General features: G+C 45.2%; 3 protein-coding genes, 1 long non-coding RNA gene and 1 pseudogene across 6 annotated transcripts; 2 read left to right on the forward strand and 3 right to left on the reverse strand.

Moving 5' to 3' along the window:
• The first annotated feature begins 26,152 nt into the window (after positions 1–26,152).
• LOC123412738 (wall-associated receptor kinase 3-like) lies at positions 26,153–30,103 on the forward strand. 2 transcript variants are annotated; one of them, XM_045105675.1, is made up of 4 exons: positions 26,153–27,788; positions 27,904–28,685; positions 28,782–28,940; positions 29,039–30,103. In XM_045105675.1, the coding sequence occupies exons 1-4, from the start codon at positions 27,712–27,714 to the stop codon at positions 30,097–30,099; spliced, it is 2,079 nt and encodes a 692-aa protein (XP_044961610.1). In that variant the 5' UTR covers positions 26,153–27,711; the 3' UTR covers positions 30,100–30,103. The 2 variants fall into 2 exon arrangements, with proteins under 2 accessions (XP_044961610.1, XP_044961608.1); XM_045105673.1 differs by having other exon boundaries at positions 26,154–28,685.
• Positions 30,062–31,092, reverse strand: LOC123412739. Its single transcript, XR_006613591.1, has 2 exons — positions 30,896–31,092; positions 30,062–30,358 (listed from the first exon to the last, which is right to left on the reverse strand). It is a non-coding gene; the product is annotated as an uncharacterized LOC123412739 (long non-coding RNA).
• A 3,893-nt stretch (positions 31,093–34,985) lies between these two features.
• Positions 34,986–38,308, reverse strand: LOC123411455. 2 transcript variants are annotated; one of them, XM_045104403.1, is made up of 6 exons: positions 38,199–38,308; positions 37,200–38,082; positions 36,913–37,113; positions 35,532–35,722; positions 35,365–35,439; positions 34,986–35,301 (listed from the first exon to the last, which is right to left on the reverse strand). In XM_045104403.1, the coding sequence occupies exons 1-6, from the start codon at positions 38,237–38,239 to the stop codon at positions 35,016–35,018; spliced, it is 1,677 nt and encodes a 558-aa protein (XP_044960338.1). In that variant the 5' UTR covers positions 38,240–38,308; the 3' UTR covers positions 34,986–35,015. The 2 variants fall into 2 exon arrangements, with proteins under 2 accessions (XP_044960338.1, XP_044960337.1); XM_045104402.1 differs by lacking the exons at positions 34,986–35,301; positions 35,365–35,439 and having other exon boundaries at positions 35,632–37,113.
• Positions 38,309–55,848: 17,540 nt separating this feature from the next.
• LOC123411584 (tryptophan decarboxylase 1-like) lies at positions 55,849–57,702 on the reverse strand. The gene has a single exon (XM_045104552.1). It carries the CDS (start codon positions 57,574–57,576, stop codon positions 56,044–56,046), a length of 1,533 nt encoding a protein of 510 aa, XP_044960487.1. The 5' UTR covers positions 57,577–57,702; the 3' UTR covers positions 55,849–56,043.
• A 913-nt stretch (positions 57,703–58,615) lies between these two features.
• LOC123408048 lies at positions 58,616–59,910 on the forward strand (annotated as a pseudogene).
• The last annotated feature ends 1,038 nt before the right edge of the window (positions 59,911–60,948 follow it).

Below are 60,948 nucleotides of genomic sequence, written 5' to 3' on the forward strand. Positions count from 1 at the left end.
CGTTATTTTCTCACCTTCACTGACGATCTAAGTAGATATGGTTATGTCTACTTGATGAAGCACAAGTCTGAAACATTTGAAAGGTTCAAGCAATTTCAGAGTGAAGTGGAAAATCATCGTAACAAGAAGATCAAGTTCCTACGGTCTGATCGTGGGGGTGAATATCTGAGTTTCGAGTTTGGTACTCACTTAAGACAATGTGGAATTGTTTCGCAGTTAACACCGCCCGGAACACCACAGCGTAATGGTGTGTCCGAACGTCGTAATCGTACTTTATTAGAAATGGTGCGATCTATGATGTCTCTTACTGATTTGCCGTTATCATTTTGGGGTTATGCATTAGAAATAGCTGCATTCACTTTAAATAGGGCACCATCGAAATCCGTTGAGACGACACCATACGAACTGTGGTATGGCAAAAGGCCAAAGTTGTCGTTTCTTAAAGTTTGGGGATGTGATGCTTATGTCAAAAAGCTTCAGCCTGAAAAGCTGGAACCCAAAGCGGAAAAGTGCGTCTTCATAGGTTACCCAAAAGAGACAGTTGGGTACATCTTCTATCTCAAATCCGAGGGCAAAGTGTTTGTTGCTAAGAACGGAACTTTTCTCGAGAAGGAGTTTCTCTCGAGAGAATTGAGTGGGAGGAAGATAGAACTTGACGAGGTTGTCGAACCTCTCATCCCTCTGGATGGTGGCGCAGGGCAAGGGGAAACCTCTGTCGTTGTGACGCCGGTTGAGGAGGAAGTTAATGATGATGATCATGAAACTCCAGTTCAAGTTTCTGTTGAACCACACAGGTCGACGAGATCACGCGCTGCTCCAGAGTGGTACGGTAATCCCGTCTTATCAATCATGTTGTTAGACAACAATGAACCTGCAAATTATGAAGAAGCGATGGTGGGCCCAGATTCCAACAAATGGCTAGAAGCCATGAAATCCAAGATAGGATCCATGTATGAGAACAAAGTATGGACTTTGGAGATACTGCCTGAGGGCCGCAAGGCTATTCAGAACAAATGGATCTTTAAGAAGAAGACGGACGCTGACGGTAATGTGACCGTTTATAAAGCTCGACTTGTGGCAAAGGGTTTTTCACAAGTTCCAGGAATTGACTACGATGAGACTTTCTCTCCTGTAGCGATGCTTAAGTCCGTCAGAATCATGTTAGCAATAGCTGCATTTTTCGATTATGAAATCTGGCAGATGGATGTCAAAACGGCGTTCCTTAACGGTTTCCTTAAGGAAGAGTTGTATATGATGCAACCCGAAGGTTTTGTCGATCCTAAAAATGCTGACAAAGTGTGCAAACTCCAGCGATCCATTTATGGACTGGTGCAAGCATCTCGGAGTTGGAACAAACGCTTTGATGAGGTGATCAAAGCATTTGGGTTTATACAAGTGGTTGGAGAATCTTGTATTTACAAGAAAGTGAGTGGGAGCTCTGTGGCGTTTCTAATATTATATGTGGATGACATATTACTGATTGGAAACAACGTAGAGCTTTTGGAGAGCATAAAAGTTTACTTGAATAAAAGTTTCTCTATGAAGGACCTAGGAGAAGCTGCTTACATTCTAGGCATTAAGATCTATAGGGATAGATCAAAACGCCTGATAGGACTTTCACAAAGCACATACCTTGATAAAGTTTTGAAGAGGTTCAAAATGGAACAGTCCAAGAAAGGGTTCTTGCCGGTGTTACAAGGTACGAGATTGAGTAAGACTCAGTGCCCAGCAACTGATGAAGATAGAGAGCATATGCGCTCCGTCCCCTATGCTTCAGCCATAGGTTCTATCATGTATGCGATGCTGTGCACTAGACCGGATGTTAGCCTGGCCATAAGTATGGCAGGCAGGTTCCAGAGTAATCCAGGAGTGGATCACTGGACGGCGGTCAAGAATATCCTGAAGTACCTGAAAAGGACTAAGGAGATGTTTCTCGTGTATGGAGGTGACGAAGAGCTCGCCGTACAAGGTTACGTCGATGCAAGCTTTGACACAGATCCGGACGACTCTAAGTCACAAACCGGATACGTATTTATTCTTAATGGGGGTGCAGTAAGCTGGTGCAGTTCCAAGCAAAGCGTCGTAGCAGATTCTACATGTGAAGCAGAGTACATGGCTGCCTCGGAGGCGGCTAAGGAAGGTGTCTGGATGAAGCAGTTCATGACGGATCTTGGAGTGGTGCCAAGTGCACTGGATCCAATAACCTTGTTCTGTGACAACACTGGTGCCATTGCCTTAGCAAAGGAACCAAGGTTTCACAAGAAGACCAGACACATCAAACGACGCTTCAACCTCATCCGCGACTACGTCGAGGAGGAGGACGTAAATATATGCAAGGTGCACACGGATCTGAATGTAGCAGACCCGCTGACTAAACCTCTTCCACGGCCAAAACATGATCGACACCAGAACTGTATGGGTGTTAGATTTATTACAATGTAATTCACATGGTGATGTGAGGGCTAGATTATTGACTCTAGTGCAAGTGGGAGACTGTTGGAATTATGCCCTAGAGGCAATAATAAATGTATAGTTATTATTATAATTCTTGTATCAAGATAATAGTTTATTATCCATGCTATAATTGTATTGAATGAAGACTCATTTACATGTGTGGATACATAGACAAAACACCATCCCTAGCATGCCTCTAGTTGGCTAGCCAGTTGATCGATGATAGTCAGTGTCTTCTGATTATGAACAAGGTGTTGTTGCTTGATAACTGGATCACGTCATTGGGAGAATCACGTGATGGACTAGACCCAAACTAATAGACGTAGCATGTTGATCGTGTCATTTTGTTGCTACTGTTTTCTGTGTGTCAAGTATTTATTCCTATGACCATGAGATCATATAACTCACTGACACCGGAGGAATGCTTTGTGTGTATCAAACGTCGCAACGTAACTGGGTGACTATAAAGATGCTCTACAGGTATCTCCGAAGGTGTTAGTTGAGTTAGTATGGATCAAGACTGGGATTTGTCACTCCGTGTGACGGAGAGGTATCTCGGGGCCCACTCGGTAATACAACATCACACACAAGCCTTGCAAGCAATGTAACTTAGTGTAAGTTGCGGGATCTTGTATTACGGAACGAGTAAAGAGACTTGCCGGTAAACGAGATTGAAATAGGTATGCGGATACTGACGATCGAATCTCGGGCAAGTAACATACCGAAGGACAAAGGGAATGACATACGGGATTATACGAATCCTTGGCACTGAGGTTCAAACGATAAGATCTTCGTAGAATATGTAGGATCCAATATGGGCATCCAGGTCCCGCTATTGGATATTGACCGAGGAGTCTCTCGGGTCATGTCTACATAGTTCTCGAACCCGCAGGGTCTGCACACTTAAGGTTCGACGTTGTTTTATGCGTATTTGAGTTATATGGTTGGTTACCGAATGTTGTTCGGAGTCCCGGATGAGATCACGGACGTCACGAGGGTTTCCGGAATGGTCCGGAAACGAAGATTGATATATAGGATGACCCCATTTGGTTACCGGAAGGTTTTCGTGCATTACCGGAAAAGTTTCGGGCTCATCGGTAGTGTACCGGGAGTGCCGGGAGGGGTGCCGGGGACCATCGGGAGGGGTGTCACGCCCCAAGGGGTCTCATGGGCTATGGGAAGAGATAAACCAGCCCCTAGTGGGCTGGAATAAGTTCCCACTAAGGCCCATAAGGTTTGAGAAGGAAAAAACATAAGGTGGAAAGAGTTTCCAAGTGGGAAGGTGGAATCCTACTCCAAGTAGGATTGGAGTAGGACTCCTCCACCTCCAATTTCGGCCAAACCTTGAGGGTTTGAGGCTGCCTCTTCCCTCCCCCTCCCTCCTATATATACTAAGGTATTAGGGCTGATTTGAGACAACTTTTGCCACGGCAGCCCGACCACATACCTCCATAGTTTTTCCTCTAGATCGCGTTTCTGCGGAGCTCGGGCGGAGCCCTGCTGAGACGAGATCATCACCAACCTCCGGAGCACCGTCACGCTGCCGGAGAACTCTTCTACCTCTCCGTCTCTCTTGCTGGATCAAGAAGGCCGAGATCATCGTCGAGCTGTACGTGTGCTGAACGCGGAGGTGCCGTCCGTTCGGTACTAGATCGTGGGACTGATCGCGGGATTGTTCGCGGGGCGGATCGAGGGACGTGAGGACGTTCCACTACATCAACCGCGTTCTCTAACGCTTCTGCTGTACGATCTACAAGGGTACGTAGATCACTCATCCCCTCTCGTAGATGGACATCACCATGATAGGTCTTCGTGCGCGTAGGAAAATTTTTGTTTCCCATGCGACGTTCCCCAACAGGGTAGTAGAACTTGATGAGGTTATTGAACCATCACTTCAACTAGTGTGTAGCAGGGCGCATGAAGTTGTTCCTGTGACTCCTACACCAATTGAAGTGGAAGCTGATGATGGTGATCATCAAGCATCGGATCAAGTTACTACAAGCCTCGTAGGTCGACAAGGTCGCGTACTACTGCAGAGTGGTACGGTAACCCTGTCTTGGAGGTCATGTTGTTGAGCAACAGTGAACCTACGAGTTATGGAGAAAGCGATGGTGGGCCCGGATTCCGACAAATGGCTGGAAACCATGAAATCCGAGAGAAGATCCATGTATGAAAACAAAGTGTAGAATTTGGAAGAACTACTTGATGGTCATAAGACTATTGAGTAAAGATGGATCTTTGAAAGGAAGAACGACAATGATGGTGACAAGTCACTATTAAGAAAAGCTCGACTTGTCGCAAAGATGTTTTCGACAAGATCAAACAGTTGACTATGATGAGACTTTCTCACTCGTAGCGATGCTAAAGGTCTGTTAGAATTATGTTAGTTGTTGATGCATTATTTATGAAATATTGCACGTAGGATGTCAAAACATTGTTTTCTCGACGGTTTCCTTGAGCAAACATTGTATGTGATACAACCAGAAGGTTTTGTCGATCCTGAAGATACTAGCAAGTATGCAAGCTCCAGCGATCCTTCAATGGACTGGTGCAAGCATCTCGGAGTTGGAATATATATACTTTGATGAGATGATCAAAGATTTTGGGTTTGTACAAGGTTTATGAGAAACTTGTATTTCCAAAGAAGTGAGTGGGAGCACTATAGAATTTCTGATAAGTATATGTGGTTGACGTATTGTGGATCAGAAGTAATGTAGAATTTCTGTAAAGCATACAAGGTTGTTTGAAAGGAGTTTTCAAAGGAATACCTGGATTGCGCTACTTGAACGTTGAGCATCAAAGATCTATGGAGATAGATCAAAAGCGCTTAATGAAAGTTTCAATGAGATGCATGCCCTGACAGGTTTTGAAAGAGTTCAAAATAAGATCAGCAAAGAAGGAGTTCTTGGTTGCGTTGTGAGGTGTGAATTTGAGTAAGACTAAAAACCCGACCCCGGCAGAATAAAGAGAATAGACGAAGGTCGTCTTCTATGCCTTAGCCGTAGAATCTAAAGTATGCCATGCTTTGTACCGCACCTGATGTGTGCCTTGACTCAAAATATGTTGAGAGGTACAAAGAGTGATCCATGATTGAATCACTAGCAGCGGTCAAAATTTATCCTTAGTAACTAAAGGCCTAAGGAATTTTTCTCGATTATGGAGGTGGTTAAAGAGTTCGTCGTAAAGGGTTACGTCGATGCAAGCTTTGACACTAATCCGAATAACTATGAGTAGTGAAACGGATTCGTATAGTAGAGTAGATATTTGGAGCATTTCCGAATAGCACGTAGTAGCAGCATCTATAAGATGACATAAAGATTTGTAAAGAACGCACGGATCTGAAAGTTTCAGAACCGTTGACTAAAACCTCTCTCACGAGCAAGACGTGATCAGACCCCATAACTATATGGGTGTTGGATTCGTTGGAATCACATGGTGATGTGAACTAGATTATTGACTCTAGTGCAAGTGGGAGACTGTTGGAAATATGCCCTAGAGGCAATAATAAATTAGTTATTATTATATTTCTTAGTTCATGATAATCGTTTATTATCCATGCTATAATTGTATTGATTGGAAACACAATACTTGTGTGGATACATAGACAAAACACTGTCCCTGGTAAGCCTCTAGTTGACTAGCTCGTTGATCAAAGATGGTCAAGGTTTCCTGGCCATAGGCAAGTGTTGTCACTTGATAACGGGATCACATCATTAGGAGAATCATGTGATGGACTAGACCCAAACTAATAGACATAGCATGTTGATCGTGTCATTTTGTTGCTACTGTTTTTCTGCGTGTCAAGTATTTGTTCCTATGACCATGAGATCATATAACTCACGGACACCGGAGGAATGCTTTGTGTGTATCAAACGTCGCAATGTAACTGGGTGACTATAAAGATGCTCTACAGGTATCTCCGAATGTGTTCGTTGAGTTAGTATGGATCAAGACTGGGATTTGTCACTCCGTGTGACGGAGAGGTATCTCGGGGCCCACTCGGTAATACAACATCACACACAAGCCTTGCAAGCAATGTAACTTAATGTAAGTTGCGGGATCTTGTATTACGGAACGAGTAAAGAGACTTGCCGGTAAACGAGATTGAAATAGGTATGCGGATACTGACGATCGAATCTCGGGCAAGTAACATACCGAAGGACAAAGGGAATGACATACGGGATTATATGAATCCTTGGCACTGAGGTTCAAACGATAAGATCTTCGTAGAATATGTAGGATCCAATATGGGCATCCAGGTCCCGCTATTGGATATTGACCGAGGAGTCTCTCGGGTCATGTCTACATAGTTCTCGAACCCGCAGGGTCTGCACACTTAAGGTTCGACGTTCTTTTATGCGTATTTGAGTTATATGGTTGGTTACCGAATGTTGTTCGGAGTCCCGGATGAGATCACGGACGTCACGAGGGTTTCCGGAATGGTCCAGAAACGAAGATTGATATATAGGATGACCTCATTTGATTACCGGAAGGTTTTCGGAGTTACCGGGAATGTACTCGGAATGACGAATGGGTTCCGGGAGTTCACCGGGGGGGGCAACCCACACCGGGGAAGCCCATAGGCTTTGGGGAGACACACCAGCCCTTAGTGGGCTGGTGGGACAGCCCCAAGGGGACCTATGCGCCAAGAGAAGGAAATCAAAGAAAAAGAAAAAAAAGAGGGAAGAAGTGGGAAGGGAGGGGGACTCCTCCCACCAAACCAAGTCCAACTCGGTTTGGGGGGGAGTCCTCCCCCCCTTGGCTCGGCCGACCCTTTGAGGGTCCCTTGGACCCCAAGGCAAGGTCCCCCTCCCTCCTCCTATATATATGGGGCTTTTAGGGTAGATTTGAGACGACTTTCTCACGGCTGCCCGACCACATACCTCCATAGTTTTTCCTCTAGATCGCGTTTCTGCGGAGCTCGGGCGGAGCCCTGCTGAGACGAGATCATCACCAACCTCCGGAGCGCCGTCATGTTGCCGGAGAACTCTTCTACCTCTCCGTCTCTCTTGCTGGATCAAGAAGGCCGAGATCATCGTCGAGCTGTACGTGTGCTGAACGCGGAGGTGCCGTCCGTTCGGTACTAGATCGTGGGACTGATCGCGGGATTGTTCGCGGGGCGGATCGAGGGACGTGAGGACGTTCCACTACATCAACCGCGTTCTCTAACGCTTCTGCTGTACGATCTACAAGGGTACGTAGATCACTCATCCCCTCTCGTAGATGGACATCACCATGATAGGTCTTCGTGCGCGTAGGAAAATTTTTGTTTCCCATGCGACGTTCCCCAACATCTCCCCCCTCCTTCCCTTTACCGCGAGTCGTCGCCCCCCTTCCCCCTCGTCGTTGCTGTCGGTGGGCGCGGCCAGGCGTTGCCCGCGCGGCGCCCCGCAGTCCGGCGATGGCGGCTCCCCCTTCTTCCCCCGTTGTTGGACCCGGCTCGGGCGAGCGGTCCTAGCACCGGAGCCTTCGGCCAGCAGCGTTCCGGCGCGGATCTGGACGGCGGCGGTGCGGAGGCATTGCCCCTTGGTGGTGGGGACGGCCCATGGCTTGCGGCAGCCGGCGGCGCCCGGCTGGCTCAGATCTAGGCCCTATGGGCCCGATCTCGGTCGGTGCAGGCCTGCTGGGGGGCTGCGGCGGATTGTTCTCCGGTGGTTCTAGCGAGCTCCTCACGACAGGGACGGCGGCTGCTGTGCCGGGACTGCTGCAGCTTGAAGATGAATAGATCGAATGATTTCCAAAAAATGTTGTTTTTAGGAAGATTTTTTTTTTGGAAAAGGAGGAAGACCCCCGACCTCTGCATCTGAGCAATGCATGCAGCCATTTTATTAATTATTCACAAAGACCTTACAAAGTAATACATCAATAAGACTGAAGCCACCTTCTAGGCAACATATGTCGCTACTTCTATACAGTTGATGAAGGGATGTTGATAGTCTGGGCCTAATATCAAACAGACCTCGCAGCCAAACTTAACATCTAAGACCTGAGGCCTCAACCAAGCCACGTGCCGGGTATGGGGCATCCACCGGTCCAGCGCACACTCAGAGGTTGCCGCCGCCAACTGCCACCAATCCATCTTCAGAATTGTACTAACGCATCCACCTTCCTCGGTCTAGCTGTCGTCGATGCCACCACGACGCCAGACAGCGTCGCCCTCCTGCGCGAGTCCATCGTCGCACATCAAACGCATAATCACCAGGGCGCCACGCCATCGAGATCCGTCGTCTTTAATATGCAGGATGAAGCACCGCTCCATCGAAGAAAACATCCACTGGTCCCCCGAACCCGCGTACACCTTCAAGAATGACGCCCGCAAGGAAAAAACGACACAAGTGCGTTGCTGTCTTCTGATCTATCGATCTAGGGTTTCCCCCGGAGGTAGCAGATAGTGGTCTAGAACTTCTCCTCGATGATGCCTTCAAGAAGGAAACGACGCCGTAGAGCGTCACCATTGCCGGCCTTGGCATCTAGCCAAGAGCAGGTTTTCATCTAGATCTGTTCGGAGAACTCCATCCAGCTTCTTGTGCACGGGTCGCCGCCTTCTCTGCTGGAGACTAGATCAAAGGATCTAGCCGCTGCCGCCTGAACCCCGTAGCACCATCACGGTGCCAAAGCAGCCCGACACTGACTGGACTCCGAGTGGGAAGACAGAGACTGCAAAGGTGACGCCTTCAAGAAGGTAACGACGCGTAGGCGCCGTCGTCACCCGCCAGGACCGAAGTCGGATCACGGATTTCACCGGCAGTCGTCCGTCCCCACTCCATGCACAGCCAGCTGGCCAACCACCTCCGACGAAGAAGAAGGTCACCATCACCAAGCCTAGGGCCGGCGCCTCAGACATCCTCGTGTTGCAGATCAAGTCCATGAGCAGTGCAGAGCTGGCGGCGATTGAGATTGGTAGCACACCGAATCAGCCCGACTGAGTCAAGGCCAAATCCCTCGCTACTTGTGCCGTCCTCCTACGCCGTCGTCGCACCACATCCATGTCACTGCCGATCTGCGCCACCACCGTCGATCTGGTCAGAAAGGAGCGCCGCCTCCCAACTAGATCGAGATCCGAGGAGAAAACCGCCGCCGCCGCCAATGCCACAAGGGCGTTGCCCGGTGACGCCCCGGGCGACGACGGCGGAGGGGAGAGGAGGTGGGGGGGTTGTAGGAGGAGGGCGGGGGCTCCCCGGTGCGGGGCAGCGCCGCCGCACGGGGGAGATTGGGGGAGGCGGAGGGGAGGTCGGGCTGGTTGCTGCGGTTGTAGGCGGAGGTGTCTCTCTGAATCTGATGACCTTCCTCGACCGTTGATAAGCAACACAAACCAATCAGCGAAAGATGGGGTTGGGTTACATTTTTTTAAACTTCGGTAGCTTTATTGGATCACAGAAGTGTTACGTCGTCCACCAAACCTTTTACAATGAACGCCGGCGGTTCATCGACCCACAACGAAGGTGTCGACCTCGCTAGCCTAGCTAATTCATGAGAAACAGAGTTTGCCTTTCTGGGGCAGTGAACAAAAGAAACCGAAGTATAGCCTATATTAAGGACCAAACAATCCGAATAAATCACGGCTGCGCCTCATGCCGTAAAGCCTCCATTATTCATAGTATTATTAATCACCTCCGGGCAGTCCAAAGCTTTGCCCATACAGGGCAACTGTCAGCCGTATCAATATGACGATTCGCCAAGACCCCATAGCATGGTATGAAACCGTGTAGTACCTTCCATGCGTGGATCTTGATCTTCGTTGGAACTTGAGAACTCCAAAGCTTTGCCTAGACAGGATATCGTTGAGATGGCTGTCCCTTTGTTCGTTCGTACCAACGAGCAAATTGGTGTTCCCACTCCACATAGTAAGCTGATCTGACCGAACAAATATGATTCTTTGTAAATCTCTAAGCCACAAAGTCTTCCATCATTCCATTCTGTGCCAGCGGGATTGAAAAAATTGTGTGCGCATCCACCGGCCAGAACACGCCATTTATCAGCTCGTGATCCCACAGACCGGTGACAGGATCAATCAATTCAGAAACTTTTGACAAAAGGGTCGCTCCTCGTGGTGTAATGACACATCCATTAGCATTAGATTGGATCCACGGGTCAGACCAAATGTTCACTTGCGAGCCATCCCCTATGCGCCATATTGCACCTCTCCTGAACGTGTTAATCCCAACGCAAATGCTCTGCCACGTATACGAGCTCCGACTCTTCAATTTAGCGTCTTATAACTTTCCATCCGGATAATACTTGGCCCTCAAAATCTGTGCACAAAGGCTCAAGCAATCTCCATACTTGTTTGGCAAGCAGAGCAAGATTCAAGATGTGCAAATCCCTGAACCCCAATCCTCCTCTATCCGTATAAGCTTGTGGTTGTCATCATCACCCCACCAGTACTTCGATATTGCATCCGTCATCCCTTTGCAAATTTTCTTCGGAATTTTGAACACAGACATCACAAATACCGTCATAGCTTGAGCGGCAGCCTTAATAAGCGTCTCTTTTTCCCCAGTGGAAAGCAACTTCTCCTTCCATCCAATAACCAACTGATTTACTCTATCAATGAGGTACTCAAAGGAGTCACTCTTGTCAATTCCTATCATAGCTGGTAAACCCAGGTATTTACCATTAAGAGCTTCAACATCAATATTTAAGTGCTGGCAAATCACAACTTTCTCCTGAACTGAAGTAAATGCTAGATTTTGCATCACTAACCAATTGGTCCGAGTTTGCACAATAGTCGTCTAGCACCCTTCGAAGATACGCCGCGTTAGGACCATCCGCTTTCATTAGGATCAAGGAGTCGTCAGCGAAAAGTAGGTGGAAGATTTGTGGCGCCTCCCTACATACCTTGACCCCTATCAACTTGCCATGATTCTCCTCCGACTGAAGCATACTGGATAACGCCTCCGTACAATTGAGAAAGAGGTAGGGTGACAACAGGTCCCCTTGTCATAACCCCTGTGTGAGGGTAAAAACCTCGATGCTCTGCGAATTATATCTGACATTGTATGACACCGAAGACACACACTCCATCCATGATTAAAGAGATCCATTGTTCAACAAACCCAAGTCTCTACATCATTCTCCTCAGAACTCGTATGCCTTATGTAGATCGAGTTTAACTGCACATAACCCAGACTTTCCTTTCTTCGTCTTAATCGTGTCCAAACAGTCCTATGCAATCAATATGTTATCAGTAACTACTCTGTCGGGGACAAATGTCGCTCTGTGTAGGACTAATGACCTTCGGAAGGATCAATTTGAGCCGATTAGCGAGCATCTTCGAGACGATTTTATAAACTACTCCCTCCGTCTTAAAATAAGTGTCTCAACTTTATACTAGCTCTAGTATAAAATTGTACTACGCTTGAGACAGTTATTTTGGTACGGAGGGAGGACGTTATACGGAGTACAAGCTAATCGGGTTGGATTACTTAGGTATCGTGTGTGGCGCCCCGCAGACAAGGTATTGTGTGTGGCGGGCCGCTCGTGTAAGAGAGGTGAGATGGGCGAATTATTGGGGTGGGGCGCTGTCACACGAGGGGCACGTTGGTATGTCTCCAAACCAGGAAGGATGGACCGTGACACGATGAGAAGGACGTACGCGGGGGCCAATAATAATTTTCTGTGCTCTGCATGGCATGGCACTAGCTCCCATTCGTGCATGCATGGTGTGTTGGCGAGGGTGGTGGATCCCGCTACATGTGTGGTCGTGTGGACAGTAGGGTTCGGGCCATTTGGTGTCGATAAGGCTGCTGCTGCATCTAGATCTGCTCCCCTCAGTTTTAGGTCATAGTTTTATTTAAAATTTTACATGTAATTTAGAGATAACAAAAAAAAAATCTACAATGGATCATTTCTTAACCTTATCTTTTATAATTAGTTATACCTAAAAAACATGGTGAGACATATTGTGCTAAAAGATCACCTCTTGTCTTCTCTTAAAATAAGAGAGGCAAAGCCTTTTTTTCGAATTCTCTCTCCTCCACCTCATCATTCATACTATGTGGTACTCCTAAGATAGCACCATTGTACATGCCCTAATTGCCGTCGGACCTTTATATGATTTACAAAGGCTCATTCAATGTGCGACATAAACCGGTAGACAATGCCTGTAAACCGCCGACGCAAAACTGGCATGTTGCAGCCGGCCGATAGCTACCCGAGCTACTCCTTTCGTTTTTAAATATATGTCTTTTTAAATTTTTTAGTATAGACTACTCTTTTGGTTTAGAAATACTTATCATAGAATTGAATATATCTAGACGTATTTCAATTTTAAATACATTTATTTTTATCAATTTGTGCACGCGGTAAGTAATTTCGAACGCAGAGAGTACGTATGAATGTATATAAACATACTTTAGAATGTAGAACTTATTTTATCCATATGTAGTTCATAAAGGAATCTCTAAAAAGACTTATATTTAAAAAGATAAGGAGTAGTTTAATTCTCATCTATATTACCACATCATGTTTATCTTTACCTATTAATAAAGCACCTATTGCTTCTGTGGAACGTCATGAAAATTGTTCCTAAAGTTTGCATAAATTACCCACCATGCCACCGGTAAGTAATAGAAAACGTTTTACAAAGCGAAAAATCTTGGATTGGGCCAGCTCATGTCAAAACCTCCTATATTACGCTCTGCACCCTGGGAGAATATCCAGCACACCGTATGAGCCGGCAATGCACAGACGCCAGATATTTTTAGTTTCGTTTATTTATTTATCTTCAGTTCCATTTTATTTTTCTATTTTAAATAATTTAGAACTTCAAATAACCTTTAAACTCTTAATAAACATAAAATTTTAAATCAACATATTTTAAAAAATAAAATGTTTGTGACTTCAAAAATTGCTCGGAGTTTTTGTAAAAAATGCTCGCATATACAATAAAATGTTTGCAAGTTTGAGAAAATGTTTGTAAAATAAGAAAAGTCCATGATTTCAAATCAAACTCCATGTATTAAAAATTATTAACAATATTTAACAAAATGCTTTCTCATTCAAAATATGTTAATGCATTTAATAAATCTCCTGAAATTTTAAAAATAGCTAATGCCTGTTTTGATAGTTTATTTTTTATTAAAATTTTACCGTTCCATTTTTGTTTACTTCTAATTTAAATAATTTAGAATTACAAAAGCATTTGCATATTAAAAAATAGGATTTTCGAATTAAAATGTTGATGAAAACATAAAATGTTTGTGGATCCAAAAAAGCGCCGGATTTTTATATTTTTTTTTGCAAATTCCAAAACAATGTCCGTGAATTTAATAAATATATTACTGACTTATAAAAATGTTTGTTTATTCATAAAAACTTCATGCGTTTCAAAAATGTTTTTGAATTTAAAGTAAAATCCTCCAACATTGAAAATTATGTTCTGTCCTTTCTAGAATTGGTCACCAATTCAAAAGAAAGTATTTAAACCGTTTGAAATATAAAATATAGTCACGATTTTTAGTAAATGTTTGTAAATTGTAAAAAATGTTCTTGATTTTAAAATTGTTCTCATATTTGTAAAATTGTTCATGAAAGATCTAATGTATGTAGTTAAACATTAATGCTTCTAAGTCTTCGTGAAAATATTCCCATGTGATTTTTGAAGAATTAACTGTTGGATGGATCGGATTATTATTGTATGTTTTTTTAAAAAAAATCTTGAAATTAAGAATAATTCTTTGAGTTACCAAGTTTTTTGGCAGCCATGATAAATTTTTTTTTGAAAATGTAAAGATTGCTTCAACTTGTGAATAAATTTAAAATAAGGAACATTTTCTTGCATTTGTGCACAAAATTTCAAAGTCAAGCGATGATGTGTGAACATAATGTGGTCATCATCATTAAAGATTATGTTTTTTTTTCTCCCGTTGCAACGCACGGGCCATTTTGTTAGTAATTATGTAATCCATGAGGGCGCACTTGTTTGGTGCGCAGGGAAAAGGGCATGCCAAATTTCTGGGTAGGTCTCACTCCCGCCGATGGAAACCTGCGCCGGGGTTAGAGTATCTAGAACTAGAACTTGCAAATCTAGTCCCACAAACATTCACGAACGCGCCCGTTCAGTTATCACGTGTGTCCGTTTTGAGTCTTTATTTTTCATCTGTGCAGCCGTGTCTTTTATAATTTTTTTATATGTTCGATCACTTGTACGTGATTGATGAAGAATAAAAGAGAGAAAGAAAAAAATGAATAAAAAAAAAAGTGGTCCGGTGTGGGGTTACGTCCTACATGGCGAACTGATCGGGCTTGTCCGGGCGCGTCTGCGAGCCTTCATATTGTCCTCATATTTGAGATGGATATGAGGGGCGTCGGTCAGTCCGGACGTTTGGGATGAGTATGCTTGCCTTACACAAGTACATATGATTCAAGTATGAAAAGTATGTTAGCGTATGCCTCCTACTCATGAACAATCTTTCTCTTGCGTTACATAAAAAACTTTCTACTAAACAACTAAGTAAATTAATATTTATTAAAATAATACATAACTTTCATTTCCACGTTCCTTATTACCTTGCAAATCTATCTATTACGCCTACTAAATACTTCTGGTTTCCTTCTTGCAAAATAGTTTTATACTTGTTGTAGGTAAAGTAAACGTTAGCATGCGTAAAATTGTATTAGTGGTCGATAGAACTTAAAAAAAATATATACCTTTTGCTTTTCGTTGGATTTGACACTTTTCATTATAAGAAGGGCTACAAACGGTCATCTACACATGTGGATTTTTAGGATAACACGATTGGATAACGAATCATGTCCAGGACGCTCTCTACGAACGATCCGGTGGGATGAGCTTTTATTTTTTTACCTAAAAATGCTGAATGATATTCTGTATTTTTTTTGCCATAATTCATTTACAATTAGGATTCTTAGAGCGTCAACATCCGGGCGCATCAAACTGGCCTCAAACGCACAAGCGGCCTATCCGGACACTAACCGGTCAGGAAATTTTGACCTAGATGGGTGCCTCAAACGGGCCTTAAATGTCTGGGGTGAACGACACCCCTCATATCAAGTCCAAATATGGGGCGGATATTAGGGCAGTCTGGACGCATCCGCCACGTCGGCTTCGCCCACCCCAACCCCACAAATATCCTCATCTGGCAAACCCTAGGAATCAATTAATCCGAAGTCCACTCCACTCCTATCTCCATCCACTCCACTTTTGATCCCCTCCCCTTCCCTCCGATTTGATTGCTGGCAACAAAGAAGCAGTGGCTCAAACGGAGAGTTTGTTGCCTCGACCATCGATGTGGAGGAGCTCGCCCTCCGCGTCTCCATTAGGAGGTCACTGCTCGAGCAAGGCGGCCCCGACGGATCTTCCTCATCGCCCTACGCCCATCAACGCACCATCGACGAGGATGTCGGTCCTTCTTGCCTGATGCGCTGCTCCGGCAGGTCCGCTCCCCTCCTTCAGGTACGTCACCCACCTCCACCACCCTCTATTCCGGAACTGGTGCCCGACCTCCGTTGGGTCCTCGTGCCCGCATTAGGGCCAGGGTTCACGAGGACGCCCGACTCTGAGGCACGTGCAACCCGACGAGAGTGGCAACGGGCGAGGGAGAACGAGGAGGCGAAGTCCGCACACCATTCGCGCGCGAGCGGTGCTAGATCTCGGGGACGCAGTTGTCGTGTCGATCCGCTGCCTCTCTCTCACGTCAGCGGATAGTGATGCGCATCGCCTCCGCCGCAAGAATGCCAAGGCGCTTCGACTTGTCATCAAGTTGTCGGAGCACGAGGCAAACAAGGAAGCGGCGACGAAGCCAAGGCGGGCCGCCATGCGAAGGACCAGGAGCGCCTGATCCACGGGCTATCAGGCATGAGGTGCATCTCCAACTCCTACCTGGCGGAAACCTCCACCTCCAACTCCGATGACGACGCACCTTTGCATGCCGATGCCTACACGGAGGAGGGGCACAATCGGGTCGATGACCGAAAGGGGAAGGGGCCAGCGAGGAAATGGTGATTTCCTCTGCCCTTCCCCGTTCTATTTATATTTTAAGCATATTTTCAGTAGTGTGTAGTATGGATTTGTCATTGAACTCCGATGAACTATGCTCCTCTTGTCTGGCGATGCAATGTGAATCGATAAAGTGCGTGTTGATCTAGTTTTACGTAGTGTTGCATGGGTTGTATGGTTTTATCGGTTCAGATATGAGGATGTTTTTATCAGTGCCAACAACTGAGGCACCGGTCAATTCCAGGGAACGCGCCCGGACGCGTCCACGGGTGTTTGAGGGTCTGGATTTGCTATGTCCAGCTATAGATGCTTTTATGAATATCAAAAGATTGGAGGTAAGATCATCGCATGGCATCGATCAACATGAACAAATAGGTATCTTAAACCAACAATCAACAGTAGATGATGATAAGTGTTTTTTAGGGAGATGATAAGCAACACAAACTTATCAGCAGCGAAAGATGGGGTTAGGTTAACGGACGCGGATCTTTGGGACATGGAGGTCACCCGATGCCGAAATCTCGGCCACCCGCTTGTTCTTTGTGACTACTAATTAATATAGGCCATTTTTTAATACTCAATAATTCACAACTAAACTACGTTTAAAAAAATTCACCCAGCAACTGAGGGCACCGGTCAATGCTGAACACGCCGGGACTAATTCACAAACTAAACTACGTTTAAAATTTTTTTACTCAGCTGACCCTTTTGTGTGACGTCTGTCTTAGACGCCACACTACACTGTGTGCCGTCCGACACGATGTTGTGTGATGTCTGAGACCTAGTGTGACGCCTAAAACATATGCGTCACACTACACTGTGTGGTGCCTAAGACAAAGACGTTACACAATGTAGTATGGCGCCTGACTGTCGGACGTCATACAAAAAGGGTCACCAAATTTTTTCAAACTAAGTTTAGTTTGTGAAATATTTTGGCTTCTAGGTTAAATTTATCAATTTTACCCCAAGAAGGACGGACCGTGACACGATGAGAAGGACGTACGCGGGGGGCCAATAATAATTTTCTGTGCTCTGCATGGCATGGCACTAGCTCCCATTCGTGCATGCATGGTGTGTTGGCGAGGGTGGTGGATCCGGCTACATGTGTGGACAGTAGGGTTCGGGCCATTTGGGTGTTGATAAGGCTGATGCATCAAGATCTGTTCATTTCTCTTCTATTAATTAGCATGCCATATTAAATTTTTTGTATATGTGGCAGCCTTAGCATCTGTATAAGGTGAAGCATTGGGAGTAGCCTAAGCTAAGCAACTATGCATTTGGGACTTTAGCTGCTAAACTTATTTAATATGCTTAGCACCTCATCTTAGGCTGATTGTAATGGGTAGTATCATATACTAGTATCATGCATATGATACTAGTGTATGATACCACATCCGTAATGCATAATATCATATGTTAGTATCATAGAGTAGTTCATTTATTGTCATGCAAGACACACAGTAGCACAACATTTAATATGATACGGTATCATGATATGATACTCAAGTCTCTCTTTCTTCATTTAATAATATGCCACCTCATCGAAATTGCCTAGTTGGCATGTATGATACTATCTATGATACTCCCGTTACGGACAGCCTTAGCGTCAATGCATTGAAAGTGGCCTAAGAGCATGGTTAATAGTACAGCCAGCTGCTGGCTATAAGATGTTGACACGTCATTTATAGCCAAACTTATAGCCCGCAAGTACAATAGTCAGATATAAATAAGTACTACTTTATTGATACAAGGCCCACCATCCTCTCTCACAAAGTGCCTAGGAGCATGTGTTACAGCTGGCTGTTAGTTTGCAGTCCGCTTCTCTTCTCTCTCCTCTTCTCTCTCTTCCAACTCATCACAAATATATTATTTTAAGTCTTATAGCCCGCCTACGTCATCCTATTGTACTTGCTCTAAGGCTGGCCATAGTGGGGTATCATAGCTAGTAACATAGTCTTGAGACTAGTAAACATGGTGATGTGACAAGTAATTAAAGAAGAGAGAGATGATTAGAGTAACATAGATAGATACCGTAACATGTTAAATGCTATGCTACTACTCCCTCTGTACTACAATATTTGTTGTCGGGGAGAACTAGTTTAGTTCTCTTCAACAACAAATATTATGGAACAGAGGGAGTATGTGTTTTGCATGTCAATAAATGAGATCATCTATGATACTAGTTTATGATATTATGCATTATGAAGGTAGTATCATACTCCCTCCGTTCCTAAATATAAGACCTTTTAGAAATTGTATTATTAACTACATACGGATGTACATAGACATATTTTAGAGTATAGATTCACTCATTTTGCTTCGTATGTAGTCTTTTAGTGAAATCCCTAAAATATCTTATATTTTGAAACGGAGGGAGTACAATAGTAACATATGCATGATACTACTATACGTTACTCTCCACTATGAGCAGTCTAACACATCTAATCAGTAGTGTGGGATTTAGTGTGGTCATCAATGAGCTTTAACTGCACTTGTGCAGATTTATGGGCCATACTCATCGTATTACGAAGAAATGAATGGTGTGGCCGTGTGGATACCATCCTCTCGCGTGGCACCATGTTCACCGGTGATTTATCGGGTTACCTAGGTATTGTGTGCGGCGGGCCGCACGTGTAGGAGACGGTGAGATGGGTGAATTATTGGGGGGTGGCGCGATGTTGGTATGTCTCCAAACCAGGAAGGATGGACCGTGACACGATGAGAAGGACGTACGCGGGGGGCCAACGATAATTTTCTGTGCTCTGCATGGCATGGCACTAGCTCCCATTCGAGCATGCATGGTGTGTTGGTGAGAGTGGTGGATCCCGGTACATGTGTGGACAGTAGGATTCGGGCCATTTGGGTGTCGATAAGGCTGCTGCATCTAGATCTGCTAGCTCCTCTACGTTTTAGTGCTACCATTTGGATGCGATCTACAAAGGCTGGTTCAATGCGTGAGATGAACCGGTACACAATGCCTGTAAACCGCCGACGCAAAAGCTGGCATGTTGCAGCAGAGGGAGAATATCATACGAACGGAAACCAATATTTAATAAAAACTTCGTGAAAACCATATCAGTATGTGTCAAAAATTTCGAAAAAAATTATGAGAAGTTAAAAGGATAATGTTTTGTTGACAAACAAAATTTCAAGTTAAAACACGTTACGAGATGTGATGTACGAAAAAGATAAATATCGGACCTGAATAGTGACATTACTATTTGGCACTATTCAAAGCTGATTTTGTCTTTTTTATAGCTCACACCTTATAATGTGTATCAATTAAAATTTTTGCGTGACAATAAAACATCATCCTCTTAACATATCATTTTTTTTTAGATTTTTTTCGGAACTTCGAAACATATTTTTTTGTGTGGTTTTCATCGGTTTCCACCGAATGTTGGTTTTCGTATGATATTCTCACGTCGGACGGTAGCTACACGAGCTACTCTTTCCGTTTTCAAATATAAGTCTTTTAATTTTTTTCTATAAACTATATAGAAATATATATAGATATACTTTAAAATATAAAATTTATTTTATTTTATATATAGTTTATAGAGAAATCTCTAAAAAAACTTTATATTTAGAAACATCCATATTAGCACATCATGTTTATATAATTATGTAATCCATGAGGGCTTGTTTGATGCGCAGGGAAAAGGGCCATGCCTGGCAAATTTCTGGGTAGGTCCCACCCTCACCCATAGAAACCCGTGCCGGGGTTATGTGCCTGTGCATTTGGTCGGATCGGAGGAGAGGCAATATTCGCCCCATCCCTATGATATCCCTCGGCCGGAAATAAACGCCACCCAACTTGTCAACAAATTTCTCACTTTTTTGGGGCGTGTTTAGCAGCCGTTGCATCCGGGTCTCGCTAGTTCAAGGTTGGCTAATTGAGGCTGTTTAAGCAAATGCAGTCTCTAAACCAATATTTATACATCGTTTGGTTGTTCTTATCTAGTTTCCTCGTATTAAGGGAGCAACTTTGATATTGCGATTGGTTGCCTGCATTGGTCCGATTGATTCAACTACATGATGTTTGGTTGCATACCTGAGATATGAGTAAGAACTAATACTTACACTTAACACACGCAATGTGTCTTGCGACTGCGGTGAATGGTGATATCAGCGCCACGTCCGACACGATGAGTACGGAGTCTTGAGCGAGCGTTTTTGCCGACGCCGCGACGAACTAGTTGTTAGTGTCGTCGCCGCAGAGAAAGCTCGTGTAGAAGAGCGCTCAGGTAGAGGATTAGGGAGCAGAAATGGAGTGTGTGTTGGACCATGGCGAGTGCGATGGACGATGATCGATGCGTCGCGTCCGACTTGACGAGCATGGAATCCTGGACGAGTGCTCCTACCGGCGCGACGACGAACTAGTTGCTAGCGTTGCCGTCACGGAGAAAGTCCGTGCGAAGAGCACTAAGGCAGAGGACGGGGAAGGAGAAATGCAATGTGTGTCGGACCATGACTACTGCGGTTGACAGTGATTGTGACGCCGCGTCTGACATGACGTGGACGAAGTCGTGCGGGAGCGACCCCGTCGGTGATGCGGGAACTAGTTACTAGCCTCGTCGCCGTAGAGAAAGTCCATACGGAGACAGTGGATAGAGAAATGTGGTGCTCGTGCCATGGCAGCGTCAGTGTAGTAGGACGAGAGAGAAGAGGCCAGGATGACCGACGCCGAGAACGACTCCAGTGTAGTACGATGTGGGCAAGGAGGTCAAGAGGACTAACGCCGGCGTTGAATGAGACGGATAGGAGGGCTCTGAGACAGAGGGCTGAGAAGAAAAAATACAGTGCACATAATTGAAACGAAAAATTTGCAACTCGAATGTCATGTGGAACTGCGTTATGAAGCTGCCGATCAAAGGAAATTTCAAACCATGGACCATACGCGATGAATTTGACAAAATTCATTCAAAATAGGTCTGAACGTGAACATAAAATTGAGCATTTACGGTCGACGAAACTATGAACTGATCAAAAAATAAAACCGTAACATCGATGCATGACATTTTCGTGTAAAGCTTATCTTGAACCGAAGCACCGTGGTGTAGATTAAAAAAGAGAAGGAAGAAAGGAGATTCGGAGGACCTTAGTGGAGGTAGAGGAAAAAAGCACTTACACAGCTCGCATCCCTCCTGCCGCCTCTTGTGCAAGGGCCCCACCCATGCGTGTTTGAAGTGCATCGCTCGGGCCTGCCTAGGTCTTAGTCAGGCTCGTCGGTGCTTTAAAGTTTTCGTTATGCAGTCTGAATAGTGTATGCACGCAATCAAGCAGCCCATTTTCTTCACACATGAGCCCGATCGGCTCATATGCGCGCAACCAAACGCATCGTTGCTCTTTCTCTAACGCCAACTTCAAGCCATGCATGGCTGCCATCACTCGACCACCTTGTCAATGCTCTGGTTGCAATGAGCTGCCTTTCATGGAAATTCCTATATGATGCATTTTGCGTCGAACAGTAGTTGCTAGGCACAAGCTATCCGATTGTTCTAGCCGGACCGACCCGTTTAAGCGTTTCATTGTCTCCGGTTTTGGAAACCATTTAGAGAATCTCAGCCTGTTTTTTTGTTCTGGTTTTGAAGAACTTTTGGGAGCTTCCTGAACCGGTTTTGTTTCCTTGTTTCAGTTTTTCATTTTTCCTGTGTTTTTTATTTACTCTCCTATTTCCCTTTTCTGTTTATTTTTTCTTTTGTTTTAATTTCTTTCCTTTCATTTAAAAAAACATCGTTCTACAATTTTTTTCCAATTTTTTGAAAAAACATTATGTTTAATGTTTTGTTCATAAATCCCCCAAATCTCCAGGATTTTCACAAATTGTTTGCACTTTTCAAAATATGTAAATAATTTCAATAAATGTTCCCATTATAAACAATTAAAAAATATTCATGTTTAAAAAATTATTTGCATTTTTTCAGGAGTATAAAACATGTTCACATTTAAAAAATGATGTTCAATTTTTGCAAATATGCCTGTTTTAAAAAGTCATGTTTTTTAAATTTTGGTCGGTATGTTTTTCTTCAAAATGCACATAACTTTTTAAAAAATTGGTTAGAATTTAAAAAAAAATGTTTCTCCTTTTAGAAATAATTCACAAATTTTAAAAAATGATCATGCTTCCGTATTTGCTGGAGGTTCAAAAATTGCTTGCATATTCCAAACAAAATTCTTGTTTCCTAATTTTGTTTTTGTTTCAAAAATTGTTCGGAAGGTTATTTAAAAATTATCCAAAACTTCATAAAATGTTTACAAATAATAAAAAATGTTCATTTTAGGAGTTCAAAAATATCTTCCCGTTTCAAGAAATATCACCAATTTCAAAAAAAGATCATGTTTTCTAATTTTGTTGAAATTTTCCAAAACAATTTGGAAGGTTATTTAAAAATTATTCAAAACTTCAAAAAACGTTACCATTTTCAAAAATTGTTTACAAATTGTAAAAAACGTTCATGCTTTATTTTTTTTGGAGTTTCAAAACATATTTCCGTTTCACAAATTTTAAAAATGTTCGTGTTTTAAAATTTTCTTCAAGAGTTTCAAAAAATGTTCGCATTTCCAATTTTTTTTTGGAATTAAAAAAAATGTACCCGATTCAAGAATTGGTAAGGCCAGTGTGCCTCTTCTGGCCCTGTAGTTGAAGTTCCATCTGCCATGTGTTAGTAGAAACAGTTATAAATGTGAGCTGATAATGTCAAGTGCCAAAATGTCGAAAAGGATTAAGAAATCAAGAGTTTAGTGGCAATAAGATACGAGTGTAATGCTGACTTTGCAATTATTTGTACCTTGAAAATATATACGTAAATGTGAAGTACTTGCCAATAAATGCAAGTCCCATGTTAGGACATACTAGTCATCCTAAGATGAATGACATGATTAATGAAAGGTACATTTTTTCTGCAGTTCTAAATGAACAGGATTATTTGTTCAGTTTACTACTTTTCACACTTGAAAGTCTCAACACTAGTGTAGAAATCAGGAAATGAAAATGCTATGTCTGTTCAGTTTGCAAATTTTAGAGAAGTATGAGCAAACTAACAAAAATAGTAACCAACTAACCACGCACAGGATTTATGAGAATAACAGAACAGTTGAAAAGTTATTCTTGCTTCTTCTCTCAAGAAAGAATAAAAGTACAGCTACCTTTATTTTCTGATGGGGGTTTAGGGAGACAAGCAACATTATACTAGATAAAAAGCTCATGCCCAAATTGCTGTGGCCATGAAAAAACTAACAAACCATGGCCTTGTGATCTTAAATGGATGGGTGGTCCTCTGTTTTGACATGTGCATATGTCTTCTACAGAGAGGGAAAAGATATTACCTCTTCCTCCCTCTCCACATCCTGATATCTTCAACATGCATGGTGTTAAAAGCATCTACACTGTCCCTAAAGAGTGAAGCAAACAAGTGAGCAAGGATGCTTCCAAATTTCCACATGACCCTTGAGCATCCTTAAAGATGTAGAGCAGAAAGCTTAGAGGGTGCTTGGATCCAAGAGATTAAAACTAGTCTGACTAAAACTAGTCTCTTTAAGAGGCTAAAGTTCTAAGCATCCCTGACTAAAGAGAGGCTAAAACTAGTCTTGAGGCTAAAATCTTTTAGTCAAGGGTATCCCTACTAAAATATGCATTAGTCCTCTCTCCTCATTTAACTACTCATGCAAGTTCTGGATTGGAGGGTTTGGAGGATAATAAATGCTCATTAACTTGATTTTAGTCTCTTTAGTATTTGGATCCAAGCATGGGTGAGGCTAGCAAGTTTTAGTCTCATTACTCTTAGTCATGGAACTAAAACGTATCCAAGCACCCTCTTACTCCTTTTGTACATTGCCATTAAATCCTTCCAAGCCAGCAGGCCCGTGGTCAAATTTCTGCTGATATTGCTTCTGCCCCTCCTTTCCATTGTTCTGAGAATTACTTTATAGAACTCCTCGGAAACTGAAGTTTTTTCTTGGACCGACAGTATTAATCTCTCTCGTTCTTTAACTGTCACATTAAATTCCCATCTATATGTGGCATTGGCAAGGCTAAGGCCCTGTTTCTTTAAAAAGTTCTAGGACTTTTTTTAGTCTCAACTAAAAAGTCTCTAGTCCCTACTCGTTTCTTTCCAAGGACTAAACATAGACTAGAGGTCATTAAATGACATGCAAAAAGACCATGTTATCCCTAATAATATACTAGTAGTTATTAAATGACATGTTAAAAGTAGGGGCATTGTTGAAAACAGTGTCAAAAAAGTCTCAAAAAGTCCCTCCCATAGGGACTTCTTCCTTTAGTCCCAACTATCCCATTTTAGTCCCTAAAAGTCCCTCCTGTTTCTTTCCAATGGGACTAAAAGGGACTTTTTTAGTCCCTACATCAAAAAATCCCTGGAAAGAAACACCCCCTTAGTAAATTTAAGAGCTGAGGAGTCAAAGTCTTGTACGTAGTAGGTGTCTACATGCTAATAGAGTACTAGTAATCGAGCCCGGTTGGGATTCAGGCGTGTCCTAGCTTAGTACGTGGTCTAGTTGTATGTGTAGCCTGAGAAATATTGTATCATGAGTTGAGAAAAGGAAAATAAAAAAGAGGGAAAATTAGGGCACGACAAGGGCCCTTGGCTACAAGATTTTGTGTGTGCGTGTTCGTCGTGATTTGATGTGATCGATCCTTGGACGAGGTCCAACATCCGGTAGCGTGTACTGTCCACTTCCGATGCGGTGCTCAACTTACGCAACTTCAGTCGATTCTCCATGGGTCTTTGGATTGGGGTGCAATTCTTCATCCCACACTTCTCAAGAATTCTAGATGCATATGCAGATTGACAAAGAAAAATGCCATGAGATGATTGCTTTACCTTTATCCGAAAGTAATAACTCAACAAGCTAAGGTCACTCATGCTGAAGATGGTTTGCATCTGCTCTTTGAAAACTTTAATGTCATCTCCATTATCTCCGATGATGAGAAGATCATCAATGGTTTGCATCTGCTCTTTGACAGTATTAATCTCTCTCGTTCTTTAACTGTCACATTAAATTCCCATCTATATGTGGCATTGGCAAGGCTAAGAGAAAGTCCGGGCTCATCCTCTAGCTGTAGCCGTCGGACTGGCCTAACTCAAGTACAAGCATTACTAGTATGCCAGATTTGCCAGCTTTGAACGAGAAATAACGTGGAAATCGGTCCATGGTTTTAATCAAGTTCAATGCATACAGCTGAACCCATAGCCAAAACTTTTCATGGACTGTGACTTCGCTATTCAACGCCAACTTTTCCAGTGCCGAAAAGATTAGTTTTAACATGCTCCCTCTTACATGCTCCCTCTTATCCTCTCTTTTCACGTCGGAGGTAAGAAGGTAAGAGTTAACCAAATCAATGGCTTTGATCTATTATACCTGTCATGTAAAAAGGGTAAGGCCCTTTTTGAAAGCATAATAGATTATGATAATCTGGATTATGAAGATAGATTATATAATTTGGTTTATAAAAATAATCTAGGTGGACATGTTTGAAGGTCAGATTATATAAACTGTAATCCAGGTCTTACATTGCATAATGACCTGTCTGTCCTCTTTTTTTTAAAAAAAGAGGAGGGTGGCGGTGGTAGGAATGTAATTATCTTCAACTTTACAAGGGTAATGGGTCATTAGCAATCCATAATCTGATTTTAGCTGGTGTAGAGTAGATTATGAGTTTTTAATAATCTATCCATCTAGTTTTTATAATCTACACCATAATCTGTCTTGTTTGGAGACATAATAGATTATAAAAACTGGATTATATAATCTGGGTGGTTCCAAACAGGGCCTAAGAGGGACCGTGCTAAAATTTGCCAAAAAAGAATATTTGCCTCTGGGGCACTTAATTTCTCGTCCTGGTCTCTGTTTTGAGTAGACCCTGCACGTCTTACTTGGGCAATCATTTTCCTTCCCCAATTGAGCACGGCAAAAGGATTCGAGTGAAGGAAGCAAGAAAAGTCTGCACCATAAACACCATTTTCCAACACGGTGAAGAGGAAAGACATATAACTCTGCACCGAATGCACGGTTATCTATCATCTTCCTCCCCTGAATACCAGAGGAGAATTGCTTTGCAGTACAGAGCACACAGATGCTAGCACCCTGAAGCACTCATTGCAAGCAACAAAACGCTGTAGTTCCTGACCACAACTCCAATGCCCATCCGACGAATTAAGGGAAACAGGGCAGCATCAACATTGACATCAGTCCTCTCTTCGCAGATGGGTCATATTGTGATGGCCATGACTGTAACGTGAAGCTAATCACGAGAGAGAAAGTCGGACAGCCGTGTGCATCCTCGTTGTCTCGACTCAGCACAAGAAAACAACCTTTCCTCATCTTAGCTTTGTAACACCTCGGTTCCTTACCCTGAATTTCTTCCATTCAACGCAGTTAACTTGTTCTGCAGCAAGCGAATGCTGTTATACAGAGTGCTTTACTGAATCAGAGAATCACTTTAAAGCAAAAGCGTCTCATCGCCATTTACTGTCCACTGGCTTGACTTATCTTTTATATATATTCAGTACTTTACTGAACGAAGCCAAGGCCATTCTGCCTCTTCGGGCTGAGCAATTCAAGTGCCCTATGTCATATAGTAGAAACAGTTATACAGGCGAGCTTACAAAATCAAATGCCAGAATGCCGAAAGGATCACGGGTTCAGTAGCGATAGGATATTCGTGTGGTACCTTCAAACGATATGATGTACTCCCTCTGTACCGAAATACTTGTAGTTGGCGGAACTTGTACTAGTTTCCCCCAGCTACAAGTATTTCGTTACAGAGGTAGTAGTTGTTGGACTGGCTTAACTGACGTAGTGACGGACAATCATTACCAGCATACCAAGATCCACCAGCTTTGAAAGAGACAGAATGTGAAAATCAGTCCATGGCTTCAAGTTCCTTGCAAGCATCTGAAGCCATAGCCACAGCTTTTCATGGACTTTGACTTGACCCATTCAAAGTCAACTTCTCCAGTGCTGGAAAGAATATATCAAACAAGATTTGTGTGGACAGGTCTCTGGAGCACTAAATTTCTCTTTCAGGTCTCTGTTTTGAGCAGACACCGCACGTCATACTTGGGCAATAATTTTCCTTCCCCGAGGGTCACGGCAAAAGGATTTGACTGAAGGAAGCAAGAAAAGTCTGCACCAGGAACACCATTTTCCAACGCGGTGCAGAGGAAAGACCTATAACTCTGCACAGAGTGCACAGTTATCTATCATCTTTCTTCCGGGAAAACCAGAGGAGTATTGTTTTGCAGTACAGAGCGCTGCTTGCCAGAAACCCACAGATGCTAGCACCCTTAAGCAATCATCCTACCTGCATAAATAGATCGATCGATCGTGATGAAGATACTCGGGGAGCAAGGTAATCCTTGTGCCACAGCGCTGTATATATTTCTCGGGCAGTTGCTCCTTCTCTGCTTGTGTACATTATTCTGCACCGGTTTCTCCCAACCAAACCCTACCAAATGCCCCGGCAGCTCCGTCGACATCTCATCCCCTTTCAACATCCTTGTCAACTCAAGCATCTCGAGGAACCCAGGCTTCGACATATCATGTGAATCAACAGGGCCCATGCTATCACTCGGTGGCAAGCAGTACAGGGTCCTGGGCATCTCGGTGCCCCAGGGCTATGTACGTGTAACCGGCGACACCGTCTACAACCAGTGCCAGCAGAACGCCGGCCCGGTGACCAGAAAGTTCATTGACCTTCAGGGCACGCCTTTCACCTTTTCCCACACACTAAACAAGTTCACCGTCGTTGGCTGTGACTCCATGGCCATGATACGAAGCCCGGACGTAACGAGTCGTCCCAGCTACAGGGGAGGCTGCGTGTCGTTCTGTGCTTCTGAGGGAAGCATCACCAGTGGCACATGCTCTGGGGTGGGCTGCTGCCAAGCTTCGGTGCCCGAGGAACTCAAGGTACTGAACTTAGAGTTTACCAGCATACGGAGCCAACTCCTGCAATCCTCCGGGTCTTTGGAAAACATCAGTAAAAGCAATAGCACGTGGTGCGGCAAGGCATTCATCGTGGACCAAGGTTCCTACGTGTTCTCCAAGGATCACTTGCATAGAAACCTGACGAACCTGCCCATGGTGCTCGACTGGTCTATATCCCGCGGCAACTGCTTGGAGGCGCGCCACGCCCCTCAGACCTACATGTGCAAGGAGAACACCGAATGTTATACCATGGCAAGTAACACTGCGTACCGCTGCAACTGTTCTGAAGGTTTCACTGGGAACCCTTATCTGGGATGCCAAGGTGAGAAATTCATGTTTGCAATAGATGACACCTTTATGCTTTGATTGCCACTAACTTAGGATATATGCCTCATTCTAATTTCCCATTCTCTACAAGATATTGATGAATGCAAAGACAAAAATAAGTACCCCTGCATACACAAGTGCATCAACAGAATTGGTGGTTTTAACTGTACATGCCCGATGGGCATGACGGGGGATGGTAAGAAGCACGGCACTGGGTGCAATAGAGATACAACACTAGTGATTGCCGCAGGCAAGTTTCACATGGTCTTATATTTGTTCCCTTTTGAACTGATCTGCTCAATCTCAATGAACAAGCACTTATGCATCAAAGTTTCCTGCCTTTTTCAGGTGGAGGCCTGCCTTTGCTGCTTGTTCTCCTCATGCTCGGATTCTGGACCCACTGGCTTGTTACGAAGAGAAAGCTTGCGAAGATAAGACAGAAATACTTTCTGCAGAATGGGGGCATGCTCCTGAAGCAGCAGATGTTTTCTCGGAGGGCGCCGTTGAGGATATTCACGTCTAGCGAGCTTGAAAAGGCAACCAACAGATTCAGTGATGACAACATAGCTGGCCGAGGTGGATTTGGGACGGTCTACAAAGGCATTCTATCTGATCAAATGGTTGTGGCGATCAAGAAGGCGCAGCGGGTTGATCAGAGCCAGGTGGAGCAATTTGTTAATGAGATGGTCATCCTCTCACAAGTCAACCACAAGAATGTGGTCCAGCTAGTTGGCTGTTGTCTCGAGTCAGAAGTTCCATTGTTGGTTTATGAATTCATCACCAACGGGGCCCTTTTTCACCATCTTCACAACACATCAGCCCTGATGCCGTGGAAGGAACGCCTAAGGATTGCAATGGAAACGGCAACAGCACTAGCATACTTGCACATGGCATCAGAAATGCCAATTATTCACAGAGATGTCAAGTCGTCCAACATACTCCTTGACGAGAGCTTCACCGCGAAGGTTTCCGATTTTGGTGCTTCAAGGCCAATGGCCCATAATCAGACCCACGTGACAACCTTAGTGCAGGGGACACTAGGGTACATGGATCCTGAGTACTTCCAGACAAGCCAACTGACAGAAAGAAGTGACGTCTACAGCTTTGGTGTAGTACTTATCGAGCTATTGACGCGGCAGAAACCAATATTTGGCGGTAAGATGGACGAGGTGAGAAGCCTAGCGTTGCATTTCAGTATATTATTCCATGAGAACCGGTTGTCGGAAATCGTAGATCGTCTGGTATACGAGGAAGCTGGAGCTAGGCATGTTAAAACTGTTGCGCAGCTGGCCTTGCGATGCTTAAGGGTGAAAGGTGAAGAGAGGCCAAGGATGGTAGAGGTTGCAGTGGAAGTTGAAGCTCTGCGAAGACTAATGAAACAACACTGCATAGTCAATTCCGAAGAGTGAACAAGAGTAGTGTTAGCAGGCTTGCTAGACTTCACAATTTAAGTTTCAGTAGGAAAACAAATGTGGAAAAAGGATGTGAGGAATAACACCGAGAGGAATAAGAGCCTCTTGTTGAGAGTCTATGTGTCATGGGGAAATGAATATTGATAATATAGCCAAGCATAGAACCATGGGGAGCATTCTACTGTCCATCGAGCGATCTCACATGTTAGCTCTGTCGGCGGAAAAAGTAGTAGTTGGTGTAACAATTGTTGGGGGCCTGCCAGTAAGAGCAAAGACACAACACATCATTTAATTACATATAATGAACAACATTGTGCGGTTAGACAGCACCAAGCAAATTGTTCTATTGTTCATCCTGTAACTGATATAGTACTTTGCAAGAGACAAGAGTTTACTTGGTGCTACATGGTGAATAAATCACTCCTTGGTTGTACTGTATTACTTCAAATATAAACGTTAGCATATACTCCCTCCGTTCCAAAATAAGTGTCTTAAGCTACTCCCTCCGTCCGAAAATACTTGTCATAGGAATGGATGTATCTAGATGTATTTTAATTCTAGAAACATCCATTTTTATTAATTGTGCGACAAATAATACCGGACGGGGACAGTATTTGTCAGGTTACTGATTATTTTTGAATGCCCAGATGAATGAATTGGCTCAAGGAAACACCCTCAGTGGAAGTAATAGACTAATAGTTGAAGCCAAGTAATTTCAGTGCGTGGACCGGAGGAACACAATTCAAGTTTATTACGACAAAACGGATTTCAGCGGTGGCATGCTGGATCTTACCTAAGTGGCCGCCGCCGGCGCATCCCATCCGCTCCGCCGCAGATTGCCCTTCGTTGCCGCGCGCTTCGCCGGCATGGGGGAGGACGGCCGCTTCGACTCCCTCCTCGTTCTCTTCCTCTCCGGCGGCTCCATCGCCCCCTTCTCTCGTCGCCGATGCAACCGGGGATGACGAGGAATTGCGCCGTCAAGATGCGGTCCTGAACTGGGCCCACTAAGATAATTACTTCCCAGGATGGGCTTTCCCACATGGGCCCACTAAGACGATTACTTCGCAGGATGGGCCCACTAAGATGAGTTGCCGCGCATGAAGGTTTGAGACGACCATATAAATAAAAAGTACAAATTTTTTACAACTCGTATATTTTAACAAATGTCCACGAATTTGAAAATATATTCGAATATTCTACAGAACCAACCTATGTTAATAAAAATCATGTATTTTCAAAAAATGAACTTGAAATATGCTCATGAATTTGAAGAATTTCTTAATTCATAAAATTTTATTTATATAAAAATTCTAAAACATGAAAATATTCACGATTTTATATAAATCATGATTTTTTTACATCACAGATTTTCAAAATTCATTATCTTTTCCTAAAATTGGAACCCACACAAGAAAATGACAAAGAATTAACAAAATTGAGTTGAGAAACTGGCAAAACACTTTGTGGATCATTACCAAACAACTTGAAGTAAACCCTAGGAGCTGTCGACATAAAGAATTAAAGCAGAAAAGGTGTGTGTTATGTACAAATTGGCTACTATTTTCGTGTGCAACTAATGAAAGGGTACCCCTTCGGTAGGAAACGGAACGAACTCTTTTGGTGGACTGCGAGCATGTCACTTGGTGTGTCTAGACGGCGCCACATGTCCAGCACTCGGCGCGCCCTCGAGATCTCACATTTTTTATTTTTGCACACCTTTGGGGGGTTTCCCCCCAAAAAATCAGGTTTCTGAGTTTTGCTTTGTTTCCATTAAATTGTTCTACTATGCTTCCCAAAAGTAATAAAAAAACTATGTTCTTCATGGCAAAGCACAACTGCGTTTCGGCATGAAGCACATCTATGCTTTCAAAAGTTGTGCTTTTTCAAAATTAAAAAACACAGTTGTGCATCCATGTGAAGCAAAATTGTGATTTTTGAAAAGTCAGATGAAGCATAACTGTATTTTTCGGGCGGCACAATTGTGCTTGTCTTAAAGTGAAAAGCAGAGTTGTGTTTTTTGTGAAGTTGTACATATGTGCTTCAAAAATTTTGAAAAGCCCGATTGTGCTTTTGGCTTTTATTATGGGCTTCCTTTTTCGTTTTTGTTTATTCTTTTTTTTTTCTCTTCTTTTTTTATGGTTTTTATCTGATCTCCATTTTTTTTCTTTTTTCCATTTTTGTTTATTTCATGTTTTTTCAAGAAAATAAGTTCTTTCAAACCAATCAACATGGAGTCTAGCTTTAAAATTCTCGACAAGAGATACTCAATGGTGAAAACAGTTCTTGATTTGATCACACGGTTTAAGAGATAAAACGTTTTATAAAAATGAATCTACAAAAATTTGCATAACTCTCGGATTGTGATAATAATCGCACATGTAGTGTGCCATTTATCACAATAAAAGAATGTAGAATTAACCTATGCAAGGTGCACACTCTAATTAGTGATCTCGTGGAGAGCCCCTACACAACCCGTTATGCAGGGGCGGATCCAAAACTGGGCAAGGCCCCGGGCCCAGGCCTGCTGCGGCATAGGTACAATGTACCTACAGTGCACACTCTACAGTACACGAAGTGACTAATCACTACGCCCCAGGCCCAGGTCCCCATGGCCTAGGGCCTGGATCCGCCACCGCCGTTGTATGTCTAATTGATGGGGAATTGGTAGCTATGGGACGACCATTTCATTAGCTTCTCTCGGTTTCGGAGGCTCAACTCACTTTACGAAATGGTCTTTCTTTTAGTTTTTTTTCTGGTTTAGTCAAGTTTTTTGGGTGGTCTTTGTTTTTTTATTGTCGAACATTTGTCAAAAATTACCTTACAAAACATGAAAAATTTAGAATGCACTATTTTTTTTAAAATTCACAAAATAGTATAAGAACCTTGAATAGTTGTTTTTAAATTTATTATTTTTAATATATGCAAAAGAATAAGGCATGAATAGTATTTTTAATTCATGAAAAAGTTAATTCACAAATATCTTTTTGTGAAATCTTGAGAATTTTTACAATGCATTTTTGAAACACCTGAATGTTTTTCAAATATAGAGAAAATATTTACAAATATGAAATAATAATATTAATAATAAGAACTTGAAACATACATGTCACATATACAATCTTGAACATTTTTACAGTGCATTCCAGACTCGAGTTTGACCAAGCACAGAGTCAGACGAGAAATAAAGTCTATAAAACTTTGCTATATATGTTGAGTTTCCTTGATCTTAGTTTCACTTCACAGACCAGTTGTGCATGAAATATTTGTTTCTAATCACGGACGTCCCACATGGATCTTGGTAATGGTTGACCAGTGGTTCATTATAGACTAAACTAAGAGGTTTGGTCTCTGGCTCATGACGACCGTGCACATCCATGTGTTTGAATTCAACTACTACTTACCCAGGGTACGTGATGCAACGGCCGGCAGCTCCTGGTTAACCATGCACATTGGCCAGGAGCATAATTAATGTTTTGCGCTTGCTAAACCAGACCATAACAATTATCGTTGCCTTAGACCCTTAGTGCTCATACCAGTAGTGCCTGCAAAATATAACATGTATGATCCTTCATGCATGTCCTTGTTGCAATACGGTCAACTGCCCATGCTTGTTACTATTACTTCACAAGTCATGAGCTGCACAATTCTGCAACCTCACACTTACTGTGTGATTTACTTAACAAAGGTGTTGGGCGTCGCTAACCCTGGCCTGTTATATATCTCTAGCCCATTTGCTATATATGCGTGTTATGTTCACTCGCCTTCCTATTCTTGTAATACCACGCGGTGTTAACAAGATTAAATGCTTCAGTTTCGATGTGCCTCCTTGAAGAGCTGAGACTTTAGAAGAAACCGAAAGAAGATGTGCACCATCGGCCTGATCTCCATCACAGAGGTGCAAACTTCACGAAACTGTGACCGTAAAACACACTGCTAGCAACCAGAGTGTTGAATAAACCCGAGTCTGCAGTGTTAGCTAGTGTCTGTTTTTCTTCAGTTTCGTTAGTTTGGTTAGTTAGTTCAGGTGTTTCAATCAGCGAGAATAGCTCGAGGTTAGTTAACATCAAGAGCGAGTCTGGTGCCCCTCTGATCGCTCGTGGGATGGCACGAGCACCACGATCGGTGGTGGCGCATAGTTAGGGGCCATGAGCCCGTTTCCTTTGCTGTACTCTGCATAAATTCAGTGAATCGAACAACAGAAAAGTCGTAAGTTTTGCGCGGTGCAACCTCTCTGTTCTCCTTCCTCCTTACCGTCGAAAGAGTGAGAGAGAGAAAACCAGAGAGAGAGGCAAGTTTTGCCGACAATTGGCATCACAGCCTAGTTCCTACCTTGGGAATGGCACCAGATGAGTCCGCTGGAAGTAATAGTTGAAGCCAAGTAATTTCAGTGCGTGGACTGGAGGAACACAATTCAATTCAATTTTGTTACTGATATCAAAATATAGCCAATTGTGGGCTATATTTTGTCAACTTTTCACAGGTTGGAGATATGCTATTACAAAAACTGAACTTGGACATATGCCACTCTAACTTTCTTATACCTCTATGCATGCCATTTTGTCAACTTAAAAGAATAACAGTTCAAATAATACATCTATTTCGGCGTGTACTCAAGTATTTACCATACTACTCCTCTTTCCAACTTTCAGCAGCACGTCTGGGTCTTCCATGCACCAAAAAGTGTGATTTTTTAATTTTAACAGAAAATGCATACTTGTCAGAAAAAATTATGATGCCTTAAATACACGATATTTGGGCAGCATTTTGGCTCAAATTAACACAGATTAACAAGCAGAATTCATATAGATTCATAAACAAGATCACAATCATGATTTAACTTAGTAAATAGGTTTACATAAGCAAGTTCATAAGGAGGTTCACAAGCATAACTTAGTAAATAGGTTCACAAGCTGCTAGCCACCAAGCCAATAAAGAAGGCTTCGTTTTGCACCATTCGTAGGCTGCCCTTCTCGAGATGGAGGCGGAGGTGGAGGTATAACAGGTGCAAATGGAACATTTTTCTTCACTTTCTTCCCTTTAGTTGTCTTCTTGGATTTCTCTTGTGATGAAGCTTTCTTCACATGACTCTTTTTCTTGGTCATCTCTTGTACTGCAACTATCTTCACAGGTGTCTTCTTGGCTGATGTATTGGTCTTTTCTGGTTCCTTCCGCTTCTGTGGAGTTGTTCTGGCCCTTTTCCTGCATTGACAACATTTGTTTTAGACTGAGTAATCATAGATTAAGGCAAGTGCAGTAATTTACCTTATAAGATTGATAAGGACTTCATCATCTCCTGCATCACCATCTGTTGTAGTCGTTGTTCCATCACACTTCTTCCTGCAGTACAAAGAAGAAAAATCATTTTTGTGAAGATTAGTTATGAAAAAATATTCAGAAAATACTTATGTTGTAGCAGTTTTTTGCATCACCTTTTGTTTGTCGGTGTAGATGAATCCTCTATAGGTATATCATCATCTACTGCCATATATTCAGGATTAGGAATCTTGCATGTCTTCTGCATGTGCCCAGGTTCACCACACCTCTTACACTTGACTATTTTCCTTCCGGGCTCTAGCCATCCTCTAATCCTCTGAACTCGTGGCCTACCAGCCACTGTTTGCTGCAAAGGAGGGTGCACCTTGAAACCCAAATCCACTTGTATCCATTGTGACTTATCTGTCATGGAAGGGATGTTCCCAGCATATGCTGCCTTGAACTTTTCTACAGAATAGTAATCATCCACATATGTTTGAATCTCAGCACCGTTAATGCTACAAATGAAGGCCAATGCGTGCATGCATGTCTTTCCTGAAACTTGCCAAACTCTACAAGTACATGTTCTATATTTTAAGTTAACAATGTGTCTTTTGACAAATTTCAGATCCAACAAGGTGACTTCTGCTCATTTTCACTTGTCCAAAGAATCTTGTTTCGACCAATGGTTTTGCTGAGAGCATTTAGTTGCTTAATGACATGAGGAAGAATCCTACCCTTTAGCTGCTTACTTACTTGACCTCTAATATAGAACTTCTCTGTGATGATCTCCCTAATTTTATCAAAAAGGTTGAGGACATTGATCCCTTTGAAGTCTTTTATTTGCTTGTTGAAACTCTCAGATATGTTGTTCGTCAGATAATCAACCTTACTGGCCTCGCCAAAACCACATCTATACCACAACCTATTGTGATGAATCTCTAGATATTCAATAGCTGTTGGATTTGCTTCCCTAATTTTCTTCATATGATACATAAACTTTCGATGTGAGAAAGACCTTGCAGCTGGATAAAGATTTTCTGTGTACACTTTACCATGGAATTTCTTCATAAAATTTGCATACAAGTGCCTGACGCACTCTCGGTTTTCACAGTTAGGGAACACAAGGTCAATGGCAGTCTCTAATCCTTTGCAAGCATCACTAGAAATAACAAGACCAGGTGGGGAACCTATAGCTCTATGTAGTTGTTTCATGAACCATTTCCAATTTTCACCGGTTTCTGAATCAAACACAGCAAATGCTACATAATATAGCCAATTGTGCCCATCTACAGAAGTTGCTGATGCTAACTGACCCTTAAACTTGCCATTAAGTGCTGTTGAGTCCACACCAACATAGGGCCTACAACCAGCTAAGAAACCATCGATGCAAGGCTTGAATGCAACAAACATTCTGTTAAAATGATATTTATCTCCATTTTTTAACAGCTCTATCTCTATAATACTCCCCGGGCATTTATTTTCTATCTCAGCTTTCCAGTTAAAAAGCAATGGAAAACAATCTTCATAACTACCATGAATTTGATAAAGTGCTACCTTCATACCATCCCAAGCCTTGTTATATTTCAGCTTGATGTTGAACTCATCTTCCAACTTTCCTTTGGCGTCTTTTGCACCAACACCAGGATTTTTCTTCACCCAATCCCCAATCTTATCTGCAATCCATCCTTGTGAAGCCATTGTGCAAATTGACAATTTTGTAGTTGGACAATTGTGCTCAAATGGAAGTGTTTTTATCTGCAAAAAACATGAGGACTACATAAATCAGATGCAACAAAAAAAATCTACATAAGATAAAAAGTAGCTTTGTAAACAACCCATACCATCACGGTTCTACCGTCTTGCAGTGTGGATGCATGTATGCGCCATGGACATGGCCCATGTGCACACTCAGCCATGAACCTAGTTTTGTCTGTTTTGATTTTAGCCAACTTAAACCCAACTAAAATAGCATGTTGCCTTATAGATTTTCTGAAAGTCACAATGTCAGGAAAGAGAGCCCCAACCCTTATGTCTGGGTTCTCAGCGTCATGCACCACAGTATAGCCTGCAGGATCAATATCAATCACTTCTTCCTCCTCATGATGCACAAACACATCAGCGCCAGTATCCTCTTCCTCCCAAATCTTATTGCCCTGCTCAATAGATTCCACTGGGACTGGAGCAGATGGCTCCACAACATACATGTACTCATCATCTACCCCTACGTACTCCTCAACCATGTCAAATGGATCAGTTTCTAGAACTAGCGTAGATGGGTCTACTTGTGCAGATTGCTTTAAAGGAAAATCTTGCATACCCATCAGCAGCACATCATTATCAGCAATAGTTGCCTCAGGCACATGAACAACATTGTCAATGATAGGTACAGGAGTTTCAGAATCAGAGTTATCAAGCACAACAACGGTCAATGTAAGCTTCTTCTCTGCTTTGTACATGTGAAACATCACATGAAGTTGATCCTTATGAGTTAGTCTAACATCTTGCGCCATTATCATGTCAAAATACCACACAGTGACACTCTGATTCCTGCCAACTCTCAGCTCTGCACCTAAGCCATCCATGAGCACATCCATTGTGAAATATTCAGAGTCTACGTTCCATGTAATTGTTTTTCCCTTCACATATGATTTCCTACCGCTCTGTTCTTTCAATAGAAACCCTTCAAGAACTAGGTCTAAGCTAAAAATATTCGTTGGCTCGTACCTACAAATTTCATGCAAAAGTATCACGGGTAAAAGGCTATTTGAATTAACATCCATGAAAATATTCAGTTAACAGTGCAAGGGCTGGGGCATGAGCTTCAGGCATCATGAACTCACTCGTACAACGTGGGGCTCTCGGACTCCATGGATCCATCCATGGATCCAGCAAGCTGCCGTCGTACGCGTCTCAGGCCGCAGCGGCGCGAGCCAACAGCCGCGACGCTCGCCTCCCGCCTCCCGCTGCCTTGGGCCTCGCCGCGTCGAGCAAGCCGCCGTCGCCCGCGTCTCCAGCCGCAGCGGCGCGAGCCAATATCCGTGGCGCCCGCCTCCCGGTCCTGCCGCGCCGAGCAAGCCGTCGTCACCCGCGCCTCCAGCCGCCGCCGCCCCCGCGCTAGGGTTCGTGTGTGTGAGTTAGGGTTCGTGTGTGTGAGTTAGGGTTCGTGTGTGTGAGTCGGGTGGAGACGCGGTGTGGTGTGTGTGGTGTATGTATGTGTGTGAGTTGGCTTGGTGTTTCACAGGTACGTATATGTATGCATGCACGTATAAGGGATGTATATGGCTTGATATTGGAGAAAATGGCATGGATAAAAATACGAAAAAGTTGTAGTGGCATATGTCCAAGTTCAGTTTTTGTAATGGCATATCTCCAACCTGTGAAAATTGGAGTGGCATAGATCCAATTAACCCATTTTATTATGACAAAACGGATTTCAGCGGTGGTATGCTGGATCTTACCTAAGTGGCCGCCGCCGGCGGAGATTGCCCTTCGTTTCGGAGCGCTTCGACTCCCTCCTCGTTCTATTCCTCTCCGGCGGCTCCCTCGATCGGCCCCTTCTCTCGTCGCCGATGCAGCGGGGGATGACGAGGAATTGGTGAGGTGGAGATTGCTCCGTAGCAGAGGCCGTCAAGATGCGGTCCTGAACTGGGCCCACTAAGACGATTGGTTCGCAGGATGGGCTTCCGCAGATGGGTCGTGTAAGATGGGTTGCCGCGCATCAAGGTTTGAGACGACCATATATAAGTTTCGCAAAAAGAAAAAGACGACCATATATAAATAGAAGTTGAATTTTTTCAGAACTCGTGAATTTTAATAAAGGGCACTGCTACACGTCCTCCGATAGTTATTTAGTAAACGTCCACCAACAGAATAGCCGTCGGATCTCCGCGCGCAAAGTTGTCTACGGCTGTCCGATCTCATTACTCGCACAACGGCTCGGTCGCTTCGTGAAACAACAAGACAGTTGCAGAAACAACCATCCGATCTTCTTTCCGTGGGCGTGCCAAATCGTTTTCCCTTTGAAACAAGACCTATATTTCGGAAACAAGAATGAGGCTGCATAAATGGTAGTCGTAGGATTGCGAGCTCGATAACCGTCCGATCTTCTTCACGTACGTGTACCAACCCATTTTTTCTTTGAAACAAGACCTATGTTTCTAAAACAAGAACGCCGCTGCAGAAAAAATATAATCCTAAATCATGCGATAGAGTGGCGTCTTTCATCACTGCAACAAAGTTGTTGTTGCAGAAAATATTTTACGACATAGGTCTTGTTGCAGAAATCTTTACAGCACATGTCTTGTTGCAGAAATCCGTCTTGAAATCCTCATCGTCGTTGCCCTTCCAACCGCACGAGTGTCCACCGCTGCAAACTGTCTTTTTCTGAATCAAATGCTCAGTTGCAGAAAAACATGGACACAAAAAAGTTTTCTTACGACCGTACAATCAAAAGCAAATCCAACATATGCATCCGCAAAACATTAATTAAGTTCCTTGCAAATCCAAACGATAACAATTGTTGTTGCATTAGACCCTTAGTGCTCATACCAGTAGCGCCCTGCAAAGTATAACATGTATGATCCTTCATGCCCTTGTTGCAATACGGTCAAGTGCTCATGCTTGTTACTGTTACTTCACAAGTCATGAGTTGTACAATTCTGAAACATCACACTTACCGTGTGATTTATTTAACAAAGGGTTTGGGCGTCGCTAACTCTGGCCTGTTATATATCTCTAGTCCATTTGCTATATATGCTTGTTCTGTTCACTCGCCTTCCCATTGTTGTAATGCCACGAGGTGTTGAACAAGATTAAATGCTTCAGTTTTGATGTGCCTCCTTGAAGAGCTGAGACTTTAGAAGAAACCGAAAGAAGATGTAGACCATTTTCTTGATATCCTCTGGAGTGGTGCGCACTTCACAGAACTTTGACCTTAAAACACACTGCTAGCTACCAGAGTAACAATAGATCAATTCGGGCACAGTGTATCCAAATTCACCGTACCAAGCTTTTGGCATGTGAAATCCGATGATTAGGTACAAATATGCAGCACAATGTATCATATTTTTTATAATAACCGTGAAAGACGCGAGGAGGATTGGCGTGAGCTGGATAAATGCACTTATAGCAGAATTCTCTCATTTTTCTCTTAATTCCCAAGATTGTCACTCGCGAAGAAAGTTCCAGTAATGATCGTCCCAAATAAGGGCTTCAGATTGCTTCATAAAACATTTGTCTATACAACTGAAAAAGAGGCGCGTCGAGGACGACGACGCTCAGTGCCCCTGCAGCGATGGGGCACAGGTGGGCGGCGGCCTGGAGTACCTCGCGGTGGAGGGGCGTTCATGTACCGCTGCCGATCTGGATCTAGGGGGTTGCAGATGACGCGGACGACACTCAGGGTGGCGATTTGAGTCTCCATGGCCGGCGGTGTGGCGACTGCATGCACATGGTAGGCTTCGATGGCCGGGGATCTGGCGTACAATCCAGATTTGTCATGGTTTGGCCTTGGCCGGTCTGTGGAGCGAGGAGGACCGGTGAGAGGCGGTTGGAGGCTCCCTGCTGGCATGCCGACGGCGACCCTCGTCTGCGTGGCGAGGCTCCGTTCGGTTCCACCCAGCTGCGAGTTCGGGGCGACACGACTTCCAGTAAAAACCTCGCCGACTACGGTCATGGCGGTGGCAGCCTTTGGGAGTGTGCCAGACCAGTATGGGGCCCAGTCCCGGTATGTGGCTGGGCTGGGGCATCCGGCTATAGATGTTAGGTTTTGATGCGATGTCTGTTTGGTATTCGATCCGGATATTCGGTACACCTTCATTAAGGGGATATGTGTAGCAACAAGTGTTGTCTAGATGATGGCTTTCGGCTGACTGATGTATTAGTTTGTATGATCTTTATGAATAATTAATCAAATGACTGCATGCATCGTCTAGATATAGAGCCCGGGGGTTTATCTTCCTTTTCAAAAAACAAAAACCGAAGAAGATGCAACCCATGCGGGAGGCATGAAGGTGTCTATGTGGTTGTTCCAAGTACTATGTTAATTACCGCGCATCTTATTTCAATCATAAGGTATTTTGCTGATCTTAATTTCACTTACTGATGATGTGCATGCCATGTTTTTTTTTCTCACCACGGGCGTACAGCTTTGATCATGGTGATGGTTAGCTTGTACTTCGTTGTTGTCTGAACTTGAGGATTTTTGTTGCTGGCTTGCCACAGCGCATCCGCGAGCTTCCATCCGTCCATCCACAGCGCATCCTATTATACACTACATGCCCTCATACGTATGTACGTCGTCCTGTAGTATACAATATGAGGTGGGTACACGTTTCCTCTTTTACGTTTTTTTGTTTGTGTGTGTGTGTATGGGGAGGTACCGAAGCAAAAGTGATGTTCTTATTGATTCATAATGTCATGTCAAGTAAATACAAGCATGATAGGACCACACCGACATATTCATCACAACGATGTACCACTGGGAAAAATAGCGCGCTATAGCATATTTACAATTGTCTCACTAAATATAGGTAAATGCTTGGGAACGGCGCGCCGGCCGAATGACGCGCCGGTCGTCTCGACACACGCACGCGCTATCTCCTCCTCAGACAGCAACGTGGCACGCGCTATGGTCATGCAACATTCTTTTTCTGAAATTTGCTACATTCGTTCACTAAAAAGTTGCATACACGTTTGGTTGCAACCTCAGTTCGTCGGATTTTTTGTTACAGCTGGTATTGTTTTGCTACAACCGTGTTAATTTTTGATACAACCGGCATCATTATTTACTGCAACCGTTCACTAAAAAAGTTACATACACGTTCACGTAGATATTTTTCACAACCGGCGTTTGACTTTTGCTAGCACGCACCATCAGCTTCTTTTTTTGCTATGATCCCGTAGATATTTTTATTGCTACAGATTTTATTTTTGTTGCAAGCATTGAAAAAATTGTTGCATCGCGTCGAAATTTTGCTGCATCGGGGAAAAAAATGTTGCATGGAGATCCAATGATGCAGACGTGCGGGGGTTGGTGGATCGTGCGGCCCGCGAGCGGCCGGCCGAAAGTTTCAGCCGGTGCGCCGGCGCAGAGCACTGCCCCTAAATATATCAGTGTGCAACGTCTTGTTAATGACACGCTATAGCGTCATATAGCACGCTAATAGCATATTTTTAGGTCGGCACTATTTTGCTGTAGCATGCTATTTATTTTCGTGGGATGTACGCAACCAACAGCAAGCTGTACACACAAAGAACGACAACAAAACATAAAAAACACGACCTCCCAAAGTCCTGTCGAAGTGAAGTCAAACATGCAAGAGAAACCATTAACATCAACCTCACCAGATGAGAAAAGTGCTTCAACACACGTACAACATTCCGAATGACGTGCAGGTGCCGCTGTTGCCATTTCACCTCATCTACTTCCTCCGTTTCTAAATATAAGTCTTTATAGAGATTTCACTAGTGGACTATATACGGATGTATACAGACATACTTTAAAATATAGATTCAATCATTTTGCTCCGTATGTAGACCTTTAATGAAATCGCTTAAAAGACTTATATTTAGGAACGGAGAAAGTATTTAACTGAGGCATTCTATATAGGATTCCCGCTGTGACCTTTTAAGGGTAGTGAATCTAGACTATATCTTCCTATTGATGTTGCCTTGGAGCCTTAGCGCTCATGCCACTAATGCTCTGCAATATAACATTTATAGCCCTTGTTCCATTGTGGTATGGTCAGGCTTGTTATCGTTTCTTCATATGATTCATGAGCTGCGCCATTTCTACAGCATCACATTTGTCGTGTGATTTCTGTAACTAAAGTTTTGGTCATGACCATCATCAGGTTGCAAGGTGTCAGCTTCTGGGTTGAACGTTTGGTCTGTCATTTAGAAGATGCTAAAAGAAAATCTCGACCATCTTCTGGGTTCCCATTGGTGCACACTTGTAATTTTGGCAGTAAAACACGCGGTTGCAAAAGAGAGCAGCCACACACCGGTTTGTGCAAGATGTACCTAAATACAGTTTAGCAAGATGTTGATCTGTTTTGTCAATCCCGTATCATATTGTAGCTTGTCAATCCCGTATCACATTATAAGCTTGCAAGGCAGCTACGGTGAGGGTTTCAGTTGGTGCTAAACTGCTAATGGCAAGGAGGTTCCCGCCTCTATTCACCAAATAAAAAAAGTGCATGAATGTAGTGGTGGTAGTTATGTTGAAACAAATCTATAGTTCAGATATACATTGAGAACGACGGTCACCCCCTTCCTCCCTCCTAACCCTAGCCGCCTCCTTCCTCCCTCCCAACCCTAGCCGTCCCCGACCTCACCCCCTCCCTCTCCCTTCCTCGCCGCCGCCTGAGGCAGCTGCCGGGCAAGCCGAGGGTGTCAAGGATGGTGGCGGCGGGGCCTAGGTTGCCCTGCCTCTGCTGGGGAACCCCGGATCTGAAGCGGCGGCTTCATTGACGAGGCACGGCAGGCCAGCAGCCGTGCGGGCGGTGGATCTGGCGTCCCGGCCGTCAGGGCGGCGGCGGATCCGGTGGTCGTTGGCGTCCGGCGGCGGCTTCTGCGGTGGTCGGTGTGCGCGATCTAGCGCCTCCCCTCCTCCCCTGTTCAGCGTGCGGGACAGCCTGGTTGGGCCGCGCTTCCTTGGGTCGCCGGTTCTGTTCAGGAGGCGCTGCTGGTGGCGGGGATCTAGTTCGGGCGAAATCCCTGGCCGGCCATGGCCGACCACGTCGACGGCGACGCCAGAGGGCGTCGTTCCCCTCCTTGGAGGCGTCGGTATGGACTGGTCTCCTCACTTCCCCTTCCCCTAGGTCTCCCGGGCGAAAACCTTAACTTTGTTGGGCGTCGGCGGCGCTTACGGCGCCGTTCCCTTCTTGAAGGCGTCGCTTTGGGAACCTTGGGGCTGGGTGGCGTTTGTGGATGGTGGGCGAAGGCGGTGGTGCGGCCCTATCCTAGCATGGATCTACGTTCGTTTCTTGGAGATGGACCCGCATAGGTGGAGGTCGTCGTTTGGCGTCATGGTGGCGTCAATGGCGGAGGCACCTGCCAAGGCTAGCACCTTAATCTGCTCTGAAGATGGACCAATGGAAGATGGCGGCGACGACACATGTGCGCGCGTCAGACCGGTTTGTGCCTCTGACCCGGTATGTGGCTCGGTCGGGGCCTCCGGCTTTAGATGTTAGGCTTAGGTGAGAGGTCTGGGTATTTGGCCCAGCTTGCACCCCTTCATCATATGGATAGATGTAGTGGCAGATGTTGCCAAGATGGCGGATTCAGACATTTTGTTGTACTACTTTGTAAGGTCTTCGAGAATAATTAATAAAATGGTCGCATGCAGCTCCCAGATGCAGAGGCCGAGGGTCATCTCCTTCTCTCTAAAAAAATAATGCAGAGGCCGGGGGTCATCTCCTTCTCTCTAAAAAAAAATTTGAGAACGACGGTCTTCATGGTGTGTTTCTTCCAAAAGTGAGTAACTTATGTGGTGACTTATCTGGTGACTTAGCTGAGGAGGACGAAGGTGCTTCGGATGGTCAGAGATCCATATATAGCTGTTTCTAATAAAAATAAAAAAAGATACTGTGCAATTACAGGTCCTTCTTTTCCTCTACTCGTTCAACATATATAGGCAGGACGTTGGATCTACGTACAAGTTGCTGGAATTTTTCTTTACTTTTGGGTCAGTCCAATATATAATTTCAGAAATTCTTAATAAATTCTAGAGGCCCACACAGTTCATTTATGCAACGCAAGAGGTGGAAAAGTTTAGTCCCACATTGCTAGTTTAATGGGAGTTGGACCTCCTTATAAGGGAGGATGTTTCCACACATGTATGAACTTGAGAACAAGAGAGACATACACACGCGCTCCTCCTCCTCCGCCGCAATTCCTTGCTATTGTTTCACTTTTAGATATGTTCCGTTTATGCTCATCCTTCCATATGATGCCTTGTCTATATAGAACGGCTCAACATATGTGCACATGTCTTTTGTCGTCTCATCTCTATATTGCATGTCTTATTTCATTTATTTTATGCTAGACATGTTTTCCCTACCTTTTCTTTTAATAAAATCATACGATAAATTGCTCATATTTCCAACACAAGTTGCCCCAAGAAACCACAACCCATCTCCCTCTGTCGGTCACTCCAGTGATGGCAGGAGCGGGGACCCCACTGCTTCAGCTCGGTGGTGGTAGGGTTAGGAATTTCTAGGGTTTGTTCTCTCAATGATGGTGGCGAGATAAACTGTGTGAAAGATAGTGTGTTCCTAGATCTGGTTTTCCGGGTCTGTCTTTTTTTCTCCAGTAGGATGTCTAGGTGTCGCTGTCGTATGGCGCATACAACTTGGATGTGCGTTTCAGTATGTCAGCTCCAGTTCTGACTAAGGTTGGCAGTCTCGCCGACAAGATTGTCACATTTGTGTTCTCCACTCCTGGCTGGGTCGTTCTACAGGCCCTCTCCAGTGTTCTCTTCTCCGGGGCGGCGATTTTCTACGCTGATTACGACCGCAGGTGTCTTCTGGTCTAGATCGACGACATCCCGACCGCTGCTTACACAAACTCTTGGATTTCAACAAATTTGCTCCACTCTGACGGAGGCCTAGAGGCGGCAACGATTTTTGCTCACGGTGCGCCTCTTTGAAATAGGAGGAAGTGAACTTCGGCACGCGCAAGCACTTAAATGGGTTTTCTAATTTTCGTAAGAATGTTTTTGTAAGGGTTTGTGCTACTTAATAGTATATATCATTTAGCCATTTTTTTAGATGAAAAATATTTTGGGCATTTGAGTGCATGTTTTTGTAAGGTGCCACCGGCCTTGCTGCGCACGCCGGCGTCCTTGGCTAGCATGAACGCCGGTCCTGCAGCAGCGGTGCCCCATAGGCGACGGAACGTCGTAGGTCGTGGTTGGGCTGGACGCTGCTCGCACGAACGCTACCGGATCTGAGATGGAGGGTACTGCCGTGGCTGGGGAGGCCAGCGCCATCGTGGGAGGAGGGTGACGCCACGTCTCCGGCATAACAAGTCCACCGGAGCTGAGCGCGGCGGACGGGACACACGGCCGCGCGCGCTGTTGCGGGCCCTAGCCGGATCCGGCCTCCTTTAGCACACTCGCGGCAACCGGTCCCCTCTGAGCACAGGATCCTAGCGCCGCCCCTCATAGCGTGTCGGACACCTCAACCACGCCTCGGTCTGGATGGGGGCAACGGGAGAGCTCCGTGGGGCAACTTCATGAGGAGCCTCTCCGTGGTCGTGGGGGAGGCACGGGGCGGCGGGTGGCCTCTTTGTGGCCGTGGTGGCCGGACGCGGTGGTGGAGGCCCCGCCGGAGTTGGTGGCGGTCGGATCCTGCCATGGCCGTGGGAGGCGCCGACGGTTGGAGGGAGGTGGGGCGCGCTGGTCATGGGAGTTAGGTGAGGGCGTGCCTACCGTGGGAGGGGTTTGGGGCACGCCGGCCGTGGATGGTGCTCGTAGTGGAGTCGGGGCGGGGATTCGATCTGATTCGAGCGTGTTGGAGGTGCAGAGGAGAAATGAACTAATTTTCTTATAACGATACTACTAATTGTGTGACATAAATTGTATGATTTCAGTACTATCAGTGATCTAATAGATGCCCTAGAGAGCGACGATAGCGGTGAGGGCACAACGAGCTTGGTGACGTTAGGTAGTGGATGTGTGTTTGGTTGGCTTGAATGGCTATTTTCATTATTTTTTGTTGGTTTTCAGCATGGTTTTCCGTAGAAATTGGCCAACTCTATATTTTTGCTTTTTTTTTATCTTACTTATGAAATCAGCACCTAGCTTGTAAGAAATAAGTACTTGCTTGCAAAAATAGATAATAATTGCAACATTTGGAATTCAAATACTTTTACTTGAACAATGTAGTCGATTGGAAAGGGGTTATCCCGGTTCAAAAAAAAAGAAGAATTGCACTCAATTGTACTCCGTAGTGCATATTTGCTTAAATTTAATACACTTTATGTATTTCTTCCATCTTATGGCAGTGGGGAGATGAAGTAGAGGCCAATGAAGGCATAAGGGTGGCTCCTTCACATCAATACTTCATGATCTAGAAAGCAATAACTAAACCCGTGGTAATGCATGATGAGGATAACTTTATTTTTGACGTTTGATAGTTAGATATGAGTGGTGTGAAGTGTAGTGACACGTGGAGCAGATTTTATGATTTTTTAGCCCGTTGCAACGCACGGGCATGTGTACTAGTTCTTTCCAAACCATCGACTTTACTTCACCCAACCTCGCCTATTCCGGAGTCTGCTAGTGTCCATTGTCTCATCCACGAGGAGATTGGTTCTTGGGACAAGGGGACAGTGCACGCTTTCTTCCCCGAGTGGGTTGCTGATGACATCCTTCGGGTTCCAATTAACACAATTGTGGGCACGGATTATGCATGCTGGCCTTTCACTAGACTTGGTGATTACTTGGTTAAGTCTACGTACAATATGGCATGGACGGGCATATTCTTATCAGCTCGAACTGGTAGAGGTCAGGGCCAGAACTCGAATTGGCCAGTGGAGGAGAAGTTATGGAAGACGTTATGGCGGGTCAAGGCACCCAATAAAATTAAAATTGTCCTATGGCGCCTCGCTCATGTTTGCCTTCCATCGGGTGAGCAGCTCCGTCGTTGCCATGGTCCCACGAGGATTGATTGCTTCTTCTGCGGCACGATGGAGAGGGTGGAACATGCCCTGCTGTTTTGCCCTCATGCGTGTGCGGTGTCGGACCTGATCAAGGAAAATTTTAACATCAAACTCTGCATATCATCCTTCTCTTCTCCTAGGCAATGGTTTTTCGTGTTTCTGTCTGACCGGGAGGCTACGGTCTTGACGGTGACCATCTGGCATATCTGGGAAGCTCGAAACTCGGCAAGGAATGAGCCGGCTGCCCCTATGCTGAGGAAAACTGCTGCAAGAACCCGGGCCTACGCCGAGTTGATTCTGCAACACTTGTACAAGCCTGTATCTGCTTCTAGGCATGAGACCTGCTCATCGAACCATATGTGGTCTCTACCGCCGAAGGGTACGGTTGTTATTTTCTCGGATGCTGCCATCTCGGAGGATCTGAACAAATCTGGTGTGGGGGTGGTGGCCCTGGACTCCCTCGGTCGGTGTGTGGCGGCTTGCTTTGAGCCCCTCACGGGGTGCTGCCTCCTGAAATTGCGGAGGCCATGGCGCTTCGACGGGCAGCACGGCTGGCACTTGCTGAAGGTTTCACACATGTTCATTTTAAGACTGACTGCCTCTCGGTTGTGCAACTCTTCATCAAAGGATGGTTCTGTGGAAGGAGCCATTGTGGCTGAGATCAAAGGAGTGAGCGGCCTCTCCTCTTCGTCGTTCATGCATGTGCATGGGCACCTCAATGTATTAGCTCATGTTTTAGCTAGATCAAGTTTAACTACCTCTACTGTTTTGTTTCTTTCATTCTGCTCCGGATTATATCCGGAAGACTTTTTGTAATTTTGTTGCTTGATCAACAAATGCCGTCGTTCTCTTAAAAAAACTGTACAAAATGTACAGTGAGCCAGATTTGATGGACCATGAACACGTTTTGGTTTGCTCTACTCCCTGCATCTAGAATTACTACATATATCCATTTGAACGATAAGTATTTTTTGACGAATGGAGTATATGTCATGAGATGACTCAGACGCCACAACCAGTCGCTTGTATGCAGCCTCGGCGCCTTCTGAATTCCATGCAATTATTAGATGGCTGTTATTGCTTGAATATAACAGGTCACGCTTAGACAGTTGCCCGTTCAAAATATTGTTGGTTGATAACTGCTCCCTCCTCATGAGTTACAGACTTAGACCCAGTAAGAGTCAGTACCTTCACACTTATTGTGCTGTTGATTTAACAAAAGTTGTAGCCATCGACCAGCCTGCCTCGTTATATATATATATATATATATATATATATATATATCACCATCACCACAGTTCGTGTCCGCCTAAGATTCTTGGGGTGTTAGGTGATGAGTGGTATGTATTCGTGTAGAAGTTCATGACTATATCTCATTCGCTAGTGTGGGCTGAGATTTTAGAAGGAACTGAATAGAGAAGTGGATCATTTTGTTACCCCTTCCAAGAAGACTTGACAAAAATTTGGCCGTAAATCAAACTGCTGCAACATAGACCTCAATTGTGGCCGGATGGATCCGTCCTAAATGTGGGCTTTTGGGAAGAATTGGGAAGGACCTTATATGTGATCTGGATAAGTGTCGTCTTGAACCGCGACCATTCAGCGGTCTGAACTGTGTGTATCAAAACCTGAGATGTTCAGGCTTTGGCAGTTAGTGCCACAAGTGTTATTTGTTTACTTGTTGTAGTGTCTGGTTGTAGCCCACACGGCAGCCTATTCAGGCTGCTGAAGGATACTCTAGATCATTTGCTCGATCCAGGATTTTGGTATGAATTATTCTGTCTCGTACGAGTCTGTGGTGGAAAAGCAGAGCGTGTAACGCCTGGAGAGAGATTGCATGCACTCTTCTCAACTTGTAAGTGCTCACGCTTCTCAACCGAATACTACTACTTCCTCCATCACAGTTTAGAAGACATGCACATGTATTTAGATCATCAATTTAACTTATATAAAATATATTGTTTAACATAAAAATTATACCATTAGAAAATAGAACATCTAATGTTTCTAATGATATATTTTTTATTATATATACCTTTTATTAAGTTAGTCAAATTAACGATCTAGATATATATGTCGGACTTGTAAACTGAGACGGAGGGAGTAGTCAGTACAGATCAAGCCATATAACGATGTACTCACTCTTCTCAAGCTGTAAGTGCAAAGCAACAACATGTAGATATTATTCTAGATACCAAATATCCATCATCGAGGTCTCTGCGTGACACAATAAGGCATTTACAAGATATAGACACATGGAACGATAGATGCAAATTAAATCGATCACCCAGTTACATAAATCCATGTGCCCAGATCACATCTGAGCCCCCGCGTCACCCCCCCTTGTTAAACAGAGTATATAGTTGTATCATAGGAGTTTGTTTGTATCTTTGATCGTACTTATCTCCTGTAGCAATCTCTGTAATCTTGTGCCTTATCTATACCCTATATATACATCCAAAGGCCACCGTATTGGTTCAGCCATTTCAATCTCTCTCTGTCTCGTTTCACATGGTACCAGGCCATCTCGCATAGATGTATCGATGGGATCTTCATCTGCTTCCGCCTCTTCCTCCACCACCATGACCACCCTCTCTCTGCCCGCCTCCTTCGGCAGCCTGCCTGCCTCGGCTGTCCCTGCTCCTTCTCCTAGCCTCTTCACCACAAAGCTCACCGTCGCCAATTTCCTTCTATGGAGGGCCCAGGTCCTCCCTCCTCACCGGTGCTACAGGCTACATCAACGACCCTCTTCCTGCTCCAGCGCGGCTCCTGGACATTGATGACAAGGGTGTGCGTGCTCCCAATCCTGAGTATGCCAACTGGTATCGTCAGGACCAGATCATACTCAGCTACCTTCTTGCCTCCCTCTTCGACGACGTCATGCAACAGGTGCATAGGTTTGACACCTCCCGGGCCATCTAGGCGCATCTTGAGGAGATGTACAACACCCACTATCGCGCCAGTATTGTGCAGATCAAGCTGGACCTCGCAACGTTCCGAAAGGGCAATGTTTCCATGGCGGATTACTTCACCAAGAACATCTCCTATGTTGATCAACTAGCAGCTGTTGATCGCGCCATGCGGGATGAGGACATCATCACCGCCGTCATCACCGGCATCGACAGCGAGTACGAGCCCCTCATCACTGCGGCCACCACTCTCATCGACATCATACTCTTGAGGAGTTCTACTCCCAAGCCATCGCCTTCGAACGCCGGCGTGAGCACAATGCGGCGCGCCTTCATCTCCCAGCTGGCGGCTCCTCGGTCAACTACGTCGCCCGCGACAAACCTGGCAACAACCCTCTCAACAAAAACAACAACCGGGGTCGGGGAAACTACCGTGGCAAGGGCTGCAGTAACTCTCGGACGATCACCGACTACAACAACAATTCTCGCGATGGTGACCGCGGGAACCGCGGCGGTGGCGGGAACGGAGGACACCACGACGGTGATCATGGTGACTACACTGGCAGCGGTGACAACCATGTCCAGTGTCCCTCGGCACTATGCCTGGGAATGCGGTCAGCGCTATAACCATGCCTTTCAGCCGCAGCAGTCCAAGATGGCGGCCCTTGCTGTTGCCGCTCCCCCATCCATCCTAGGTGATCCTGCTTGGTTCACACAGGGGCCACAGATCACACCACCTCCGATCTGGATCGCCTTACTATGCGCGAGAAGTACCCAGGGAGGGATCGCATCCACATGAACTATGGCTCTGCGTACTAATCCGGATGCAGGTATCTCCTTAGCGCAGAAGATCCCCCCTTTGCTGTGAATTGTGTATGTCAGTTTTTGCATGCTTCAATAGCTGCACATTTTTCGCAAGCCAAAAGTATTTTGAGATACTTAAAATATACACGTGGTATGGGGCTCTCTATACGAAGTCAATGTCAATGGTGTTAAGTTATTTTTCAGATGCAAACTCGACTGGGTGCAGTGATCATCGCAGATGTGCAGGTGGGTTCACTATCTTCCTTGGTCCAAATCACTGGCCGCTGTTTCTCGGTCAAGCACATAGTCTGAATACAAAGCTCTTGCAAATGGTACGGCTTAGATAATCTTGATACGGCCAGTCCTTGGGGAGCTTGGTGTTTTCATGTCACGTCGTCCTGTATTGTGGTGTGATAATCTGGGCACCACATATCTATTTCCTAATCCGGTATTTCATGTAAGGACTAAACATATAGAAGTTGATTTTTACTTTGTTCGAGAAAGAGTTTCAGCCAAGGCACTGGATGTTCTGTTCATCTCTTCTAGAGAACAAGTTGCTAGCATATACACGAAGCCCTTAGTTGAGACACCATTTGTCTTAAACAGATACAGTCCGAACCTTCTTGAAGGAAGTTTAGATTGACAGGGGATGTTAAAGAGAGTATATAGCTGTACCATTGGAGTTTGTTTGTATCTATTATTGTACTTATCTCTTGTAACAACCTCCGTAAGGCTGCTCATAGTGGGGAGTAACATATAGTAGTATCATGCATATGTTACTATTGTATGATACTATCTTCATAGTGCATAGTATCATAAACTAGTATCATAGATGTTCTCATTTATTGATATGCATGACACATAGTAGCATAACATTTAACATGATACGGTATCTACCTATGTTACTATAACCCTCTCTCTCTTTTTTAATTACTTGCCACATCACCATGTTTGCTAGTCCCAAGACTATGTTACTAGCTATGATACCCCCACTATGGCCAGCCTAATCTTGTGTCGTAGCTGCACCTATATATACATCCCGAGGCCACCGTATTAATTGATTGAGTCGTTCCAATCTCTCTCTCTCATTTCACAACCCCCCCCCAATGGGGACGACTCGAGCCAGGCGCACGTCTCCCTTCCCGCACCTCCTTCCTGCCCTTCCAGACCCTTGCCGCTGAACAAAGCCTCCGGAGCAAAGACCCTCGCGTGGCCGGCAGCGTGGCCCCTTTTATCTGTTGCTCAGGGATGGCCGATGCGGGGTGACCTATCCAAGCGGCCGCGTCGGGCGGGAGCAGATCTCGGCGACACAGTGACGATGGCTCACGGCGGCGGTAGGCGAGCGACATGGCGGTGACTATCGGCGATGGCGTCCATCTCCTCCGTCGGAGGTGGTCGGCTTGAGGCTGGATGGTGGGATCTCAAGATACGTCATCTCGTCTCGATTGTGAGTTGGGGAGATATAATTGCCGGTAAAAACCGAGTCCATGGTGCGCGATGGCAGTATTCTGCGTTGTTACCTCGATGAAGGCATCACCGTGTAACTACTGTCGACCCACTTTTGTTATTCCGGAAAGTATCTGATCTTTCGGATTGGACGAGGATGGCACTATGGGGTTGTTTCTTTCTTTGGACCATTGTTTATGGAGCAGCGTTGAAAGACAAAGGCAAGAAATGGAGCTGCTTCATCTTGCATGGAGTTTCGGTAGAGATTTCAAGTCATGTCTGGCCGACAGCTGCTAAACCTTGTCATGTCTGTTTGTCAAGTGCTATGCACGGCATGTTTTCCAAAGTCATCGTGTCGGGATGGATGTGCACATCGCAGTGGCTCCGTTGGACAACATGGTGGCGTCGACGGATAGTCGGATTGACAAGGATGATGCGGATCTCTCTAATGAAGATTGGTCAGTGGTTTGTTGATGATATAGATCACTCTACTGAAGATTGTTCAACGGTTTGATGATGATGACGACTTCTAAAATGTGTGCATGTAGTGTAGGTTTTTGGTCTGATGCACCGACTGTTTTTTTCAGTATGTTATGTGGATGTATCAGCGACACCACCGATTTTACATATGGAAAGTGAGAACACTCATCATTATCGAGATCAACTCCAACCGCGCGATCCAAACAGACGCGTGCTTTGTCCGCATTTTGTCCGTTTGAATCGGCATGACTGCCCCCTTTTACAAATGGGTCGGCCATGCGTCCAACTTGTCGACCCAAATCTTGTCCTGCAGCCGGCTGTCATCCATTTTTGGGCAAACATTATTTTTATTTCATCAAATGCATTTCAACACATACTTTTTTTTATCAATTCTTCGCTACGAGTACAAGACCAAAGAAAACAAGAATCACAGTTAGACATTTTATAAGATGTCCAACTTCCATAACTGTTTCTACTAGTTGCACTAGGATCTTTTCCATGTCTTTGTTGTTGATATGTGGAAGCTTAACAACGTCTTTCTTCTTTGATTCTAGAGAATTAGGCGTTGCTTCCCCTTTTGTCTCTTCTTTCCTCTCATCTACACCTTCAATTCTAGCTAGAAGTGCACGAACATCTAACAAATTTTGTGAGATCAATAGATCGATATACTCTTCTTCCTAATACCAAAAGTTGCATCCGGCCTACACACAAATTGAGCAAAGCTACCAAAATTGTATGGACTCTAATAGCAAAAGGCCACGCTAAAATCATACCCCATCATTTATGCACTTGACGAATACCCTACTGGGAGGTTCTGGTGTCCAAGAAATGCATCGGATGACCTGCAGCGGGCAGACGTCACACTTTATGAATGGCAATGATGAGCCGGCAAGCCTCTGGACATCACCGAGCCAGGGCAACGGCCGGGCGTGGCTTTGCCGGTGGATCAAGAATGGTACATATCCGGGCATCTAGAGGCGGATTGAGCGGCTGCATGCGACACCGAGCCATTGCCTAGATTGGGAGGACCGGTACCCGGCCATTCCATCGCAAGCGCAGTCCGCCGCCGTCTGGACTTGCAAAAATCCCGTCGACAGGATGCGCCAAATCCCAATGTTGCTGCCGCAAATCCACCACTCAGTCTTCCGTACCGACACGAAGGAGGCACACCCACCCGGTGGATGTGCTGTTGGGTGGAGGATGGGGGGCGCTTGAGAGCATGGTGGCCGGGAATATGGTTCGCCGACCTACGGTTTGTGCACTTGCCGGAGAAGAGTGGGGAAGGTGATAAAAACTGAGAGAATGTGCCGCCGACGGGCTAGTCCGGGGAAGGAGCACGCGGACAAGGCGCATTTCCGCTGCGTGTCTGCGCTGATGCAAATGTGGCCCACGGTCACAGGCGGACAAAAAAGGAAGCGCATCTGTTTGGACGCGTTGGGCCGTGTTTTCTGTCCGCGGCGACCCAAACGGACGAACACAGACGAAATGGGTCGCCCGGTTGGAGTTGCTTTTAGTGTTAGTGGTGCATTCGGATGACTTAATGTATGTTCTTGTCAGACATTTATTGAATAATTAATACAAATAATTGTATGCATCGATTGATACATAGTACATTAACTCTCTCCGTCACGGTTTAGAAGACACGATTAAACTTACGTGCATTTTTAAAATAGACAAGGTTTAAGGCGCAGAATCAATTACTCCTATTAATTAGTACTAGTACTACTCATGCATGCGTCCTTCCAATTTGCTGCTCACGCATTAGTAGTAGTATTTTCTCAGTTGATTAGGCGCATTAGCATCTACATTTGCTACATCTCACAACCAATCGGTGACTATCTTGGTCCGAGAGATTTTCTAAACGTGCCTTCTAAACCGTGACGGAGGGAGTACAAATAATTGTATGCATCGATTGAACCTCATTTTTCAAAAATAAAATAACTTAAACCCATGTCAAGAGACTCTGACCCGTGTTTTAATTTGTTGTGTTATTGCTGCAGTGCAAGCACCATTCAGACATGCAAGTATATGGTCGATTTGGACTATCGATATGGTGTTGTATGGCTTGGGTCTGGCGTCTTGAAATGTAAACACCAAATGAGTGCAACATATATATTTCTTGATTAATGAATATATACCCTCACTCGCTACCAGAATAGAGTAGCATATAAAAAGAATAGCTCTTGTTCATTCAATATAACCCTTTTCTAATCTGTAATCATCTTCTTTTTTTGTATCAACGTGCTATAGATATACCCTGGTATAAGAACCAGATGTCCAAGTAAATCAGAATCAGAATCAAAGCAACAAAAAGATAAATTTGAAATAGCAGCAATGCCCTAAATGTCTGACAACTTTCTGTGTCCGTAGGTCAATCCACTTAATCCATTATGTTGCTTGTGGTCTTCTTGATGAGGTCCCATGCACTCCTCACATGTCTCTCCTCCTGCAGCGACGACCCAACGGCGAACCGAAGCACAAACTTGTCACCAACCACAGTGTGCGCAAGATAAGCCTTGCCAGTTTTGTTCAGATTCTCCATTAGCTGGTGGTTGGCCTCATCTGCATCCTCTTCCGTCATGGATCCACTTGGCTTGATCCTGAAGCATACAAGAGCGAAGTTTCTCGGTACAACCACTTCAAACCTGTTGTCAGCACGGACGAAATCTTCAAACATCTTAGCCATGGCGACATCACTACGGATGTGCTCTTGGAGCTTCGCGGTACCATAGGTGCGCATGACCATCCAAAGCTTGAGCCCACGGAAGCGCCGACCGACGCCCACCTGCATGTCCTTAAGATCGGTGACCTCGCCAGACTCGGTAGCATCGTTCTTGAGGTACTCCGGGTTAGTCTCCAATGAGTCGCTCAGTCTGTGAGCATCACGGACATATAGACAGGTGCAATCGAGGCACGTGAGAAGCCATTTGTGTGGGCTCATGCTAATGGAGTCCACGCGCTCGACGCCATCAAGGTGATGGCGAAACTCCGGGCAGATACACGCGCTGCCAGCATAGGCCGCATCTACATGTACCCATGCATTAAACATGGCGGCAACGTCGGCGATGGCGCCCACAGGGTCGACGGCGTTGGAAGACGTGGTGCCCACCGTGGCACAAACATATGTTGGCACGAGACCGGCGTCGGCATCAGCTTGCATTACCTCGAGAAGCTTGGCTGGGTCGAGTCCGTAGTTAGTTTCCGGCCCGGTAGGGATGGAGCGGATGTTGGCGGGGTCGAAGCCTGCGAGCCGGCATGCCTTGAAGAACGTGGAGTGAGTCTGGTCGGCGGCGTAGACAGCCAGGCGTGGCAGGTGTGACACGCCGATCGAGCAGCTCCGACGCAGCGCTGCGTCCCGAGCGGCGACTAGCGTCACAAGCATTGCCTCGCTGGTCGTACCGAGGATGACGCCACCGCCGGTGCCACGACCAGTGCTGGTGCGGTTCATGAAGGTGGTGGGTAGGCGCAGAAGTTGTGCAAGCCAATCGAGAGCAAGAACCTCCATCTCGGTGGCTGCGGGTGAGGCCTGCCATGTGAATCCAACGGTGTTCATGGCAGAGGCGATGAGGTCGCCGGCGATGGCAGCTGCGCTGTTGGTGGAGGGGAAGAACGCGAAGAAGTTTGGGCTAGCCCAGTGCGTCATGCCAGGGACGACGGACTCCCTGAGCTCCTTCATAGTGACATCGAACGGAGCGGAGTAGGTCGGTGGGGACGCGCTGAGCTCGTCTTGGAGGTATCCCGGCTTCACGTTAGGGAGGACCGGCATGGACTCGACGTTGGTGTAGTAGTCGGAGATGAAGTCCACTGCCTTGTGAAGGTATGCACGAACATCTTGGGGGTTGAGCGGCTCGAACGCAGCCTTGTCGCCGGGGAAAGCCGAGAAGGACATTGGGTTGGCGTCCAAGCTGCCCATTCTTGTAGGAGGCTTAACCCTTGGTTAGGATCGGAGCAAAGGAGGTTTCTTGGTTGATGAAACGGAGCTAGCTCTCTTTGCTTTGCTGCCGGAGAGCAAGAAGAAGAAGAAGCAGAAGAGAGCTAGTTGTTGTCTGGTTTGGTGAATGGAGTTGGTCATTTGGCTTGGGATATATAGGTGGTTGCCAGAAGCGGCGTGGCGGTGTGGGCTCATGTACGCTGCTACTAGGAAAGTACATGCATCCCAGCTACACGAGACGGAGGGTCAAGTCGTGCGTTTCAGTCCAGACACGGATGGTCGTTCTCACCGCATTGTAACACCTAAATCCTAAAGTTGCAAATAATCAATAGATCAATATGACTAGAAAGATGATGAAACTGAAAAGATAAATACGATTGCATATCTGATTGAAGCAGAATCAAGAAAATCAAGACCGGATCAGCAGTTCAGCACCAGCCACCAGCTGATTGCATATCTGATTGCAGCAGAATCAAGGATCGTCGCCTCCAGGTCGCCTCCAGCAGCCGGCGGCCGGCCGGCCGGGCGTCCGTGCGACGCACGTCTTCGAGACAGTTGGGCTGGGCTTTACTGGTTCATTTTCTTTTTCAACCAAATAGCCCCCCCCCCCCCCCCTCTCACGGACCCAGCAACCACGGTTGATTCCTCTTAAGTCGTGAACTCGGTCGATCATCACGGACAAAATTATTGTAATTAAAAACATGGAGCCTAACCACTATCAAACAAGCTTATTTTCAATAACTAAACCTCAGTATACACAGGATTTACCTCTGCCAAACCGGTCTGGTTGTTAACAGAACACTATTGTTTGGTAGAAATGATAACCAATTTTTTTGTTTCGAAAAGAAGGAATGACAACCTATGCAACCCAAACAGAAGTAGGGGACGCCAAAAAAAAAGTAAGGGTGACAAAATTATGTCTGTGACGAGAGAGAAGATGGCTTGATGACTGAGGGCCTCGCCGCTGGACGCCGCTCCCGTCTCCGATTGCGGTGATGGCCTCGCCCCGCGCAGCTTCGCGATGACCTTGTCCCTCGACGCCCACCTCTCCGCAGCCATCACCTCCTCCTTCGACGGCGAGGACCGCATCAGCGCGCTCCCCGACACCCTCCTCTGCAACGTCGTCTCCCACCTCCCCGTCAAGGACGCCGCCCGCACCGGCGCGGGCTCTGGCGCGCCACCCCGCTCGCCCTCGACGACGCCCACCTCCTCCCGTCTCCGGTCCCCGCCGCCGCACTGGTGTCCCGCGTCCTCGCCTCCCACCCAGGCCCCTTCCGCGCCGTCCGCATCGCCGAGATCCCCATCGACGGGTCCAGCGAGGACGACTTTCCTCGCGCTCGCGGAGTGGCTCGGCCACCACGCCGACAAGGGCGTGGAGGACCTGACCCTCGGCAACCGCCCCTTCTCCTTCGACGTGCTCGTGCAGCATCCCGCGACCCTCCTCCGATGCGGGGCCTCGCTCCGCCACCTCTACCTCGGCGTATTGCTCTTCCCCTTCACCACCGACCTCCCGCGCGGCCCCGACGTCTTCCCCAACCTCCAGGAGCTCGGCCTCTGCCACGGCATCACGGAGGAGCGCGACCTCAAGTACGTGCTGGCCTGCAGACCCCAAGCTGGAGACCCTGGCGCTCATCTCCAACTACGGCTACCCCGACCGCGTCCGCGTTGGCAACCGCAGGCTCCGCTGCGTGCTGCTCTGGCATTCCCTGGCAGACGAGGTCGCCGTCGTGTCAGCCCCAAGCCTGCAGCGCCTCATTATCTACTGCACGCACACCAGTGAGGCTGACGGGGTCATCAAGGTCAAGATAGGCCATGCTCCCCAGCGCATCGTGCTCGGCTACTTGGACACGGCCACGCACCAGCTTGAGATCGGCAACACCATCATCAAGGTAGTCCATCCTATTCTCACAAATCTTTGAGCGTTATCCTATATATCTGGTTTGATTTGCTGCATTTGCATGATTGTCTGATTGATGTTGCGATGATGTGCAGGCTGGGGTGAAAAATGTTTGCCCGAATACAGTGCTTCCAAGCGTCAAGGTGCTAGCTCTCAAGGTCCGTTTCAGAGTGCCTAAAGAAGTCAGAACTTTGCTCTGTTTCTTGAGATGCTTTCCTGGAGTAGAGACCTTACACATCATGGTTGTGAATATGTGCGTGCGTGATAGCGAAGAAGCCGTTGTTGGAGGGGTCATGCCCAGAGCCTTGAGTATGAACGCGCAAGTGAAGGCGTCTTCTCGGAGTTTCTCGAATATGCAAGTTAAAACAAGAATAGTTAGGCCGAAGATCCAGTGTTACTTGTTCCTTTTGGGACTATAACAGCATGCGACATCAAACATGAAACCAACCGAAAGAAGTAATTCTCTCCTATGCTATCTATTTACCTCCCGGACTTGGAGAAGTGTCCAACACCAAGCTCACACTTGAACAGCAGGAGATTGTCGCGTGTTTTAAGCTCCCTCAGCTTTGCCACAAACTTAGCAGGCTCCGAGTACATCACGCGAGGATCTGCTTGTCACACAGGATCGGAGTTAGCTGTGAGTATAATGTGGTGTAAGAGCTAATCGTAGATAATAGAAACTCAGAATCCAAGGCCCGTACCGTTTAAGCCAGCAATGACGAGAATGTGGGGATAGTCTTGAGCTTTTACCTGCAGCATGGGACAGAGACCTCGGGTGAACACATTTATTTACACAGACAGACAAGATAGCACATGGTATAAGTAAACATATATAAAACCCCTGTCCACCAGAGAGAATCTTGATCCCCTGAAAGTTGGATCTATGCATATCTGTTGGCACAAGGAGTGTATAAAAGAAGCACGGTTAGCAGGAACACAACATACTAATCTGTTGATAATTTGAGTTACATGGCAACTTTTATATATCAATTAAAAGGAAACATGCTTTTGCAATTGTTCAGCAGACTTTACTGAATACACAATGACCGAAACCAGTAACAATGAACGAAATATGGTTTGCATGATATATAATGACACTCTACAAGATTGTAGAAACTTGTTCTTTACAGAAGATAATAACATGATAGAGTCTATACCTCATACGAGCCATATCCATATAGCAGCATGGGGTCTGAGCCATCAAGCTTCGCCATATCTTTTCTATAAAGAACGGACACGGGGATCTGAGTTCGATCATAAGCAGCAGCCCATTTTCTCTCTGTCACATAGTTTGACACACCAAATCTGTTAAATTTATCCCTACTAATAAAGCACATATTGCTTCTGTGGTACGTCATTAAAATTGCCTCGAAAATTCTCCAATATTACCCACCAATGCCACCTATAAGTTATAAAAAACGTTTTGCAGGGAATCCTCGCATGGGCCGGCCCAAGCA

The sequence above is a fragment of the Hordeum vulgare genome, chromosome 7H (assembly GCF_904849725.1).
Source record: "Hordeum vulgare subsp. vulgare chromosome 7H, MorexV3_pseudomolecules_assembly, whole genome shotgun sequence".
NCBI lineage: Eukaryota > Viridiplantae > Streptophyta > Magnoliopsida > Poales > Poaceae > Hordeum > Hordeum vulgare.

Bases quoted from the DNA above. Each gene is read 5' to 3' on its own strand.
- LOC123412738 (XM_045105673.1), top strand. From the start codon at position 27,767: ATGAAGATACTCGGGGAGCAAGGTAATCCTTGTGCCACAGCGCTGTAT. The intron at 28,686-28,781 runs GTGAGAAATTCA...ATTCTCTACAAG, and splicing joins CCCTTATCTGGGATGCCAAG to ATATTGATGAATGCAAAGAC. The intron at 28,941-29,038 runs GCAAGTTTCACA...TGCCTTTTTCAG, and splicing joins AACACTAGTGATTGCCGCAG to GTGGAGGCCTGCCTTTGCTG.
- LOC123411455 (XM_045104402.1), bottom strand. From the start codon at position 38,239: ATGGATGGATCCATGGAGTCCGAGAGCCCCACGTTGTACGA. The intron at 38,083-38,198 runs GTGAGTTCATGA...TGAAATTTGTAG, and splicing joins GAGAGCCCCACGTTGTACGA to GTACGAGCCAACGAATATTT. The intron at 37,114-37,199 runs GTATGGGTTGTT...TGTTTTTTGCAG, and splicing joins AAGACGGTAGAACCGTGATG to ATAAAAACACTTCCATTTGA.
- LOC123411584 (XM_045104552.1), bottom strand. From the start codon at position 57,576: ATGGGCAGCTTGGACGCCAACCCAATGTCCTTCTCGGCTTTCCCCGGC.